Genomic DNA, 72,089 nt, shown 5'->3' on the forward strand with positions numbered 1-72,089 from the left:
AATGACTGAAGGCCACATTATACTTCTCCGACTGCGTAATGCGTTATCCGACTGCGTCACCACGGAGACGCCTCAAGCCTTTATACTTCTGCGTCGTGGTGACGGACACGCGCTGCAATTTCCCGCCCGATCAGTAGGGGTCGCTGCGCAAGGTTGTTCTGCTTCAGGCTACAGTGAGCAATGGCGTCAGAGAGAGAAAGAGAGAGAAAGACTGTTGTTGTTGAAACAGTGGCCGTTTCTCACTTTTCTGTGTGACGGAACGCAGTTTTAAGATAATTTGGGGCGAGAAATTGGCCATTTAGAGTCTAAACATGTGCTGTGTGTGTTAAGATATGACGTATTTATAGTTTGGCCTGTCCTGAGGACCAATCGCAGCTCTTGCCGTCTCCGTTGTCCCTTGACGGAGTGACGGACACTTAAAAAATATTTCGTGCAGTCGGAGACGACGCAGAGGCTCTTCGACAGGCTCTGCGTCGACGCAGAGGACTCTGCGTAACCTACGCAGAGCACTTTACGCTGGAGTATAAATTGGGCTAAAGGTCAAACGTTTAATGTAGGTCTTCACCAGGTTTGCACACACTGTAGCTGCTCTTTTGGCCCATTCCTCCATGCAGATCTCATCTAGTACAGTGATGTTCTGGGGCTGTCGCCGGACAACACTGGTCTGGAGACTGGCTAGGCCACTCCAGGACTTTGAGATGCTTCTTACAGATCCACTGTGTGTTTGGGATCATTGTCATGCTGGAAGACCCATCCATGTTTCATCTTCAATGCTCTCACTGATGGAAGGAGGTTTTGGCTCAAAATCTCACCGTACACGGCCCCGTTTATTCTTTCCTTAACACGGATCACTTGTCGTGTCCCCTTTGCGGAAAAAACAGCCCCAAAGCATGATGTTTCCACCCCCATGCTTCACAGTAGGCATGGTGTTCTTGGGATGCAACTCAGCATTCTTCTTCCTCCAAACACGACGAGTTGAGTTTGTACCTGTAATTACTTTCTGGCAAATCAAATGAATCTGTTTTTCTCCCCTTTGAGGATCACAGAGCCCTTACATCTTTATTCTAATTCCATTACTGTTTGTTCTGCACCAAAATGCCAAAGCAAATTTGTTGCATGCTAATACCTACTTCTGATTCTCAACCTTTTGAGGATTATATCTGAGGCTACAATTTTCAGACATCTAATCTCAAAAGGCTCTCTCTCCCTCTCTCCCTCTGCCGCTCTCTCTGAAATTCTGTATTTCTTTTCTCACACCTGCCAGTCAGGCTGCTGGAACTGGTTCCCAGTCGTCTCGTTTCCGTCGTCCAGCCAGTCGGTGGTTACTGATAATGGCAGTGAAGTGGCCTCCATGTCTCCTTCAGTGTGTTGAATTAGACTTTCTGAATCATTTCATTTTTTTTCTCCCTGTTGGTGTTCTTGGGATGCAACTCAGCATTCTTCTTCCTCCAAACACGACGAGATGAGTTTGTACCAAAAAGTTCTATTTTGGTTTCATCTGACTATACATGACATTCTCCAGATCCTCTTGTAGGATCATCCATATGCTCTCTGGCAAACTTCAGACGGGCCTGGATATTTACTGGCTTAAGCAGGAGTTGGAGGACACGTCTGGCACTGCAGGATTTGATTCCCTGTCGGCGTAGTGTGTTGCTATCCTCACTTCCTGTCTTTGGTTCGCCTGCATGTACCACACCGGAAGTGCAGACACACGTTTGTTTGGTCCGCACCAGTTTTCTCCTGAGCTTTCACATCTGCCCAAATTAATCTGATTAACTGAGGAAACAAACTCTGGCCCTAACCAACTGTTAGGATCTACAGTTTTGTTTTCTCCCCCCTGTCATGAACACATGTGGTTTGTTCGGTGGGTGTGTTTGCTTGTCGTGTCTTTGCAGGCTGGGCGGGGACTGTCTCTTTGCCTGGTTTCCCCCACATCTGGCTCTCACTCACCTTCTGCTCATCACCTCTGATTACCATCATCACCAGCTGCCGTATTTATACCCTGTCACCACTTCCAGCTTTGGCCAGATCGTTCAGCTGCATTGCTTCAGTATCTTCCATCTGCCAACGTAAGAAATATTTTGTTCACTTCTCAACTTGTTCAGGATCAGTTGCTTGTCTTTCTCCCTGCTGTTCTGCCTTTGCTGGTCCACAATCCTCAGTAAATTGGCAGTGGTCAGCAATTTGAGACCAAATGGACCAAAACTGGCCGTCCAGCATCAGTATCTGGTCTGGCAAGTGATTTAACAAATCTGATCTTAAATAATTTCCTCATCTTCACAAATAGACAAATTCCATATCGAGTTCAGAGCTTTTATTCTGAAAAAAAAAAAAAAAAACTTTATTCAAATAGGTTCAGTTGCTAAAATTGACAATTAGTTAGATGTTTGGTTTGAAAAATGACAATGAAAACGCTGCTGTTGTCATGGACAGCCAAGTTTGGGAGTAAATGTCTGTAAAAAAAACTACCTGTATATGTTAGGCTCAAAGAAGAAGCAGTAAAAATTTATGTAATGCACAATAAATATGAATACGAGTACATATCTCACACACATTTGGCTTTGTAATAAACTGGTGATTGAAGACAACGTCTATGTTAAGGTTTAAGGCAGCAAACGTGGGTTTTTGTTTCTGATTGAAGACGTGATGTTTTGGCCCAAATATTCCATTGTACGTCAAGAAACAATGAGTCCCTGACCCCCTTCACTTGCTGATCCCTGGTGTAGCGGTAAAGTGTAGCATGTAAATGTGTGTGTAAAAAGGCAACATAGGCAGAAATGACAGGATAAGTGAGCCAATGATTATACACACTCATTTCCTCTGCTCTCTCAACTTCCCACTCTGACAAAAATTTTAATTTTTCAAGAGCCAGTCATCCATTATGTATGAATGCAAGCAAACACACTAACAATCAGGACAAACTGATGTTAGCCGATCTAAATAAATGAACAACACCGGCACGGAGGTTGAGGGACAGCTTTAACAAACTCAAAACACCTGGTGTCGTTGGTGTATCTGTTAGAGTGTACTTCCATTGTCTTTCTCCTCCCGTGAGTACAGAAGAAAAACCTCGCGTCTCCTTTTGTTTGAAACTGTTGATATATGATTGTTTGCCAACTGCCAGTTGCCATGACGACACTTGAGCCGACGTTGTCCCCGCTGATGGAGCCGCGGCCTCCGTTTCCTCTACAGATGGAGCCGCAGCCCCCCAAACAGACTCGTCGATGCCAATGCGGTCGAGACTGGGAGATTGTGTTCCAAAGGACGTACGCGTGTTTCTGCAGAGTGAAAGACTGAGTGGTTTCATTAAACGGGGGGAAAACGGTGAATTTACAACAAAACGGACAACACTGTGCGCTTTAATGTTATTCTTGGGGCTTTAAATTAGCGTCAGACCCAGACCTTCATTAGGGTGACTCGGTGCGTAAACATGCAAATTATTGTGTGTGTGTGTGTGTGTGTGACAGACCTTTAAATTGTTAACATGTTAGTCTGATTAGGCAAATTGGACACTCCTATTGACCATAGGTGTTAATGTGAGAGTGGATGGTTGTTCGTCTCTATGTGGATCTGTCCACGGTGAGATTGGCGCAGCATAGTCTGTCTGAAATTGTACTAAATCAAAATTCTCAAAGTTGGACTAAAGCCTGCCCAATATTAGACGATTTTGACGATCTGACTTGTTTTTAAAAAAAACGTGGGAAACCGTAGCCACAACAATCTTTGTAACACATTTTTGAATGTTTTAATCCTGAGAAAGCACAGAATAGACGACGCAGTCAAGACGCGGGGACCACACACTTGGTGTTTTTGTCAAACGGTTTCAGGGTGGAGATTGTCAGTTAATAGCTGTTGTTTTGTGATGAGAAACGCAATAAAGTGTGTAAAGAAGACAGAATCAACTTGGCTTGTACAAGTTATGCTTCCAAACAAAAGTACAACGACATTTTTTCCCCAGTTAACTTGCTCTCATTGATTATTTTAAGTCGTAAATTTCAACGTTTGAGCACTGGAATTTAGTTTAAAGATGCATCCAATGACTTTGAAATTGTGTCTGTTAATCCGTCACATTACAGGATAATTTGGCCAGATAATAAAACACTCAAGATTGTCGAAAGGGCCAGATCGGGACTGGAATTATCCTCTAGTGTGGGGGCGGGGCTTAACAAACCCAGACTATGCGACTGGGAGTGGAATTATTAGTGCATCCTCAGCTTCCACCTTCAAGACTTTGACCCAGCAGCAGAAGAAGAGCGTGGTACATTCTCAGACTAACGAGGAGTCCGGGTTTATGCTCTGTCAGCTTGAAGCATTGAATCATTTGAAGTTAATGGATGGTAAAACAATACAGAATGATGTTCAGCGTGCTCACGACTAACCACCAGCTGAGGTTGTTGTCCTGTGGCGTATTATATCAATAAAGAAAAAAAAGCCTCGCGCTAACGAGATGAAAGGAGGCGTATTGCCACCGAGCGGTGGCGTAGGTGGCGTTTCATTCGATAAATTGATTCCCAACTAGTGTTTGTTTACTGGGACGAGGACTGTAGTCAAGTTAAACGGTGCGTTCGACTCGCACTTAACCGTGCGCGGAGACATATGACCACATTTTGTGCTCCAGGGAAACTTGTCTGTAAATTACAGCTGTTGCCTTTGCCTGGCTGTAATTTCAAACCTGTTGTTGTGTTTCTTCTCTGACCTTCTGCTCGTCTAACCACCTCTTTGACTTCTCTTACCTTCTTTGTGCCTCTCTCCCCCCGCCTGCTTTGAATCTTCTTCTCTCTCAGGGGAAATCAATTTTAGCCTGTGTTTGCGGAGGAGTGAGTAGCAGTACAGTCCAATCTCGTTCAGAAGAAACCATTTTCTTTTTGTGTTTCTGTTGTGTGTGTGTGTGCACAGTACGCACTGCAGGTGGACCGCCACATGCCACGCTCACAGGTACACACACACACACACACACACAGCAGGGCCTCTTGGAGGGAACATTGTCGAGGAATTAAACGTCTCAACCAGGTTGGAGCGAGTGCGGTCACCTGTGGCTCGGTGGATGAGCTAATTCAGCGGAGACTGTAACAACAACGAGGCCCGATGACTTCTCTTGTTTTGCGACTGACGAGCTTTAACGAAGACAAATGGCAGCACGGGCGCCTCTGCTGCCTCGTTGTCATATGTTGAGCGTTAAATACTGAGAAGATAAGAGAATGTGGAGGTGATGGGTATGAGATAACTGTGTGAAAACTGTGACTCACTTGGCTGAACAGCCACTCACTAACCAAACGTCTGTGTGTGTGTGTGTGTGTGTTCTTGTACTTGTGGCATACTGAGGACTAGTGAGGGTTTTTAACCATCAAAGTGAGGTCATTTTTACGGAGTGAGGACATTTTGGCCGGTCCTCACTTTGTTTTCATTGAAATCACTTCCTTTGGTTGCTATAACATGCTCAATTTGTCACAAAAAAAAAAAAAAATTCGGTCGACAAAATATAGTACGACGTTTTTTTTGTTTTGTTTTTTTTTGGAACAAAAATTTTGGGTAAACATTTTTTTTTTTAGTTTTGGACGACAGTATAGGAGGACGTTTTTGTCAAATTTTGGACCAAAATTTTTTGGTAAAATTTTTTTTTTTTATTATTCGGTCGACATAGTATAGTACGACGTTTTTTTTTTTGTTTTTTTTCAATTTTGGAACAAAAATTTTGGGTAAAAAAAAAAAATATATTTTTTTTTTAGTTTTGGACGACATAGTATAGGAGGACGTTTTTGTCAAATTTTGGACCAAAAATTTTTGGTTAAAATTTTTTTTTTATTCGGTCGACATAGTATAGTACGACATTTTTTTTTTTGTTTTTTTTTTTCAATTTTGGGACAAAAATTTTGGGTAACAAATTTTTTTTTTTTTTTTAGTTTTGGACGACATAGTACAGGAGGACGTTTTTGTCAAATTTTGGACCAAAAATTTTTGGTTAAAATTTTTTTTTTATTCGGTCGACAGTATAGTACGACGTTTTTTTTTTTGTTTTTTTTTCAATTTTGGAACAAAAATTTTGGGTAACAAATATTTTTTTTTTTTAGTTTTGGACGACATAGTATAGGAGGACGTTTTTGTCAAATTTTGGACCAAAAATTTTTGGTTAAATTTTTTTTTTTTATTTGGTCGACATAGTATAGTACGACGTTTTTTTTTTTTTTAAATTTTGGAACAAAAATTTTGGGTAAAATTTTTTATTTTTATTTTGGACGACAGTATAGTATGACGTTTTTGTCAAATTTTGCCAAGTTTTCCAGCCCTTTTTGCTCTAGGGCTCCACCTGCATACATTTTATGGTACTGCAACCAGTAGTTCTTTGTAGATGTCATTCATGAAGTAGATATTTGTAATTGTGTTGATTTATAAAGTGGAAATGCTGGTCCTCACTTTGTCAGCAACCCAGTCCTCAGTATGCAGCAAGTACAAGAATTTGTGTGTGTGTGTGTGTGCGTCTGCAGCTGAAAGGCTGCTGATAAGAGTTGACCAGATCCAGTGTCTTTGGAGACACAGCACATTGCAATCGATGGGAAGGACCGATTCTTGTCATTCCAGGTGTGTCAGTGCCATGAAAATGTGTCGTTTTTAAATGGTTCTACTATTGCCGCTTTTCCGCTGTACAGTCCTGGCACAGCTCTTACTCTACACAGTTTGGTTGTTTTTCTATTACTAAAGTACCCTCCTCAATGTGGGTGGAGTCATTATGGCACGGCTGCATGAAACTGCCGTGACGTCGTTTTATAGGGTTAGACACACAAACTAGTAACTAGTGACTTGTAAAGCAGTTGTTTTCGAATGTAACTGAATCATTAGACTCGGTTAATAAAAAAGATTTGTTCACCGACTCGTTCGGTGTTTCCTGCATGAACGGAGCTCAGACTTAGACAAACTAAAATGTGGCGGGAGGGGTTATCGCAGCAGTGCAGTCACTAAATACACCAGACTCCTTTTTTAGACATTTCCTTGAATGATGCTGTAGATTAACGCATTTTTTACGGATGTTTTTTTAAGTCTTTTTAACTGATCTACAGTTCAGCATTGTTCAGTTCCTCCAGTGCCGACACTCTCTGACCAATCCCTAGCCGGCAGTCTGTCGATGTCAGTCACAGCATCGTCTCAGCTCGCCTGGAACCTCATCAGAGCACCAGGTACTATCGCTCATGGAAAACAACCGCCATCCCCAAAAAAACGTGCCATGTCGTATCATGCTGGGACTATATAATGGAAAAGTGCCATATATGTTCATTCGTATGCTTTAATCTCAAGGTTTTTAATTCCAATCCTCTCAACATTCTCTCAAAGTACCATGTTAGGTTTTATGGACCCTTGTATTGCACATAATCAGGTGTAAATAATCTCTTTTTTTTAACCAATGTGTTTGTATGTGCTTATTGAGCCAAATTTGATTTGGAAGTCTTGTCACAGAGGAGGCGGTGAGTGTGTGAAAAAAAATCCTGCTTTAAGAACGCCTCCTTCAAAAGATGTTGAAGTCCACATAAAGTTATCTGAAGCATGTCTATATTATACTTAGCCACTAGGGGGCAAAATGACATGTTTTGGGCATAGATCAACTGTATCATTAAGTTACTTTGAATCCACCAGATCAATAATCCTATAAAAGTTTTCAGAGTTGGTCAAGTTCAACAATCAGTTAAAAAGTATCTGACTGCACTAAATCTAATGTTCACACCAGCTTATCAGTCTTATTATTGTAGATTTGTTCTTGAAATCAGATGTAGAAAAAGTAATTAACTTAATGTGCTTCACTCAGCAGAAAGAAAAACCCTATAGAAAGTGGAGGTAGTGATTTATGTTTTTTTAAAAGTTTTTATGCTGCCCTCTTGGCCAGTGTGTTTATAAACTAACTCTCAGTGAAGTGAGACTTTTACTTAAGACAAATGAAGGGAAAAATGAGGCCGAAGTATGAGACAATCATTTTTAAAAACAACCAAAACTGTTATTCTTTTATTTAATACATGACATTAGGATGTTGGTAAAAACAATATTGTTACGTTTCCCCTTTAAAGGGAAAACCTAGATCTTAGGGAGTTGGACCCGAATGCAGAGCAGGACACAGGTGAGTATATATATAATAATAATATTTATTAAAAACGAAAAACATAAATATATATATATATATATATAAACACAAATACACGCGCTAGAGAGGGTGTAGGATGTGACAGTATAAGAGAGAGTGAAACAGCAGCAGACCAGATCCTCAGTGACTCCTTCGTGGCAAACACAGTTCGTTCTTTCACGTTCCCACGGAACGGACTCACTCGAGATGTACAGCGAGGAGGGTGTGATGATCCACGAAGGTTGAGGAGAGGTGAAGCCGCGTCGTCGTGGTGGAAGAGACGAATGCGGTAGAGAAGAACAGGAGTAGGCGATTCCAGGAGTGGTAGGAAATCCGCGGAGACTCGGTGTTCTTCTCTCGGCAGGAGACGTGGAGACCTGAATACGGAGATTGAGGTGAGTACTGGAAACGTCAGGAATTCTAATAGCGTAGTAGGAAAGCATTTACCAGCTAAGCGAAAACGTGGAACTGACACCAGAGAGACGCGAAGTCCCGCCTTATATGCCCGGATGATTGCTGATCAGGCGCAGCTGGGCAGGAACTGCGCAGGTGGACGTCATCTCTGGCGTCATGTGGGAACTGGGTCAACCACGCCCCCTGCAGGGTGAACACAGAGAGAAGAACAGAGAGCAGCAGGCAACAACAACAATAAAAATAGACGCCATGAAATGTGGATCGTGACAGTACCTCCCCCTCAACGGGCGCCACCTGGCGCCAAGGCAGGAACATCTGGGTGGTCACGGTGGAAGTCCTGGATCAGCGTCTGGTCCAGGATGAAGTGGCGTGGAACCCATGACCTCTCCTCCGGACCGTACCCCTCCCAATCGACCAAGTACTGGTGTCCCCGGCCGCGTCTGCGAATATTCAAAATTCGGTTAACTGTGAAGGCCTCACCGCCTTCGATCATCCTGGGTGGTGGAGGGGGGTCAGAGGGAGGGACCAGATCCGACTCGATCACAGGTTTCAGGAGTGACACATGGAAAGTCGGGTGAATCTTCAGGGATTGGGGTAACTTGAGGCGAACGGAGGTGGCGTTGATGACCTTGTCGACTGGGAAGGGACCGATGAACTTCGGAGCCAGTTTTCGGGATTCTACCTGTAGAGGGAGGTCCTTCGATGAGAGCCAAACCTTTTGGCCAGGTAAGTATTCAGGGGCGGGGATGCGATGGCGATTAGCTTGCTTCTGGGATTGGAGAGAAGCTTTTTCGAGGGATGCTCTGACCTCCACCCACACAGCCTGGCAGCGTTCCATGTTGGCCTGGACTGACGGAACCGCTACCTCCCTCTCCTGGAAGTCGAAGAGTGGAGGCTGGTAGCCCAGGGAAGCCATAAATGGGGAGACGCCAGTAGAAGCCGAGGTGAGAGAATTGTGTGCGTATTCTATCCATGGGAGGAAACTGCTCCAGTCTTCAGGGTGGCGAGTGGCGACACAACGTAGCGCCACTTCCATGCTCTGGTTTGCTCTTTCTGTTTGGCCGTTGGACTGTGGATGGTAACCGGATGAAAGACTGACGGACGCCCCCAGTGACGCACAAAAGGCCTTCCAAACCTGGGAGGAGAATTGAGGCCCACGGTCTGAAACGATGTCCATAGGGAAACCATGGATCCGGAATACGTGTTGGACCAACGTCTCGGCTGTTTCCATGGCAGAGGGGAGGGCGGGGAGGGGGATATAATGAACCGACTTGGAGAAACGGTCTACGACAGTGAGGACGGTCGTGTTGTTATTGGAGGGGGGAAGTCCAGTGACGAAATCAACGGCGATATGAGACCAGGGGCGATGGGGAATGGGAAGGGGATGCAGGAGTCCAGCAGGCGGGCGGTTCGACGACTTGCCTCTAGAACAGATGGGGCATGCAGAAACGAAGGTGGCGACATCCAGGGACATGGTGGGCCACCAGAAGCGTTGTTTCAGGAATTGGAGTGTGCGTGCAGAACCAGGATGACAAACCAGTCTAGAGGAGTGACCCCATTGGAGAACTTCCGAGCGGGTAGCCTCTGGGACGAAGAGGCGGTCAGGAGGTCCTCCTCCGGGATCAGGTTCGGTCAGCTGGGCCTCGCGGACTCTTGTCTCCACAGGCCATGTAGCAGCGCCCAGAATGCAAGACGGCGGCAGGATGGTCCCAGGTTCCAGCTCCGGAGGATCTGGTGAGTAGAGTCGGGAAAGTGCATCAGGCTTCACATTCCGGGAACCAGGGCGGAAAGTCAAAGAAAACTTGAAGCGGCCCAGGAACAGAGCCCAACGAGCTTGGCGAGAGTTCAGGCGACGGGCGTTCTGGAGGTAGGCCAAGTTCTTGTGGTCGGTCCATACTATGAAAGGTTGGGCGGTCCCCTCCAGCCAGTGTCGCCATTCTTGTAGTGCCAGGACCACGGCCAGGAGTTCCTTATTTCCAACATCGTAATTCCTCTCCGCAGGGGATAACCGGCGACTGAAGAAGGCGCAGGGGTGGAGTTTCTGGTCGTTGTGGTCTCGCTGGGAGAGAACCGCCCCTACCCCGGTGTCAGAAGCGTCGACCTCGACCACGAACTGGAGCTCAGGATCCGGATGGGAGAGGATAGGGGCTGAGGTAAACATCTCCTTGAGGCGGAGGAAAGCAGACTCGGCATCATTGGACCACAGGAACGCCTGTTTGGGAGAGGTAAGTCTGGTAAGAGGTTCAGCAATACGACTGTAATTCTTTATGAATCTTCTGTAGAAATTAGAAAAACCCAAGAAGCGTTGTAGCTGCTTCCGGGTGGTGGGTGTCGGCCAGTCCTTGACTGCAGAGATCTTAGTAGGATCTGGTGCAAGACTGCCTTGCTCAACAATAAATCCAAGAAATGGTACCGATGTTGTGTGAAACATGCACTTCTCGGCCTTCACAAACAGTTTGTTTTCTAAGAGTCTCTGTAAAACTAGTCGGACATGCTGGACGTGTTCCTCTTCAGTCTCAGAAAATATCAGGATGTCGTCCAGATATACGAAGAGGAATTTGTCCAGCATGTCGCGCAAAATGTCATTAGCCAGGTGTTGGAATACTGCAGGAGCGTTAGTGAGGCCAAAGGGCATGACTAGATATTCGAAATGTCCCATGGGAGTGTTGAACGCCGTCTTCCACTCGTCCCCCTCTCTGATGCGAACCAGGTGATAAGCATTTCGCAAGTCGAGCTTGGAGAATATTCTGGCCTTACTGAGGGGGTTGAAAGCAGCGTCTAGAAGAGGAAGGGCGTAACGATTCTTCACCGTTATATCATTTAGTCCACGATAGTCAATGCATGGACGAAGGGATCCGTCCTTCTTCTCGACAAAGAAAAATCCTGCCCCTACAGGAGAAGATGAGGGGCGAATGAGACCGGTAGACAATGACTGGTTGATGTAGTCATTCATGCTTTGATGTTCGGAGCGTGAGAGGTTGTAGAGTCTTCTGGAAGGAAGAGTGGCGCCAGGAAGGAGATCAATGGCGCAGTCGTATGGACGATGAGGGGGTAACGAGAGGGCCCGATCCTTGGAGAATGCCTCCGCCAGGTCGTGATAACTCTCTGGGACGCCGGAGAGGTCGGGAGGCACTGGTGGAACGTCGGCCGTTCTCTGTGGCGAAGGTTGAGCAGATCTGAGGCAGCGGGAATGGCACGGGATACTCCAGCTGGACAACCGACCCGAGGACCAGTCGAAGGAGGGGTTGTGAAGGGACAGCCACGGAAGACCCAGGATCACTGACGCGGAGGAAGCCGGAATGAGGAACAACTGGATCTCCTCGACGTGGTTACCAGACAAGACCAAGGTGAGGGGAATGGTGCGAAGAGTCACTTCAGCCAGCCGATTTCCGTTGAGGTCCGAGATGATCTTGGGTTGTGGCAGGGAGATCGTAGGGATGCCAGCCTGTTCTGCCAGATGCGTGTCGATGAAGTTTTCGTCGGCTCCAGAATCCACCAGGCATGTGGTGGAAAAACAGTCCTGGTTCCAGCGAAGCTGAGCCTTCAGGGAGACCCGGGTCGGTGCAGGACAGGAGATGGTCCTGCTCACCAGCACTCCTGCGTGCGCTGGTGAGCTCAGGCTTTTTGGGCGATGTGGACAGTACGACATGACGTGACCAGCCTGTCCGCAGTATAGGCAAACTCCAGACTGTAACCGTCGTCTTCTCTCCGTGGGCGATAAACGTGTTCGCCCCAGCTGCATGGGTTCAGGAAGGCTAACCACGTTAGCAGAAGGGAAAGGCAGAGAAGAAGAGACGGAAGAATGTGGGGTATCTGGGGTACGAACAGTAGAGTGACGTCGTCTATCCATTCGTCTTTCACGGAGCCTACAGTCAATGCGAATAGCTAGTTCGATTAACACTTCAAGATGGGATGCCATATCGCGAGTAGCTAATTCGTCCCGTAGTTCGTCTGTAAGCCCACGTAAGAAAATGGCCCTTAAAGCCGCGTCATTCCACCCACTCTCAGATGCCAATATGCGAAAACTGACGGCAAAATCAGCGGCAGATGAGTTACCCTGTTTCAATGAAAGTAGTTGGTTCGAAATGTCACTATTATGAAACGCTTGGTCGAAAACCCGGTTTAACTCCGTAGAAAACGTAGTATATGAGATGGAGCGGTGGTGATCATCTCTAAGGAAGGCCGTGGCCCACTGAGCGGCTCTACCAGTTAGCAGGTTTACCACAAACGCGATTCTAGCATGACTTGTAGGGTAAGTGCTAGGTTGTAGGTCAAAAACAAGTGAGCATTGAAACAGGAAACTCGCACATTTATTAAGTTCCCCCGAAAATCGTTCGGGGGTAGGAACAAATGGTTCGCGGGAAGCTAGCGCGGGGGCTAACGTAGGGGTAGCTGGTGGAGAAGGAGCAGGCAGTGGAACAGGTAACCCGGAAGTTAGCAGCGGCTGAAGGCTAGCGGTTAGCTCATGAACGGCGTTGGCTGCGTCTCTTAGCAGGCCCTCGTGTCTGCATATGGCCTCGCCGTGAGAAGCTAACGCCTGGTGTATCAAGTCTCTGTCTGCCGGGTCCATAGTTGGTCAGTTCCAACTGTTACGTTTCCCCTTTAAAGGGAAAACCTAGATCTTAGGGAGTTGGACCCGAATGCAGAGCAGGACACAGGTGAGTATATATATAATAATAATATTTATTAAAAACGAAAAACATAAATATATATATATATATATATAAACACAAATACACGCGCTAGAGAGGGTGTAGGATGTGACAGTATAAGAGAGAGTGAAACAGCAGCAGACCAGATCCTCAGTGACTCCTTCGTGGCAAACACAGTTCGTTCTTTCACGTTCCCACGGAACGGACTCACTCGAGATGTACAGCGAGGAGGGTGTGATGATCCACGAAGGTTGAGGAGAGGTGAAGCCGCGTCGTCGTGGTGGAAGAGACGAATGCGGTAGAGAAGAACAGGAGTAGGCGATTCCAGGAGTGGTAGGAAATCCGCGGAGACTCGGTGTTCTTCTCTCGGCAGGAGACGTGGAGACCTGAATACGGAGATTGAGGTGAGTACTGGAAACGTCAGGAATTCTAATAGCGTAGTAGGAAAGCATTTACCAGCTAAGCGAAAACGTGGAACTGACACCAGAGAGACGCGAAGTCCCGCCTTATATGCCCGGATGATTGCTGATCAGGCGCAGCTGGGCAGGAACTGCGCAGGTGGACGTCATCTCTGGCGTCATGTGGGAACTGGGTCAACCACGCCCCCTGCAGGGTGAACACAGAGAGAAGAACAGAGAGCAGCAGGCAACAACAACAATAAAAATAGACGCCATGAAATGTGGATCGTGACAAATATTATTTTATTTTTTTATCTCATTCTACATTTTCAGGTGATTTTTTACAGATGATGCATTCAAATCTTTTCCGATTTATAGACTTGATTATTATTATTATTATGAATGTTTAAATATCTAACTTTTACTGCCACTGCAATTTCTTTATTATTTTCTAATGTTATCTTTGTAAGTGCATCCTATTGAAAGACGCTTATAAATAAATTGTATTATAACTATTATTATTATTACATAAAATTATACATATACATACATAAAACACAAAATAGTGTGTTTATTAATAATAATAATAATAATAATAATAATAATAATAATAATAATAATAATGATAATAGTAATAATGATAATAATAATAGTCTATTATTATTAGAACATGAGCGCTGTCTGTCTGACAATCCCTCCATCCATCCATCCGTTGCTTATGGAAAGCCGTTTTAACATTTAACATCAAGATATCTATAACTTTGATTGTACTAGTCAAAACTACTTTTAAGATATCTAAAAATCCTTAAAAATTGTAAGTGGCCGTTTTAACATTTAATCGCTAGACTGGATATGTATTACAGATATCTGTCATTCAATTCTTCCTCGTCAAAAAGAACATTTCAGATATCCACAACGTTATTCTGGATATAGAAACTCCCATTTCAGACATCTTCAATCCAATTGTTACTATAGTCATAATTTTCATTTACGGTAATTGTAATAAAACCGCACTAAAGTGGCATCATTTGTCCTAGGAAGAATGACATTGTGGATAGGAAGAATGTAATTACAGATTTCTGTAATACATATCAGTCTAGCTGTTAAATGTTAAAAATGGCTACCAGTGCAACAGATATCAACAATGCTTTTATGGATATCTGCAATTATATTGTTTCTAGTCATAATTCTAACTGTTGATACCTGACATTATATTTTTACTAGTCATAATACAAATTGTGGATATCCATAATGCCATTTTTAACTAGTCACAATGTATTTTGGATATTCAAAATTACATTCTGGATATCTGGAATAGTATTTAATTTTGGATATCTGAAATAAAAATGATGGCAAGTAACGATTGGATTAAAGATATCTGAAATGGTAGTTTCTCCTAGTAAGAATTATATTGCAGATATCCAGAATGACGTCGTGGATATCTGAACTCGGAAAGCCCAATACACATGAATGGCAAAAGTGACGTCATTTGTCCTAGGAAGAATGACGTTGTGGATATCTGAAATGACAATTGTGGATAGGAAGAATGTCATTGTGCATATCTGAAATGTTTTCTTTTTGACGAGGAAGAATTGAACGACATATATCTGTAATACATATCCAGTCTAAATTAATTAAATGTTAAAACCATGGTTAAAACGGCACGCCACAGTCGCGCGCTTCCAGGTGTGGTGACGACACAACGCGGAAGTGCTCTGTCAACATCAGCGCGAGGACCTGCTTCGATAAAAAACTGTCCTCGGTCACGATGTCCGACCAAGGAGAGATTCGATATTGTCACAGATTCTCCTACATTTTACTCAAATTCATCCTCTTCTTTTACGCCATCGTCTGGTGGGTGAGTAACGCCACGGTTGTCGTTTGTTAACGAGGAGCGCGACAGAAACACACACACTTTGACAGACAGGGTGTGTGTGTGTGTGTGTGTGTGTGTGTGTGTGTGTGTGTGTATTTTTTATTGTTGTTGTTCTGCTCCAAGCTAAAAACTGTGTTCTCGTGAGTTCGGCGTAACCGTGAAATAACAGCGTTCGCCGTAGCTTTAGGGGCGACAGGTGTTGTGTAATTGTACCTGTTGGAGTGACAATTCGTGTAGGTTGGTATCAAAGCACGTCGTAAACCTGTGTGTGTGCTGCAGAAGGAGAGGCCACACCCTCCAGGCTCCACTGTGCACCTTCACCCTCAGCTTACCTGCCTTATCTCTGTGCTGCTGACCCAGGCAGGTGAACTGGGTGTGATTCATTTTCATTTTCAAAGACTAAACCAGTGATTCTCAACATGTTTATACCGAGCTCTCGATGTAAAACTATTATCACCAACGTTAAAGGGACAATGTGTAGTATTTCTGGGTTTATATAACCCTAAATCCACTTTTTTATACATATTATGTGCTCCTGCATTGTCTAGTCGCTGTATAATAGTTTTTGTTTCATTTTCGTAGTGTTTCAAAAAGTCGTGTAAAATAACATGGTCGCGGGCCGCGGTTGCATAGCCACTGTTAGCAGAGAGACGCCATGTTTCTACCGGAGCCTGTAAGGACAAACGCGAGAGAACAAATCAAGCGTCTTTTTATTGTAGCGGAAGTCCCGCCTCCTCTCTCTCCGCTTCGTCTGCTACGGCCACGGTAGCTCCGCCCTCTCCCTCGCCTCACGAACCTCATCTGCTGACACGGAGAAAGACGACGAGGACGACATTTGACCTGCTGAGGACACCGTAGCGCTCAGGGAAGGGAGGGAGTGAGCAGAGGAGCAGTTCTTTGTTGTAAATTTCACCCTCTCCTCTAGATGGCACTATAAACTACTTACTTCACCTTTAAAGGTGCATTATGTAATAAATCTAAAGCAACTGGCCATAAAATCCTCCTAATATGTCACAGAGACTCAGGAATAATGTTCATATAACAAACTGAACTCACCAACAACAACAGTACAGACAAAATATTTGCATTAAAAAAAAATATTTTGCAGACTGCAAATCATGTTTATGTTTTGAAATCATGTTTTGACATGTGGCGCCACCTACCGCCGTCTACCAATCATTGCAGTCAATAGAGTCTCAGCTGCCAAGCAACCACGGGTTGCCAGTTATGTCAGAAAACAAGACCTAAAAGACCTCTGTATTTTGAATTTGAATGTAGTAACCGTTTTTGGCCACATTCTTACATATGGCACCTTTAAAATACACATGGTGTAAATAAGCCCATATAAGATAAAGATAATTTGCTCTGTCATCATCATCCTCTTCCTCACATTTATTTCAAACCTAGCATGAATGCTTAAACGGCTCCTGGAAGAATTCCCTCTGATTCTTGTTATTGTTGGTATTAATACATGGCTTTGCTGTCATTTTTGAGGAGTTTAACATACTTGCATACAAACTCCTGAAACTCTCCACGGAGGTCACGTCTGGTTATTATTTTGCTATTTGTTTCATTTTCTACACAAAATGCCTCAGCTCTACTCTGACCACATACCATAATATATGAACCACCCACACACACACACGGCCTTATGTTCAAACATATTCATTAAGGCTAATATTGATAGTAATATTAATACCAGCTGTACATGTGACACCTACTGCACGTCTGTCTGTCTTGGGAGAGACTTCTTACTGTGGTTTCTCCCATTTTTTCCCCTGCACAAGGGTTTTTTCCTCACTCAATGCAAAGGTCTAAGGCAGGCATGTCCAAAGCTGTCTCAGTTCAATAATGTATTATTTATGGCCAGGAACTGAGTGGGATAGAAAATTGGCTTCACATGTCAATCGCCATTAGCTCAGCTGGTAAGGAGTTGCGCCTTGAAACTAGAGTCCTGGGTTCCCAAACCCAGTCGTCACAGACAGATGCATGCATTCACCTCCTATTGTGTTATTATGTTATCTGACTGCACATGTGAATTTGATTTTTTTTCCATTTGTTCACTCTTATGTGGCTTAGATTTGGTAAAATGCCACCATACAAGCGCTGCTACTTTTAATAACATGTTATTAGCACTTCTGTGATATTTGTTTTATACATTTATAACCTTACACATGTTGCATCACTGTTTATGTGCGCAAAAATACCACGTAGAGAGTTGTTATTGACTGGTATTGCTTCCCTTTTACATCGGCACTGGGAGTGACGACACCCCTGGGTTGAATGTCTTTCAGTTGAGAAGTAGGAAAATCATGCACACTTGCAGGAAAGCTTTGTCTTTGTGCTTTGTCAGTGTTATGGATAACTACGACCTGGATCATTGAGAATCTGTTTAATTTTTTTTAATCTCTTTTTTGAATTTATGATTTGTTGCTTTCTTTTACATTGTGCTATGCGCCATCCTGTGTGTGTCGTTAAAAAGTCTTACACTAAAGAGACCAAGAAAGAGGAACCGATGATTCACACTCGCAGAATATGTGGGAAGTTTCACAGACTAAATCCTGCTGTAGTCATACTGTACCGTGACATGTCGTGAGTCATGTGTGGGCCACCACATGATATATAGGGTCAGCAAAGTGCTCTCAGTAACTGGAGGAAAAGGAGGAATAGAAAATGATATTGGAGCAGTTCTCGACTGTTGTCCCACGCTCAGTTCAGCTCACCACAAATCGATCTGCAGCCTAAAGTTAGGTCGGAATGGAACGGTACATGATATCTCGCACTGTGACAAAAAGCAGTTTTATTTAATTTGATATTTTGAATTAGCAAATGCTTTTTGTGCTTTTACTGGCTGTTTTGCATGCAGTGGTTTTATGTCATATTTGTACAATGTTAACAGCAGGGTTTTCTTAAGGTAGTAAGATCAATATTTCGTCCTTAGGTTTTGGAATACCGATTTAGTTAATCACAAAAAAACTTCAGTCGTTAGAAAGTTTTCAGCTACATTATATTCACGCAAATACATGACACACTCTTGAGTGAGCTTTTGTGGACTCTTTTTCATAGTGAAAGAAGTGGCATGATAAGAATATCTACTGATGAGAGACTCAGTAGGAGACTGATGACAGCTGAGGAAGAGTCACCAGTTCTTTAGTTATTAAACTTGTTTTTGACATGCCATGTCTTGTCAAAACCAAGAATTGGATGTCAGTCTTGGTAATGACATTTGCATGCGAGTGTGTTTTTTTTTTTTAAAGGTATAAATCTAATGAGTGAGACTCCAGTTCCAGGAAATTACCCTTGCCTGGAAATGGTTTTGACTTAACAGAAAACAGGAGCTAATAACATATTTGTGCAGCATAGTCAAACGCGGCAGTTTCTCCCTTGCACAGACAATGTGACAGATTTTATATTTGTGAAGACAGATGGCCGACGGATATACTTTGTGCTAAGACACTCGTCTATTTGAAATGTCGGGTGGAAATAAATTCAAAGTTATATTTACTCGGTGGCAACAGCTTGTTGATTCAGTCCTGTTAAAGACACGTGCTCACAGCACGTCGTTTCTGACCAATGTGATTTACCTCAGCGTGATACTTGTGAAAGCTAAGAGCAGTTTATTTTTGCATCCCCCACAGGAAATGCAGACTGTAGCAAATATTCATACACAATTATGTGAGTAACCGTTTACTCTTTACTTACGTGAGCCGACTACCTCTTGGCCGGCTCGCGCAGCTTGTCTGTCGTTTTGTTTCCACTCTAGCTAGATCCGGTGTGGTGTTGTAGTTGTTCTAATGTTACTAGTTGAGGCAACAGCATGTGAAAAAAACGACAAAGTTTGCTCGGCCAAAAAGAGCGTTAATCGCGCGATAAAGAAAATTGACACCGTTAAAATGGGTTCACGTTAACGCGTTAATTAACACGTTTAACTGACAGCACTAGTATATATATATATATGTATATATACATATATATATATATATACTGTATATATACATATATATATATATGTGTATATGTATATATGAAAATTATACAGTTATAGCAAATAAGCTTATTGGGAAAAAGTCAGTAGCTGACGTTGCTCTGCCTTTTTACACTACTGTATTTTAATGGTGTTACTCACAAATATTTTCTCAGGTGGTACTTGGTATAAAGAGTTTGAGAACCACTGATTCAGCTACATTTTAGAGGTTCTCCGTTTAAAATGCTCTCGGCTGAGCTTTGGGGTGGCTTGCAGCCATCCAGCAACAGCAAGATACCATAACATACATACATACAAGCACAGACATGTAAGGAACAGGTATCATGTTATGGAGTGTAAACAGCACTTCAGACCTTCACAAGTCGACTAGTTTGCTGTCCCTGCCTTCTTTCTATGCTTCCTCCACTCCTACGCTCCTGAAGGATGATAAGAAAAATACAGATAACATGGAGGCTGGTGGTAAAACAAATGTGTCAAAGAACAAGGTGTCTTAAATAGCAGCAAACTGTGATTTTACAGTGCACACGTGTGTTGTAGACTTGTTTTGTATGAGTAATAGCCAACATGGTGCATTTTAAAGCTCACTGTGAAATACTCATCAAAGGGTAATACTGTTAACACACAAGTTAGACAGACTTTATTCCCGCAGCTCTTTGGTCCATAAATTGTCCGTGAAAAATGTCAATCTGTGTTTCCCAAAATATCAGAATGATGACGTGCTCAAATCTCTTGTTTTGAATGTCCACACACACCAAACATACAGAGGGCAAAGGAAACAGAAAGTGTAGTATAGTATAATTGTGAAAATATGAATAATTATACCCAACTCTGCTTCATGCACAGTATTTATTTTGTACAGGTATGAAAAGTTGCATCAAAAAGAGCCGAAATAATCAAAACTATCCGTATGTGGAGGACATTGTAGCTAAATAAACCCTCTTCTGTTTCTCTGAACTGTAAATACTCTCATTTTTGTCTGCGGAGGGAATTGCAAGTCATAGTTGCTGATTGTTCTCTGTAATTAGCTGCTACGAGACATTTATTTTATGCAAATTGATCATGCTCGCACATGTTAATGTGACACTGATTGCAGATGGCTTAAGGAAAAACACTTCACACTGGACTGGGTAGTAATTACAGCATTCTCACTCTGACAGGAGAATCAAGTTTCTGTCTCACTTGTTTATCTTTTGTCAGTGAGCTCAGTTTTTGTCTGAACTTGTGTCGATGTTAACAAGATAAATGCTCATCCCTAATTAAATTGGCTCAACGTTTTTGTTTTAAATGAATTAACTTGACCTTTTGTGGCAAAATGGTCTGTTCTTCACTTGAATTGTTCTCAGTTGCCAGATGGTGGAGGAAAACCAAACATTTCAGAATGCTGTCCGGCCATAACAATTTTATCAAATGAACTGGTCACATATCAAACACATGGCTTATCCATTTACAGTACATCATGAAAATATGTAGATTTGTTATTTAAATACTGTGAATGATATCAGTTGTTTAAAAATTGTTTCGGAGCCAATAGTAAAAACAGAGACGGCAACTAATACAAACCAGTTATAATACAACAACAACTAGAAGCTTACAAATTCAGAGTCATTCTAGGGCTAATAGCAGCTGGCTTTAATGACATTTTGAACCTGTTGTTTTTGCATTTGCTCTAATTATATTTAGGCTTTTGCTGTTTCTAAATTACTCAGACCAGCCTATCTGGCACCGACTGCCATGACGCATTAAAAGCCACTTAAATCATCTTTCTTTCTCATTCTGATGCTCAGTTAGAACTTCAGCAGGTCGTTTTGACCATTTCTGTTACTAAATGCATCGAGTTGTTGCCTTTCGCTTGGATTATACTGAGCAGTTCAACAGATGGTCTTTTTACGTGTTTCTATTTTGGCACCACTTTTATACAGTTCTAGCACTACTCAGCTCAACTGAGTCTGCAGATGTGTTACTTTATCACCTATGGTGTAGAACCAAAAGATACTCTCACACCATTTTTCAGGTGCTTAGGTGTCGTGATTGTCTGCTCATAGCTGCATTGTCCTCCACTGTCATCACAAAACACATCACTATCACTTTGTTGTGTCTCTGCTGGACAACCTAATAATTGCTTCAAACATTCGTATGTGTTTCAGGCTGATTTTAATTTAACAGCCTTTTAAGGCTCAAGTTGGAACCGCAAGTTTGAGTGGATAGTCAAATATCTGATAAGAAGTGACTGCCCTAATGCTTCATTTATGTCACATCTGATTCCACCGGCAGTGCTTACTCACCAGGAGTTCACTGTCATTTTTATGTCCTTTATTCTTGGAGCGATGAGTCGTATATGTGACCTCTGCGGACCATATGACCCAGGTCTAACATATAATGGGGTTTAAAATGAGATTTGGGTTGCACAGAAATGTCTAAAGGGACGGAGCACAGCTTTTGTGTCTGTCATGCCCACATCCTTTATTGGAGTTCAGTGGATACAAAAAGAAATCGCAGATTCAGAGTGAAATTTGAGACCATTAAATTAAATTGGGCCAGCCCACGGCCAAGTGGCGGTAAATTGGTCTTGTAACTGGAGGGTTTTCAGTTTCAATACCTGGACAGTTGAAAGGCTAGGGTTCCCCTGCCACTTTTGTCTGAAGTCTTGTTGCTGAATAAGTTCTCAATAAGTTGGAAGCACTCTATCATCATGTAATGGGTGTGTGTGTGTGTGTGTGTGTGTGTGCAGTTTGTGCAGTCTAGACAAATTATCTGCTCCACAAATCACATATAGTTCAAAATATAGTCAGGTCTGAATTGATTATTACTGGATTATGTTTGAGTAATCGAATGAGAGGAAATTACCAGATGCAGAATGTGGGTGTGTGGGTGTGTGCTTGCATTGTGTTTGTCTGTGTGTCACGAATCGTGTCTAAACTGTAAACCAAACAAATCACAACCTAATTAAAGAAAGTTGTCATTATCAATAATAACGTTGAATTATTTGATACCACAGTCCACTCCAGTCTGATAAAAATGTAGATTATACTGTCTGTAATTATGCTGTGTGGGTTATGCAGCGCCAACTTCATACTCACCAGGCTGTAAAGATTCTTACTGACAGGCCAGTGCTCAGAGACTTTGGTCCATAGAAAAGCTTTGTTAAGATGAAACATAAATAAATATGGGGAATGAATATTGTCTGTCGGTCCAGTAATTAAAACATTTCTCACAAAACCATAAATGTCAACCATTTCCTGGTGGTTTGAGGCATACAGTATAGATTTTATAGAGTTTGTCAATATTTGTTGTATTTTGCAAATGTTAACTTTGCTCATCAGATGAAACGGAGTTGACAGTTGTTCTGTTGAATCAAATAGGGTCACCCTTAAAAATGTTGTATGGGTTTGTGTGAGGGTATCGTTGAAGCTTGGTGGCACTAAAGGGAAAATCAATGGAGCACCTTGTGCTGCGTTTCCACCAAGTCGAGCTCATCATGGTACAGTTTGGACTGGTCGACCCTGATCTTGTTTGCACTTCCACCATGGGGTGTGTATGATGAATGGCAATGGCTACATCAGCTACATAAATAGCATGACATCATTCTAACGTGACCAACTAAAAACTGCTGCATACTGACATTAATCCTTAACAAAAAGACATACATTAAAAAAAATCCCCTCTCATCTCCCATAATATGTGGTATATTCAAAATAGTCGTGTAACGTTAGCACCACTGTCTGCTCATCCTCAACTGATCTGTACAAACATTAATGAACATGAAGACTTTCATAAAAGGCAACAGAATAAACAGCTTTTCATGCTTGTGATTGCAACTCACCAAGTAGGATCAAAAACAAATGTTAATTATTGTCACTCCTTTGTAACTGCTAGGCTCGTTGTCGTTGATGCATTGCTTGTTTTCTTTCTATTAGTCTTATTTAAAGCTGATGAATTATTTAGATTATTTGTTTACCATCATGCTCAAAGCTGAACATATTATCCTTCTTATTGTGTTTCCAGTTGATAGGTGGATTTGTCCTCGCCATTGGCATCTATGCTGAAGTGGAGAGACAACGCTATAAGACACTGGAGGGAATGTTTTTGGCCCCAGCCATCATCCTGATCCTGCTGGGAATTGTCATGTTTGTTGTTTCTTTCATCGGAGTCTTGGCGTCACTGAGGGATAATATAACTCTGCTGAAAGTGGTGAGTGGTGCCCTTACAAGTTTTTTTTTCTTCAAAGAATCAAGTCTGTAAGATGATTAAGGAAACATCATGGTGAAGCGGCTGATGTTTGCTGCAGCCTCTCTTTACAACAGCCTATTTTTTCCTCCCATGCAGTCAGAGAAAAGGTACAGTAGCATCTGTGCCAGAACTGACAGGCTGCATAACAGCTTTTTGCCACAGGCAGTCTGCCTCTTAATCTCCCAGTGGCAATATACACCCTCTTCCATTAACTTCAATCTGACAGCCACTGTTTACACTTTAAATGGACTTAAAATAGGCTCTTCACATCCATGTAACAATGCACTTATAGATGCACTTTGTAAATATGGGCATTCTAACACTCTAATGATGTGAAAATCATCTTAATTTATAGGTACTCTTAAATGATGGCTATGTATTACATTTTAATTCATTTAATGTGTTTTTTTTTAGATTTAAATGTACTACTCAGAAGTGTTTGTGTAAGTGTATAACCACTTTAAAATAAATGTCTTAAAGTGTGTGGGTTATCGCTGGGTAATCGGGTTTCCTCCCACAGTCCAAGAACATGCAGAAGTTAATAGGAGACTCTATATTTCCCGTTGGTGTGAATGGTTGTTTGTCTCTGTGTGTTTGACCTGTCCAGAGTATACCACTTCTTACGCTCTGTGTCAACTGGGATTGGATCTAGTGATCCATGGTTATGGCAAGCAGTTTAACATCTAAATAGTAGACACGATATTCACTACTGATGTCTGCAACATCATTCTTATTAGTCTACACGTATCAGATAGCTGTAATTCAGTTTTTATTAGTCAGAATGACGTCACGTTTGCCATTTGTGGTTATGGGGTTTATTTTAATAGATATCTCTAATTCCAGTTTCACATTTCTACGTCATTGTGACTAGTCAAGATTCAAGTTCAAGATATCTTATCCTCAATAGAAGATATGTACATTGTCCTTTTTCGATATAATAATAATAATAATGCATTATATTTGAAGGCGCCTTTCAAGACACTCAAGGTTGCTGATATGAATTAATGAAGATGTAGATATCTCAAATTTGAATTGTAACCAGTCATAATGATGTTGGAGATATCTAAATCTGGAACTGGAGATATTTAAGGAAGAACCCCATACACATGAATGGCAAAAGTGACTTAATTTTGACTAGTAAAAATTGAATTGCAGCTATCTGAAACTATTTTTTAGTCATTTAGTGAGAATGACGTCACAGATATCTGTAATGGTAAATCCTGATAGTCAAACTTGGCGATTCAACTTTAAAAAGGCTTTTTTATATGTACTTTATCCAATGACCTTGCTGTTTGGTATTTTTTGGTACTTTATCTTATCTTGGGTGGGAAAGTTCAAACTGAAAGTTCAAAAATCTCTTTGAGTTAAATATTCAGCCTACAAGTGCTTCAGACTGTGTGAAGTCGTCCAGCAAGAGGCTCTGTGAGTGTAGCTTGGCCTGCATCCATGCCCCCCCTTTGCAGTGATGTATATGAAAGTAGTGTGTTGAAGTATTTGTGGCCTGCGAGCTAAGTTGTCTGGATCTAAATGTTGCTTTTAATCTTATCCAATAAAATTGATTTAATTTTGCTTTCAAGATGTCTTTGGTCCATGTGGAAGTAATGGCATCAGTCATTTGCTGCAGTTTTTACAGCATCTCTGGATCTACCACATCCTAAAGGTGTTATATTGGATTGAGATCTGTGACAGGGAAGGTCACAGAAGTACACTTACCTCAGAGTCATGGTCATGTAACCACTTTCAAGCAGCCATTTGAAGATGATGCATTGTGGCCAAACTGAATAACTCAATTGTTGTGTTAAGGTGTGAATGTCAGTGGAAGAATGGTTGTTGGTCTCTGTGATGAACTGTTGACCTGTCCAGTGTTTTCAATGGCTCTCACTCAACGTCAGCTGGGATTGTCTCCAGCTTCCACCTTTGACCCTCAAAGAATAAGTGGTAAAGATGACGGATGGATAGATGTATAGATTCATGGACATTGTAGCTATAAGAGTATACTGGTGTCAGCAGTAATACCACTAGCCTTAGTGGACATTGAACGATGATCAGAGCAGCCTCTATCTGACCGTGAATTTAACTCAACACACATTTGTTTGTTATCCAAACAGCTGCTGCCCACAAGTTTTAATCATAAATTCCACCCATCATCCATCATCCACCACTTTATCATCCACATGAGGGTCAATGGTGGCACTCCCAGTTGACACAAGTTGAAAGGCAGGGTACATCTTGGACAACCATCCGCTCTCATGGTCAATTCAGAGTATCCAATTTGCCTCATTCCAAAATCTGCATGTTGTTGGACTGTGGGAGGAAACTGAAGAACCCAGAGAAAACCCACGCACACACAGGGAGAACATGCCAACTCCTTATTCCGACCAGGTTGCAAACTCTGGTCTTCTTGCTCCGAAGGCAAGAGTGCTAACCACTAAATCGACCATGTGGCCCTAATCATAAATTCCATTTTCTGATTGAGTAACGGCTCCACGCAACTCTCTTGTTTTTCCTCAGTATGGCAGTATTTTGTTCTTGTGTCGCTGCACATAGGAGGTGATTTGATTTATGTCACAACTGAAAGACGCAAGATGGAAGTGCAACAGCAATGTAGCACCAACAAACCACGGTGTGCAAGCATTATGTTGCAAGCATCGGTTATGCACCGCAGTGAAGTTAGTTTTAAGTTGGATATCGAAAGAGTAAGACAAGTAAACGTCTTCCTCGCATCACAACACTGAAGTTGGCTCCACGTTCACCTACAGCGCGACTCTGAGCAAGCCTCTCAATTTATGTGTCGTCATGCAGCACAGTGTGTTTGTAAGTGTAGTTTCTGTGAGTGGGTTAAAATTGTGTTTATTTTATTGGATAGCACTGAACTTTACGTTTTAATTTATGTGGTTTTATGTTTACTTTGATCTGATATTGTAATATTGCCTTTGCTAGTCTGAGTAGTTTTATATTAAGATATCGAAACTGTACTGTTACCGTGGCCCAAAAACCGTGATGCATGCTGAACAGTGGAAAAACTGTACCGTTGCATCCCTAATATATATATCGCTAGATCTATATCTATATCTCCTATGCTTCTCAATACACAAAATGTCAATTAAATGTTGTGAGCTGCCATTTCTTTTTTTATGGCAGAAGAGTACTTGTTGTACAGTTGGGAGAAATATATATTTTGAAATCCATCAGCACAAATGTGTTGTTAAGAAGTTCCACACTGGAGCTTAAAATGCATTAGCAAAAACCTTAATATGTGATAGCTAAGGTACCAATAGTGTATACTGATGATTTTATCTCTCTGTTTGCTCACAGTTCATGTACACACTGGCAATTTGCCTGCTCCTGGAGCTGCTGGGAGGAATCTTGGCACTGGTATTCCGTAACCAGGTGAGCTTTCCGAGTTGCTGATCAATAATCTGTCAGAATCGGTAATGGAAACCACAAAGTAAATTAAGATTACAATATTGAGTGTCGCAGTGGCAGTATCAAAAGTAGACAATATGAAAAATTAGGTCCACATCAAGCAAATTTAGACCCGAGCTACACATTGCCTTCTCCTGGAAGAAGAGCGGGTTTCTCATACTGTAAAGTCACTTAATTCTTGTATAGAATACACATGGGTAATATAAATGAATTAACCATGAAACACTATACTACATTATGCTTAAAAAACAGTATTTAGTGGTATAGAATAAATTGGAAATATATATCATTATTATTATTAACATGGACAGTCTATATTATGAAGAATATTCAGGTGGTATATTTTATTCAATAGGAATTTCTCTGACTTCATACTGAAAATATATTTGCTAATGTTCCGGGTGAGGAAATGTACAGGGCCAGGCATAATCACACGTAATCTGATCAAAGAGGAAATAGGATTGTTGTTGTGTGATAATAGTATGCTGTTGGCTCGCACTGCTGTCCTGATCTGCCTTTGTGAATCTGGATTAATCTTCCGTCTTTCTTGCGTTTAATGTTTCACTCCTAATCTTTCTTTTGTATTCCCTCCTTGTTGAATTCTACCTCTGTCTTCAGTTTTTAATCACATTTCCCCTTCATGCAAAATAATCTAATAACATCCACAGTCTCAGTCATGATCATGAAAAAATACTTTGAAGACTCTGTATAATGTGACATTTAAAGGCTTTTTTTTTTTTTTTTTTTTTACTGAATGCATAGTCAGTAATTACCGCTCTGTATATAGAATCCATTTTTTTCAGTGAGGCACTGCAGGTGGTATATGTAAAAGGCGGTATTTTCACTATCATACCAAGCAGCCCTGGAGTCTGGACCACCTGCCTGTGAAACCCCATCACACAGCATGACACGAACATTTTCATTTGCAGTACTACTGCTCTTTGGCAAAGGCAATATTAATGTTAATGAAATGATTCTCACTATTGGTTCAGATTATTAGCCTCTCGTGGCTCCCCCGACGTTTGTGCGTTTTAGTTATTCCTTTTTCAAAAAGATTAGAACTTCAATGGATCTTCATAGAAGGTTGATTTTTTTTTTTTGAATTAATGACGTGTATGGTTGGGTGAGGAGCTGTAGGAGGCAGGAACTTGTTTCAGTGTAGGTGAAGCGCTGACCGATGCACAATGTCAACAACACCACTGACTTTACTGAGATAATTGGAAACCCGCTGTGTCCTCATTAAAGGCTCGGGCAAACGTCATGAGAACGGATGGCATAATCCACTCAGGAATCCCAATCACAGAAGAAATTAGCACATAATGGATGTTTTTAATAAAAATGAATGCCAAACTTTTCCACAAAACAAATGCGTTCTTATCTTCTTCTTCTGTTCTTTTTAATTGTAAACAGAACAACACTCACTAACAACATTAAAATAGTCTTTTCACTCAGGGGGAAACTTGCTAACAATGTTTTTTTTTATATACTTTATTTTGTTATATATGAACATAAAACAAGAAACAAACAAAAGAGGGAGACATGTCGGTACACAAAAGTCAATTTCTCCATTACCTGGATAGTGTTAAGAGTCTTATGGTTAGAGGGTTCCTCTGAAGCCAGCATTTAGTAATTGCTTTCTTACCTCCAAGCATAAAAATCTACAGGAGGTATGCGTTTCCTTTACTGAGACCTTCAGGGAGTTCCCCAGTGCTTAGTGTGTAAACTGATCTTCTAGTGTTTCATGCATCAAACCTAATCCTTCATAGTTCTTTTTAGAGAAGAAACTGATTCTTGTCTCTGCTTATATTGCTTAAATTATTATAATCATTTTAAGTTTTGATTATTATATACACTGCTTATCTGAAATAATGCATATGTACAAGCATGTAGTACTTGTTGAGGTTTGCCAAGTTATGTGCCCTAATAGAGATGAGCTGAACACCTAAATATTCTTCATACTTCAAGATGATTTTTTATAGTTTCACATTATGCATTTTTATTATTATGCATTTTATTTGGCATTTATTTGGATGTTATTTGGATGTATATAATTGCTATTTATTTCTTCTTTTGATTTTCACATTGACTGCACGTATTAAGCATTTGTTTTTGTTGTCTCATCTCAGTGAATGTGACATTTAAGATGATAACACTATATGATCTTGTCGGAATAATGGCTGCAATAATGGTTCAGTCCCGCCTGGCTCATAGGGAAACTTAATTAACTCCAAATCTATAAATCTTTGGATTGTGTGGTGGTGGTGGTGGTTCACTGTGACAACATGGTGTGTTTAGGCACAGAAGAGTATAAATTAAATTCCCAATTCCTCTCTCAATTAATTCAAAGAATCTCTGTTTGTCTGTCGATCGTGTAACTGTCCAACAGTTTAGTTTGGCAGGTGACATACTAATGGCACCAGTGTGTGCAGTGTCAACTTTGGCGGTGTTTGGATAAAAACGTAAGAGATGTCCGGGTCACTCGGCACACTGTGTGTGTGACGGTGTGCAGTGCCGACTTTGACATTTTGGATAAGAAATGCAAGGGAACGCTATAGGTTCTGACTTACTAGTTTCTTTATATTAACTTATTCATTCATCATCAGTGGTTAGAGGAGGGCAAAACACTAGATTTACCACAAATGAACATCTGTCTAAAGAAAACAGAGACTAAGGAGCAGTCTGTGAGTATATTAAATGGCATTTTAAATTAATTTTAGACAGATTAATTTTTAAATTAATTAAAATTAACCTTCAGTTTGTCTCTGGAGAAATTGAAACGTTGACCTAACTCAAAGCACCAGATTGTGATGAACAGATGTGAGCTGTCAGACGGTCATGTTTCAATATTCCAGTTGAGAGAGTCCGTCACCTTGACTAATCACTGCATTTCCTCACCGGATCTGCCTCTCTGACACACTGATGGTAGATGAGCTGTCTTTGAATAAAACAACATGGTAGCTAATTGTCCCATCAACACTACCAAACTGTTATTATTCCTGTCCTATAGCATTACAAATGATGTGTATTTTCCTTAACTGATAGCTAAACGGGTTAATAAATTCTCTGGTCAAAGTCAAATGATTCATTTATTCCTTTGTCAACTATGACTGCAAAGTTTTTTGCAAAAAAATTCTGCCTCTGCCATTGTCCCTGTGAATGAGACTGTTTTTGTTGTGTAATTATTGTTGTTACATTTTTGTTTGATTCATTCTTTTATAGACTGTGGATTTACTGAACAAGAACATCAGAAAGGGCATAGTGAACTACTACGACGACCTGGACTTCAAAAATATCATGGACTTTGTTCAGAAGAAGGTAAGATCATGTTCTGTCACTTGATAAGACGCATAGTTTGAATGTCTTCTTTTGCATATCAAGTGTCTTACAAGAATGCAGCTGCAGTTAGCATCACAAGGATGTAATTGATGAGTCTGAGTCGAGGCTGCTGCTGCCACACACACACACACACACAGCCTGAAGCTGAAGAGCTCATTGAGATCTCTTAAGCATATATGAATGTTGTGTGGGAGCAGCAGACTGAGCGATCACACATTGAAATTAAGAAGCAGCCTACAACAAACCATTTGTAAACAGAGATGAACATTTTCTCTCGGTGTGTGAGAGTAATGCTTTGTGCTGCCAGGGAATGTGCACGGACCAGCACCTGTATGAGTAGAGCTGGATTGTAGCTTTAATCAGATGTTATTTTTGAGGATTGAAAGCCCAAATGTAGTTACTCGGCTGTTTGTGTGATTTCATAAATGGAAAATGAAACAGCTGCCTCAGTTTAAATCCCTCTAGTCATCTGGCAGATGCCATTTCCTGATGTCCCGTGTGGTAAGATTGTCTATTCGAAACATTCAGTTTCATTCTAAACTAAACTCATTATAAGAAAATGTTACTTTCTGACTAACTTTAAATTCAAAACACTTAATTCCCCCCCCCCCCAAGGGATCATGCAAGGCATAACAAATGGAGTCACTCGCAACATTACGCTAGTAAAGGTGCAAACAGGTTGGGGTATATCTGAAAAGAAAACGAAGTAGTTTATCACAGATGCTATATCGTCTTACGAGCCTCCGCATTAAAACCACTTGAAGCTGAGCTTCAACAGTGATTGGACAAATGCGGCAGAAACATCACTTCCACGGAAGCTCAGCTTCTCTCTGAGTCAATGGAGTAGTTGGCGGACGCGGAATGCTGGTCTTCTGCATGATGACTGGAGGAACTGTCTGAAAGACCATCAAAGTTTTTGATTGACAGCATTGCAGAAACACACACCCATCAGTTTTACATAATTATAGCGTTTCTTTGTTCTAGTTGTTTATTTGTTATCTATAAATAACTGGACCTGAAATGAGCGTCCCCTGTTTCAAACACCATCACTGGCCCGCTTGCCCTTGGTGTGCCGTGCATACACACAAACGCTCCCTCAGTCCAGTCTGATAGTATTGCTTCACAGCATACAAATAATACTACATTGTGTCTGTTGCAAAGACCAAACGGAAGCAGAATAAGCAACAGCAACTGCAGCTTTAAACTCTGCAGTAGCTATAATAACTTTTTTGTACAATAGCAATGTATTCAATAACGGTATGAAAACAATGTGACAATATGAAAGGTGTCTTGCTCTTACAGTGTTGTTTTGGACAGCAGCAGCAGCAGCAGCAGCTCTTTTCTTGAAACAAGCTTCGAAACATCCACAAACCCAGCAGCAGACTGGAACATTAACCTAACCACTTAACCAGTTCCTCAGAAATGAGGTTCTGCCTCCTTATACTCTCCAGGTTTTGGTCTCCTTGAGAACACCTGGTCCTGACAAAGTCAGAAAAGGTTCTAAAGAGTGTACAAGTGCACACACACACACACACACACACACACACACACTCAGAGCCACTATATGACTGCATTTGGCAGAGAAAGTGAAAGTCAGATATTTCCTTTTGGATTTGGTGAAGACTGTAAAACAGAGGTAAAAAGTGAAAATTGGACTTGCATTCTCAGGGTACCAATTACGACAAAATGAATATAATGTTGAATTGGCAGCTTTTTTGCAGACACATACATACATTTTGAGTGATTTTTTTTTTTTTTTGCTCAAAAGTGTGTTCAGAGCTTGTTTCCATGACTCATGAGGGGCCAATAAAATAATGAAGTGCCATTTGCCAGGAAGAGAGACATTCAATGATGCTTGTGCAGATCAGGTCCAAATATCATTTTGTCATTTTTGCTTTGGCACATTATGGCTATAACCTGCATGTGTTTATTAATTTCAAAGGCAGGTCCACATCCGTATCACTTCAAACCAAATAACGTAGACTGCTTGCTTTTGGCAGCAGATTTTATGTTTATCCAGTGATTCTTGTATATTTTTCCTTTCATGGCGTAAAGCTGACGGTTGGCTCAAGTTTCCTGCCGAAGGAGAAGTTGATATGTTGTCCAGAAAGGGAAATATTTAGAAAATGAAACCAGATTGAGGCTGTACCCATGTGTTTGTTATGACTCTGGGTGAAATTCAGGCAATAAAACAAAAGCCATCTCATTATGGTTTTCTTCAATATCAATACAACAAAAGTATGAACAGGCTATGTTTATGCAATGTTAGAGCTCACTGTGAGGCTTAACACATAATTGTCCAATTTCTGTGAATGTTTCTTTATAGTCTTACGCTGCGTGCGTCAACCTAACATGATGTGGCTGCAGCTATACCAGCCACATGATTGGTTCAAAGCACCGTTTCTCTCATTGTGGAGGAAAAGTTATATCGTGGTATATTATATATCATTATCGTATTATCACCTAGACTTACGTTGAAGTGAGATTCCATGCAGAACAACGACCGACTAACGTTAAGCAAGAGAAAACTTTATTATGTGATGCCCAGGAATTGTTCTCCAAAGAAATTGACAAAGACTGACTTGCCCAACATCCCAAGGACAATCACTTGTCCAGAGTAGCAGATGAGCATGCTGCAAATCAATAAAAGTGGACGCTGTGGGCGAAGCAGCTCTTACAAGCTGACCTTGCATCTTAAACTGTCAGCATATTCGATAAATTTGTCCTTAAATTTGAGGAAATTGGCCCTGGAAAGGAAAAAAAATAAGTACAGTATTCAGTTTTGGAAAGGATTCGGAAAAGGTATGAACGAGAGCTTTGTTATGGCTGTAAAAATGTAATATGTCCTGAATCACTGAAAATGGTTGTAAAATCCCACCCTGGTTTGGCAAATAATATATGTGGGTTATTGGCAGGTCATATCTTATCCCATATTAATTAATTTCAAGATGACCTTTCTGTCTGCCGTGCAGCGGTATTCTCATGGAAATGTGATATTTATTCCACCAGAAATGTATTTTCCTTGTGTCTGCATCACTGACGCGTTACACAATCCCATTTCATAGCGTTTATAACACATAATGATCAAAAAGTGATACCCAGTCCTCACCAACAACATTGAGACATTCTTACTTTGTTTTCTATGCAACACTTGTACTAATAAATGTATTATAATTAAACGTGTAAACATTGTTGTGAAGAGCCATAAAGTGGCCTGCGTGTTTTTCCGCATGCTCATGTCTGTAATTGATTTGTTGCAAATATTGCATTACTGCAATTACAGATATGACACCACACCAGGTCACACTGCTGAATTGTTTCACACCCTTTTCATTTCAGATTTACACAAGGTCACACATATACACTGTTCTCTCACAGCTGCTGTACCATTTCTGTGGTTTATTATCAACGGATTCACTCAGACATTTGGATAGACACTTACTCCGTTTCCCCACTGCTGTGTGACAGATTGACACAAAAGCAATCATTCATATTTAAACCGTCATTTTGGCTTCCTCACCGATTGCTTTTTAAACACAAAAGGTCCCGGCAACTGTGTGTGTAGATTCAGATATACTGTATTTCAAAGTCAAAGTTCCTTTATTCATCTCTCATGGGAGAAATGTGTCTACAAGAGGACCATGCTGCAGTGCAGTGCTATACAAGACATTGCAATGCGTATAGTGCTTAAAAATATACATACATACACCCATACATACAGTACAATCACCTTTGTTTACCATCTTCCCACCTGAATCAGTCACTCATTTATGAGTTTGATTGAGAGAGGAATGAACAAGTGTTTTAGGGCGATTATACTTCTCCCTGAAATCAGTAAAACATATTCTGGAAACAAATGATGTGATCTGTTGAACTGGATGTTGTTGGCCTGCCTGATGGTCACCTGTTCCAACACATCTTGTTGGAGTGTATGGGGTTAGGGGTAGCCGTAATCTTGAAATAAATCAAGTAGGCCATGTCATTGAAAGACGCTAATCACGTGATAATAAAGCTTCTGTCACCACACAGCTTGTTCTTTCTCGCCATATGTAGGTTTTACTTTGTTCTTGTCAGGTAGTAGAAAACCCTGATACTGTATATCAACATGAGAGGGTTAATTTGAGTATTGTCAATTTTATTTTTCAGTGGTTACATAGAGAAATCACACACACAAATCAACAGTAAACAACATTAATGATATCAGAAGTCACGGGGAACCAACCTGCATATCCACTTCTCTTTTATTGACACTTGGCTTCGTCTATTTGACCTGGAGAAATCCCAATTGATTGGCGCCCACACCTGGCCAATCCATTGAGATAGGAGGCTGATGTAACATTGGCAGGAATAGTCTAAATCCCTATGGAACGGACAGATTGTTTGCGCTGGTTGTGTCACTGTAGATTCACATCTGCTGCAGAGGAGAATGTCACTGAGAGATAAGAGTTCCTCCTCCGGATGATAAGTGCACACTGGTTCTTTACATCTATCGTGTGATCTGCCTTCAATGCCATCAAGTGCAGCATTAGCACTGCCACTCAAACTTAATAGGTTTGTCCTTACCGTGATTCAAAATATGATGGAATAAATGCTGCGTAGTTCTGGAAAAAACATTCTGGTAACACTGTTCTTATAGGGTGAATTCCAATTCCTTGCTTAACCCTGAATCTTAACCCTCAATCTCAAAAATGTGCGCTCCCTCTAGTGCAAGTGCTGCCCCTATTCTCAGAAAAATTTAATTAAGGGGCAAGTTTAAGGGCTGTTTCGCCCTCAATATTGAGATTTTCCGAGACCACCCTTAGGGGCAAGGGTTACCCAGAATTGCGCCAGAAAGATGGCGCCGAAAGCAGCGAAGCGAGTGTGATACAAATTAAGTATTTTCTTTGTTATTAGAGATGTAAAAATTATGAAAGCCATTGTATTATCTTAGTTTAGGCCCATATCATGGATTACTGACGTCATTGTTGCGTAACATTTATTTTTATTTTACGATCTTTTGTCAATAGCCGGCCGGTGCGGACAAGTGATCGTTTGCTATGGTTTACTTTTCAATAAGCCGTGGTGTGTGGTAATTGTCAGCTGAATATCATCGTAATAAATAATCGTGACGTAAATGTGTTCTTCTTATTCTTATTTGGAGTCTTATTCGCGTTATTCTGCCCCCTACAGTCTGAAGACGTATCTGCATTTAAGGGGTGTCCCATTTCTAAGTGACAAAATAACCCTCAACACTTGTTTTTGAGGGCCAGTTAAGATTAAGGGTTGAGCTTGAGGGTTAAGAGTGAGGGTTAAGATAGGAATTGGAATTGGCCCATACTTTAGGGGAAGCTGTAGCTGCGGTAATTTTTGCTCTAAGGCATTAATCAGGCTTTGTGACCAGGATCAATCAGAAATGGTAATACATTGAGACGGGGTGCAGGTGGCATTGCTCTTGTCAGTGTGTTTTACAGAAAATTGTATAACGAGAAGACGGAGGTCCTTCAATCATCTGCTGCACTGTCATTGCTGTTGACGGGTCTTTTGAAAAATGAGAGCTTTGGGATTCTCTTGTGATGATTTTAAAAAATAAAACTGCACTTGACTTGAATCTTCTCAAAGTATAGGATTTACTGCAAGAGTGATGGATTTTACAATAATGTAAAGCTGCACTGCTGACTCACTCTGGACCTGTACTTTTTGCAGATTTATACCAAACAACTGCAGACATTAATCACCCCATAAACACTTTACCCGGTGTTTTCTGGTGTCATGCCATCAGGAAGAGCGACTTCCTTCTGGTGTAGTGCCAAAGAGCAGCCTAATTGATATTCATTTATTCATGTTCTCTCTTTATCTCTTGTCCTCTCTTACTGTGCCTATTCAGTGTGACCCTGCCTCCCATTTGTCCCACTGTTCTTTTCATTTGCCTTCCTAACTTAAATGTCTTTCTCCACGAATGAAGTACATGTCTCAGTAAATGATGGCAAAACACAGTTCTCAGTCAATAGTTTTGCCCTTGGGCTTTTTATGAAGTGTTTATTTTGTGGTAGCTCAGCAACTGCACTCTATCCAGTGAAAGTACAAATCAAACAGAAATTACTGATTCCGGCAATGTTGGTGTAATTTGATTTGAGTGCAGTCATTTTAGGCAGTACGTGTTTTTTTTGTGTGTGTGTGTGTTTAAAAACTTGAAACCACGTTGGATATGAGGCGGTTGCCAAAAATGATCCTGCATGAAAAGTTGTTTGGGAAAAATGCTACAGCTGTTAAATCATGCCTCATTTCCACATAGCTCTGTGCGTATGCATGTATAAAAATACACTCTGTACATTGTTAATGTGGTAAACGACTAACTAAATATGAATCTATATGAATAGGTAACTAAATATGAAACTCATCAGTGTCAGTGAGCCTGCAAGGCAGGGTTTAACATGTTGTGTCGGTGTTGTGTTTCATGAACATTTTCAAGATATCCCCATCTTAATTAAATGGAATTTGGTAAGTCTATGCAGGATCAGATGCTCTACCATCACTTTCACCTGGATCTGATCCAGAAGATTTCAGATTATCCGATCTGGTGGCAAAAAATGAATGATATTTCATCATTATATCCACATTACTGTTTCCTTGGAGCAAAAGAACCGGGTTCACGACCCAGTCAGAAAAAAGGCCTGTCTCTGTCTAGGAATGTACTCCAACTTTTGCCCTGTGTCAGCTGGGATTGACTCCAATGCTCTCACGTGGAAGAGAAAGTGGACATGGATGCATGCATCCATATTGCCTGCATTCATTCTTTTGTTAGGGGTGGGTCAAAAAAATTGTTTTGGTTATACATAGACGTCCTTCCTTGTGCAATATGATATTTGAGTCGCCAGGGCAAATTTTCGATATTTGAATTAACAATTTAAGGCACTCTAAAGTAAACAGTTCCTGCTCAAATGAACGAGGGAAGAATTGAGGGGTAGAACTTACCCGGCCGAAGAAGAGGGAGTTTACAGCAGTTTAAAGCTACGTTAAAAGATGGCCCATCCTCGTTCAATACATAGACATTATGTACTTATGTTGTGAATACATCGAGAAATACTGCACTTTTGACTTTTCACAGACATTCCTTCAGACAGATATTGTGACGTATAGCTATATGATTGTCTTGCGATATATCGATTGTCACAGAATCGTTGTATCATGATACTATTGGTATCTTGTACATGTATCGCGTATCCTATTGTAATGTAAGGTACACTGGGATTCCCACCCCTATTGTATAGAATTGTTTGTCAGTGTCATTTTTCCACAAAAAACACATTATGATCGCGAAGACAAGAACAGCAAGGCTGACGGGTAACAAATATGAATGCAGAAGGTGCTGTTTGTGTTATCATTGATCATCACTCTGGGCAATCAATTTCAACATCATAATTAAAATTTTAAGCCAAATCGGGGTCCATATCAAAATTGATGTTATCACGGTTGCTTGGCAAAGTGGCTACCTGGAAAACGCCTACAAACGATTTGACACTGTAAAACTTTTAATTAACTTTTAACGACGTTGTTTCGAGCAGTGGTTTTGTCAGTGTGACCCAAAAGCTCTCAGCCAAAAGCAATATTCATTATCTTTCAAAACAGCTTATCACCATTATTGATTCATTGTCCCAATGAAGTATTCATACTTTGTATTTCGTGAAGGTCAGGTACAGGCTTTAGGGCAATAAAAACTAACTGTTTGGTTTTACATTATTTGTGCCAGTAAATCTTGAACAAAAGGGTGGCAGGTATCAATGGTAGACTCAAGTGTAATTGATTGTAGGAGAAACGGTTCAGTCTCTGTGAGGCTGCTGCTTTCAGATGCTGATTTTATTTTATCGGAAGATTCTTACTGCTCCTTCATGTCGGGCAGGTGACACGTTGACAAATCCACAATGATCTTGTTTCATTGTGCTTTTACTGAATCTATTCCATCTTTTTTGTCTTGTGTCATAGTTTAAAAACCTATTTAAACCTCAGGTCCCAACACGGCGCTCAAATATTTTGCAGTCTTCACTGTGAATTTGAGCTTCCTCGCTCAGGAGCGATATATTTACAGTCCCTGAATGTTGAACAAAGTGAGATAAAATAGTTGAACAACTGAAAACACATCAGAAAACTATGCTTAAACCTTATTCTGATTGTCTGTTGTCATTGTCGATCCATTTTTAGCAGATACTTTGTCTTACATAGACAATATGCACTTATATGCACACAAAATGGGTATGAATGTGTTTCCTCAGTGAAATACATTAGAAAGCACTACAAAGTATTTTCATGTTATATATGTATTGTTCAGTTGGTCTGTTTCAGCAAGGTTTTAAAACCGGATATTGCCATTGATTAGCTATTGAGATAGAAAATAAGAACTTACTTGTGTTGTTTGCTGTAATATAATGCTATATTATGATATAACCTCTAATAATCGTAATAATAATAATGTTTTCAACCATGATGCTCAGCAGAACTATCCCCCCGTGCACACATTTAGGTAGAGAGAGACATACAAAAGAATTACATGCAAATTATCATTAAAGCTGCATTATGTAATACATCTAAAGCAACTGGCCATAAAATCCTCACAGAGACTCAGGAATCATGTTCATATAACGTACTGAACTCACCAACAACAGTACAGCCAAAATATTTGCATTAAAAATTAAAAATATTTTGCAGACTGCAAATCATGTTTATGTTTTGTAATCATGTTTTGACATGTGGCGCCACCTACCGCCGTCTGCCAATCATTGCAGTCAGTAGAGTCTCAGCTAACGAGCAACCACGGGTTGCCAGTTACGTCAGAAAACGAAACCTAAAAGACCTCGGTATTTTGAATTTGAATGTAGTAACCGTTTTTGGCCACATTCTTACATATGGCACCTTTAATTATCTATCTTATACTGTCAGTCACAGCAGAAACAACTAAACAACTAAAGCTTGCTTTATATAATCCCCATGAAAAAAGTGACAAGATTTTGTGTTATTGTTGTGTATTATTGTGTAATTATTGCCCTTCTCTCCTTGAATGTATGTATGGCTGTTGTTTTATATTCTGTATTGTATTTTTTAAATTGAACTGTGATTTAAAAAAATGTCGACCACATTTTGTTGCTTTCCTTTTTTCTATCTCATGCATTTTTCGTTCTTCCTCCACTTTTCTCATCTATTGCAGTTTAAGTGTTGTGGAGCTCGGGAGTACACCGACTGGGAGTTCAATTTGTACCACAACTGTTCTTCACCTGGTCCAATGGCCTGTGGTGTCCCATATACCTGCTGTGTTACTACCAAGGTCAGTGTCACAATGACTTTACTGTTGGAGTATTGTATAATATAAGTATAGAAGTACTGTTTGTGCAAAAGTTTACAGATTCACATTATTTCAATGTTCTTTGTATTCCACTAAGTATTAGAGTCTTTCTGTTTGCATTGTTCAGAATAACTGAATTAATTCTGTTTTAATCCTTGCTCAACATATCTGTCAGTACCTTTGACATAATGCCAGCTTATGGTTACATACATATTTTACTGTAGGGTTTCTCGATCCTGGTCCACTGCCCTGCATGTTTTAGAAATGTCCTCGCTCCATCACACCTGACTGAAATAAATGGGTCGTTATCAGGCTTCTGCAGCGCTTGCTGATGAGCTGAACATTTGAATCAGGTGTGTTGGAGCAAGGACACATCTAAAACATGCAGGGCAGTTGGTTCCCAGGACTAATATATTGTGGTGTTAGGTTGTTTGTGTAGCCCTGAACACTTTGATTTGTTTTAGTTTGTATTCGTGCCAGATGACACCGGATAAAACTTTATCACAGCAAAAAACACATTTCAGATCGGTCAAGATTACTGCGATAAAAATGGTTATCGGTTAGAGATTTACATTTTAATTTCAAATTGAAACCTCTCTGCATCCTCACATCAAAGTGTGATCACAAACTCTTCAGCTCCTGCTGAGAACGCAGTTTGACTGTTTGCCTGAGAGTTCCTTAGCCAATCACAAAAGTGTGTGCTAGTTACACAACTAGCACACCTAATTTGCATTGAATACTCACTTACCAGACACTTCATAAAGGTGTATGAACAATATATTGATATATACTGAATGAAAAGACCTATAGGTAAGAGTGTAATATAGAATAATAGAGTTGAATGGCAATATTAAAGGTACAATATGTAGTATTTATGGGTTTATATAACCCAAAATCCACTTTTTTATATATATTATGTGCTCCTGCATTGTCTAGTCGCTGTATAATAGTTTTTGTTTCATTTTCGTAGTGTTTCAAAAAGTCATGTAAAATAACATGGTCGCGGGCCGCGGTTGCATAGCCACTGTTAGCAGCGAGACGCCATGTTTCTACCGGAGCCTGTAAGGACAAACGCGAGAGAACAAATCAAGCGTCTCTTTACTTGTAGCGGAAGTCCCGCCTCCACTCTCTCCGCTTCGTCTGCTACGGCCGTGGTAGCTCCGCCCTCTCCCTCGCCTCACGAACCTCATCTGCTGACACGGAGAAAGACGACGAGGACGACATTTGACCAGCTGCGGATACCGTAGCACTCAGGGAAGGGAGGGGGTGAGCAGAGCAGCAGGTCTTTGTTGTAAATTTCAGCCTCTCCTCTAGATGGCACTATAAACTACTTATTTCCCCTTTAACAGATGAAAAGTTAGAAAGAGTAAGCGAGGTAGGTTTTGAGGTGGCCTTTGAAGGAGGCAATTTCATGAATGGGTTGGGGCAGTGAGTTCCACAGTGTAGACACTGCTCTGCTGAAGCTCATGGTGGAAAATAGAGAACAAGTTGTATTGAGGAGGATGGAGGAGGAAGAACGAAGAGTGCCAGTGGGAAAATTAATGTGGTGGAGTTTGGTGAGGTAAGGGGGCACAAGGTTATAGAGAGCTTTATAGTGAGAAGGAGAATTGCATGTCGAGTGTTTGGGCTCACTTTCAAATCTGCAAATTCTCTGAGGTTCGCTCAAACCTTGAATCATGAAGAAGTACACATGCCAAATCCAGGATTGGTAACAGAAGGGTTAATGACGTTTCAAGGATCACCTGCAGTACTGGGCTGTGGCCCACTCTTTGGGAATCATTGGTATATTATTGTATGTGGAGTTGAACCAGGAGCCAATGGAGATGCTGTAGAACTGGGGTGATGTGGTTTATGGAAGGGGTTCTGGTGATGGTGATACACGCATCTGCATTCTGGACAAGTTGGAGTTGATTAAGCAGAGCGGAGGGAAGACCGATGAGGAGTGAGTTGCAGTAGTCGATACAAGAGGTGACAAGGGCATTAGTAAGTGGAACTATGCTGGACAAGTAATGTTATATTGATGTGAGCTTTGGAATGAAAGTGAACTGTCAAGGAAGACGCACAGACCCTTAACTTTTGGGGAGAAAGTGTTGTCAAAGGAAATTGAGAATTTATCAGATTTAACCGTGGTGGAGCAGGAGGAGTATGGTGGGAGCGCTGAGTCGGGGTTAGTGGAGAGATAGAGCTGTGTGTCATCAGAGTAGAAGTGGAAATGTATCCCAAACTTTCTTATTTCCAAGCGGTAGGAGGTAGATGGTAAAGAGTAAAGCATATAGGACAAAGACTTGTGTTGTCAATGGATGTTACTAAAGAGTGATGAGAACTAAGGTTCCCAAGTGTTTAAACCAGGTGAGTGTGGTGTCAGTGAATCCCATGATATATGAGTAGGAGAATGGGAATGGATAAGCTGCTGTCAACAAGTCGTTGGTGATTTTAAGCAGGGCTGTTTCAGTACTGTGAGTCCACAGAGACTGTGATTATAATGGTGCTAATTAAATCCGTGCCATACCAAACACACTCGCAGGCAATTTCTCCCACACAAGCGTATTCCCTTTAATTAATGCACCTACACGCTTGCACAGCCTATAAAAAGAAATCAACACTTTTTGTTTGTTTGTTTGTTGTTAAAATGTATTTTCCATCAACTGATGGACACATTTTTGTATCATTGTGACACATAATGTCAAGTATTTAATTTCCTATCAACCAGTTTTTTAATTTTAGTTTCCAGTTTGTGTTCGTCAGGTGGAGGAAATATTGGTGAATACTATAATCACATCTGCTGTTATCACAGCGTCAAGATACTGGACAGTGATGAAGCAATAATTAATGCTCGGTGTGGTTTCTTGTTATTCACTGCAGTCACTTAAAAAAAATACTTCTTTTTTTTAGAAGTTTAACAAAAGATATCAAGACAAATGTGGCATAATTGGCTACGGGCTGAAAGGTTTTGACATCATGGAGGTGGAAGGAAAAAACCACTGGCTCGAGTTGATGCATCGTAGGCAACACAGTGTTGTTGCACCTGGTTGACACTTGATGTGTCGTGATGAAATAACAAAATATAATATGTAGGCAATAACATTACAAAATAGAACTATATGCAAGATTTCATTCAATGTTGACAGCATACACCTCTGTTGAAATTCTACTTGAGTTTATCCTTGTCCAAGTATTCTAGCACAGAAAGTATGGACATTTGTGTTTGGTGAATTATTTCTTTGTTGTAACGATGCTTCCTGGCAATAAAATCTTATACCAAGCCTGTTTATTTCCCTTTTTAATTGGTGCCAAATTCTGTAAGGAAAATGCACTTGTGGGTTGAGCAGGAGAGTTGAGTATATGGGTTTCACTCGTGAAAAACCAATGCCAAACAGTTTATTCTGCTATTAACTCTTGTTTGGTGTCATTTATTGGATTGGATGTGGATTGATCTGAAGAAACAGGATGTATTGGCAATTTAACAACTTTATATTTATATATATACACGTGTATATATATAAACATATACATGTGTATATATATATGGTAGCAAGTCAGAGATGGAAGCAGGAGTTTGACCATGCAGAGCAGCTAGGCTAAAACAGGCATGATATGCATCCTTTTGTGAGTTCCATTTAAAAGCCCTGCAGCAGAGTTCTGGAAGACCTGATTCAGTCGAATGCCTTCTTATTTAAACAGCTAAAAAGACTATTACAATAGTCTAGACGTGAGGATATAAAAGCATTAATAATCATCTCCGATTCCACCTTGGACGCAAGGGGTTTCGATTTAGAAATATTACGGAGATGGAAGAAACAGGTTTTTTATTAACTGTTTAGAATGTTGCTCAGAGGACATAAAGGGCCGATGTGCTGATTTATCACAGGTGGTTATATAACATTCATCAGCTTCACTCACTACTATTCAAAGCGATAGTGTGAGTGTCTCACATTCCTGCTGCTAATCATCATGTCATCACATAATAATGTGTTAAAGAGCTAATGTCACTGAATCTTGTATAATGGCTTGAATTGATGGGTGATGAGTGATCACTCCTTCCCTCCTCCTCCTCCTCCTCCTCCTCCGTTCTTCCTGTTGCAGACAGCCGTGAGCGATGGACGGTTCATCTGGTCTTGTTTGAATATTAATATGTTCCAACATTTGAATATGAAAAAAATAAAGTTTTACAGTGTCGCGCAGCTGTGCGTCTAAATTCTATCAGCCTGATCTCCCTCTTACCTTTTTATTCTCTCTCTGTGCTTTCAGCCTAATGAAGTGGCCAACACCATGTGTGGATGTGGTGTACTGAAGCAACAGGTAAGAATGGGAATGTGTAATGTATATGCAATCAGAATTGTTATTATTATAATTGCTATGCATTAGGGCTGCAACTAACAATTATTTTCATAGTCGATCAATCTGTTGATGGTTCATAAAATGTTGAAAATTCAGTTTTAATGATTTTTTGTTATATGGAGCAAAGAAAACAGAAAATATTCACATTTTCATTATTTAAAAAAAACAAACATTCAAACTGATTTATTAATAATCAGAATAGTTGACGATTAATTTAGTTATTAATTAATAATCCATGAATAGAATAATCGTTGCTGGCATACACTGCTTTTCATTTGATTCCTCTTTGAAGTCTTATAAGGACACTTTACAGAAAGAGCATTTAAAACAGTAAAAACAGTTTTTAATACATAAAAGATAAAATAAAGTATAAAGAGTACAACAAATACAACTGGTGAAACAATGACATCAGTGAGTGTGCGTTTACATGCACACTAAAAAACTGATTATAATCGGGTTTTGTAGTTATCTGGTTATTCAAGTGCTCATGTAAACTTGATAAACAGATTTCATTATCAGTTTATTGCCGTTATCGGTTTTTGAAAAACCTGTTTAACACACCTAGGTGTCTGTCAATAATCCGATTTCTTAGAGACATGTATACACCTTAAAACGACTTATTCCAGTTACCAGTTATTATTGCCAGTAATCAGTTGATATGAGTGCATGTAAACACACTGTATCAAGAAAGGCTATTTTAAAAATGTGTGCTTTGTAGTTGTGATTTAAAAGCAGTTTGTGAGATGAACTGTCACGCACTGAATGAGAGGAGGTTGATGGTTCAATCCCTGGCTCTCTAGTCCACGCGCTGAAGTGTCCTCGGACTATGAAACTGAATCCCAAAGTTTCCCCCTGACTAGAATAGACTGAAATGTTTTCTTTTTCACAGCGTTTAGACCTGATTAACACCATTCACATCAGAGGCTGCACTGACGCCTTCTTCATCTGGCTCATGGACAACTATAAGATAATGGCTGGACTGCTGCTAGGTATCCTTTTGCCTCAGGTACGCACACACACACACACACACACACACACACACACACACACACACACACACACACACACACACACACACACACACACACATTCTTGTACTTGCTGCATACTGAGGACCAGCATTTCCACTTTATAAATCAACACAATTACAAATATCCACTTCATGAATGACATCTACAAAGAACTACTGGTTGCAGTACCATAAAATGTCTGCAGGTGGAGCCCCAGAGCAAAAAGGGCTGGAAAACTTTTTTGATTTTTTTTTGTTGTTGTTGTAATTTTTGGTCCAAAATTTGACAAAAACATCATACTATGTCTACCAAAATTAAAAAAAAAAAAATTTGACTCAAGTTTTACAAAAAAAAAATTTGACCAAAATTTGACAAAAACTTCATACTATACTGTCGTCCAAAATTTAAAAAAAAATTTTTACCGAAAAATTTTTGGTCCAAAATTGACAAAAACGTCATACTATACTATGTGGACCAAAATTTGAAAAAAATGTTTTACCCAAAATTTAAAAATGTTTTTAAAAATAAAAAATTTTTTTTTTACCCAAAATTTTAAAAAAATGTTTTACCCAAAATTTGAAAAAGAAATTTACCCAAAATTTTTGGTCCAAAATTTGACAAAAACATCATACTATACTATGTCGACCAAAATTTGAAAAAAAAATGTAGCAACCTAAGGAAGTGATTTCAATGAAAACAAAGTGAGGACCGGCCAAAATGTCCTCACTCCGTAAAAATGACCTCACTTTGTTGGTTAAAAACCCTTAGTGGTCCTCAGTATGCCGCAAGTACAAGAACACACACACACACACACACACACACACTGCTTTTGCATTTTTGTGAGGACAATCATAGACACAATCCATTCCATAGTGTTGTTTGATAGTATTGACACAAACCTTGTTCCATATGGAAGATAATGTTGCAGCGTTGCATTACTCAAAGGGAATCTGACTGAAATACAATATTTGCTAAAAGGCAGTGAGTTAAAAAAAGCACACATATAGTTTCAGTACGTTTGTGATTACCTGAAGCACAGTGAAATAAAACCTCATATAAATGCGTGCTTATTATTTACACAGACTGTCTGATGGAAACAAGGAGAACATGTAAAATGGTTGACTTAGGTTTCGTCTAACAACACAGTAGAACGCTTTGCATTTGACATTTTTTACCTAATATGACATCCATTGGAGGATGTGGGAGTGACAGATATGAAAGCAGTGCTTCAGTAATGTGTCACTTCTGTTTTCAACACCTCACATTATTTTACATAATGTGTGAATGTATCTGCGTAATGGCCTCACTGAGCAACTGAGCAGAAGCTCCAGTAAATGTCGTTTGTCACCACGTCCAGAAAGTGAAGTCGATGTGGAAAAACATCGACTGGTAAACATTTTTGTTGAGTGGTTTATGGTCTCACTCGCCAATTCCAGGTACAGCGTGATGTCCACTTTGTGAAATATGGTCCCATTTGGACTAAAATAGACAATAAATCACGTAGGGCTGAACAATTAAACAAAGTTTTATCAAAATCACCATACGGGCCCGCTGCAATTTTCAAAAGCAGGAGGCATGTGTGGAAAATTACCATTTTAGATTAAATATTGTCCTGGCCTCTACACATCATATTTGACAGGCTGAAGAAAACATCATTTTAAAAATGTTATTCAAAGGAAAATGAGAATAATTATGTAAAAAGTACCATCCCCTCTCATATCACGTATCATATCGCAATCATCATTTTATTCCTAATGAGATATTTATTCAAAATTATTCAGCCCTACAATAATTTTGATTCATTCATGAAAGTTTCCGCCCGTTTCTCCTGATATCAATTTTCTTTTCAACGAGAGGAAGTCTGCGTGACGCACATGAACGCTGAGCTCCGTCACCGTCGTCACTTCTGTCTTTATCTGGTTTTATTTCACGTGTGTTAAAATATGCAGTTGAATGTTCAGAACAGTATCTACATAATGGCTTCACTGAGCAGAGGTTGGCAGTTACTCATCCACTCCGTACATGTGAACATTCTCATTTGACCCATTTTTTTGCGGCTGGCGTGAAAAATGAATCTGGTCCGTCTCATGGAGGAAATCTCCTTTCCCTTTTCTGAGGTGCGAGGATTCATTTTTACACCTCCGTCACCAGACTGACACTGATTTGACGTCACCGCAGTGCAACAACACAAAAAGGACTGTAAAATGAAACTCTGTTGCCAAATCACCACCAGCTTTCAGACTGTGCTTTTGCTCTGACGAATAAATGAAGCACAAAATGACGTTCAGAGCATAGGATGAATAAGACATAATAACATATTGTGAATTCTGCTGTTTCAAAAACATTTTTTACCATTTTTTTCATCAGTTTTCATCCATCTCGCTCCAGTGAACACAATTTCTCCAAAACGAGTACCTTGAGGGAAGTTTTTCAAATTTAGTAGAAAAATAAAACTCCACCAAATACACGCTCTTGCGAATGCTATATCATTGGAACATCTTAGGGGAATTTCTTTAAATTTTGGTGCAATTTAGTTCACTTGGACTGGCACAAACGCTCGGGTTCATGGGCGACGAGCAGGTTTCTAAAACGCTTGCATTTTTCTTAACGTTTAGTTTAACGGGTTAGCAATAAATGATAGTGATGCACTTTATTTTCTTAGTTCAAAATGTAAACATTGTGCATTAGCGGCACATCGTTCACGTGTTGGCCTGTTGTTAAGTTAGACTGCGGAGACAAACAACTCTCTGTGGTGTTATCTGTCTATCCTCAGGAAGTTTATAACTTCAGTTTGAGCTCCGTGGCTGTAGCTGCGCTCTCCTCTGCCCAGCAGCAATAAACCACGGTGACAGTGGAGCTCAGAGGACACTTCATCTCGCCTCACGTTTTTTTTCCTGGCACTTCTCTGCTAACGACACTGACACACAAAACGGACACTGTCGGTCAATGAATCAACACGTTCTTCATCGGTTACATAATTGACAGCAACAAATACATACATCAGTGTGCATTTTCTTTATCCATTGTTGTTCTGAAAACTCGTTATTTTAATGTTTACGTTCACAGCAGTCGGTTATAAAAAATACAGGTCAGATGATTCACTTTTGTCATGTTAGTCAACACTAAATAACAAGAATGAATGTGTGACGTCGATATTCCACATCACATGAGATGTACACTGCCGTTCAAAAGTTTGGGGTCACCTATACAATTTTTTTGTGTTTTCATTAAAAGTCACACTTTTATTCATCAAAAGAGTTGCAAAATGAATAGAAAATATAGTCAAGACATTGACGAGATTAGAAATTATGATTTTTATTAAAAAATGATATTTTTGCCCTTTCGTCAAAGAACCAGCAAAACTGTTTTCAGCTGTGCTAACATCATTGCACAAGGGTTTTCAACGGTTTTCTAATCATCCAATAGTCTTCTAACGCGATTAGCAAACACAATGTACTATTAGAACACTGGAGAGAAATGTGCCTCTATACACCTATGTACATATTCCATTAAAAACCAGACGTTTGCAGCTAGAATAGTCGTTTACCAGCAAAGTAAGTACTTCATTGTACAGGGAAACGTGTTTCTTTACTGTGCATATGACAATAAACACTTTGAATCTTACCGCATTAACAATGTATAGAGTGTATTTATGATTCATTTAATGTTATATTAATAGGAAAAAAAGTGCTTTTGCTTCAATTAATAGGAACATTTCTAAGTGAGCCCAAACTTTTGAACAGTAGTGTACGTGGATCGTCTAAGCTGTTGATGTATTATTCCAGAAATCAGTTTACAGGAGAGGATGTCTCGTTCTCTGAAATCATATTTCCTCCCTCCTTGTATCTTCTCCTTCCATCTATGCCTCGCTTCCCTCATGGGAATGAGAAACAAGGCATTAAGACAAATTAGCAGAACCACAGCGTCCTTCCTTCCTTCCCTTCTTCATACTGAACCACCCTTCTCTCTCTCTCTGTTTAGTTCTTTGGTGTGATAGTCAGTTGGCTGTACATCACTCGCGTTGAAGACGCCATCAGCGAGTACGGTCACTACATGGACGGACTGCTGGACCCAAACACACAGGAAAGAGGATTTAAGAGTCAGGGCCGCGTGGCCAAATGGTTTAAGTGTATGCCGGAGATCGACTGATGGAAACAAATCATATCAGAGCAGCAAAATGTCAGCGTTCACAGTTGGTTAAACCACTGCAGTCGATTCCACATAGTGTTGCAGCCAGTGCAGGACTCTACCTTTGAACTGCAGGCATTTAAAAAAGAAAACTCTAATATGGAGAAGTAATTGTTTTTATTATTTTTTTGGGGGAAGAAAGAATTGTTCAGAAACTATCTTTATATTGTAAAAATACTGAATACTGTATACAAGAGAGTTAGTCATAATTAGTTGATTTAACATACAGTACCGTGCACTAATGCATTCGTTGTTGATTACGGGAGCTCATCTTGTGATTCAACGATGTGCTTTTACCTCAGACCATCTCAGGGATGAACACGAAAAACAATCACTCTTAATTTGTTTTGTGTTAGCTGTGAGGCTGTAATGTCTGGAGGATCAGGTCCAGACATTTTCTCAGGTTAGCTCTTCACACGTGTCAAATGTGACTGAAGGTTTTCTGTGAGGCTTAAAGCACGTGAGCTCAGTCTGACACATTTGGCTTGTTGTGGTAAAAATGTCTAGAGCTGCATTCTCACATTCAGCCCTTTAGTGCATTGTGGAAAGCAGATATAGTGTGTGTGTGTGTGTGTGTGTGTATATATAGAACTATTTTACCAGGTCCAGAAAGTGAAGCCAATGCAGAAGTGCCTAAAACGTGTATTATTTTAAATGACCTTCAGGGGGCGACGCCACTGCTTGCCAAAAAAAAAAAAGTCAGTTTGTATGTAAGTCTATAAGGAAATGATCGTATTATACCTGATTTATTAGCAGCTTACTTGATATTTGGCAGCATTTATAGTAAATTAGATAATAAGTCATGACGTATAAGGTCGTAGACACTGTGATTGACACCCTCACCCCTGCTCTTCCAAATATAGACACTTCTGGTTTAAAAAAAACAAACAACATAAAAAAAATGGTGCTTTTCCATCATACAGTTCTAGCACTGCTCAGCTCGGCTCGACACAACGTGTCTTTCGTTTTCTTTTTCTTTTTCCATTAGCAAGAGTATACCTGGTACCTGGTGCTTCTTTCGGTACCTGCTCTGGCGAGACTGTAGATCTTTTAAAAATTCTTAAAATTCCTTCAAAATATGCAAATCTCCAACATTTAGCAAGGACATTTCTAAAATCTCAATATTTAACAGAGGAGTCTGGTGTATTTTGCGACAGCACTGCAGAATCACAGCCCGTCTGACCGTATTTCAGTTCAGTGACTGTCAGACGGAGTCTGTGCTCCGGTCATGCAGGAAGTACTAAACTCATCTTTTTAATGAATTGATTCTACTGCTTTATGACGTCTCGGGAGGTTTTGTGCTGCCGTGTTATGACAACCTCACGACCTGCTCACGTTGAGGATGTGCGATAGTAATGGAAAATGACGTGTCTGATACCAAACCGGGTAGAGTCGAGTAGAGCTAGAGCTGTATAATGTAAACGTGCCATAAGGTAGCGTTGACTAATATACTAAACTCCAGGCTTCACAATTGCAGTTCACAAACCAATAGGTTGTTCATTGTTTCGTTATTGGTTATTATAGGATGTAAAATGTTGTTTATCACTACTACAAACACTACTGTTGCCAGATACTATGAAAGATTCAAAAGTTGACTTGTGTGCTTCGGTTGCATGAATAGTAGAGCTAAACAAACTCCCAACTTTTGAGGCTATAGGTGATTATTTTTGAAAAATAAATCTCACGTACGCTCACAACTGCTCGCTGAACCTTCACGATGTGGTCATCACAAGAACCGTTGACTCTGCTTTGACCCTGTTCAGATCTGGTTTTACCGTCTGTCCTGAGTGAACATGATCACATGTGGTCAGTGCTAAATACAGGTCTGAACACACTAATATAATCCAGCTTCAGATAATTTGGGCACAAATGTGAACACATTCAGGACCAACTACTGACGTCCTCTACAGCCAAAACCCTCTGACCTGCTGTAAGTTCACAGCGTTACATCACTAATTTGTGTCATGTACGTTTGTAACCACCACTACAATATTAACACTGATTAGGGTTAATCTAATTTAATGTTTCTCTCAACTCTCAACTCAACTTTATTTATAGAGCGCTTTAGGCAGCTAAAGCTGGTACAAAGTGCTTAACAGTACAATAAATAAAACATGGCACATAAAACATAGGAGACAAAATAAAAACAATAAAACTATAAAACAGTAACAATGTTTAAATAATAAAAAAACAATAAAACTATAAAACAATAAAAATGTTTAAACAATAAAACACTAAAACAAGAGCAGAGTCTCATGCTGAGTTGAACGCAGAAGAATAAAAATGTGTTTTAAGATGAGTTTTAAAAATGGACAGTGAGGGGGCCTGTCTAATATGAAGCGGGAGGGCGTTCCAAAGTTTGGGACCGGCAATGGAGAAAGCTCTTTCCCCTCTGAGCTTCCGTTTAGACCTCGGTACCTCCAGGAGCAGCTGGTCAGCTGACCTGAGGCACCGAGCAGGAGTGTAAGGATGGAGAAGCTCAGAGAGGTAAGGCGGGGCAAGACCATTTAAAGATTTAAAAACAAATAAAAGAATCTTAAAATGGACTCTAAAATGCACAGGCAGCCAGTGAAGGGAGGCCAAAATGGGAGTAATGTGCTCCCTCTTACGTGCTCCAGTTAAGAGGCGAGCAGCAGCGTTCTGGACCAACTGGAGGCGTGAGAGGGAGGACTGGCTGACTCCAAGATAAAGAGCATTACAGTAATCCAGCCGAGATGTAACAAAGGCATGGATTACTGTTTCAAAGTGCTTTTGTGAGAGAAAAGGCCTCACCTTTGCCAGCTGCCTGAGGTGAAAAAAGCTGGACTTTACTGTTGCCCCAATTTGCCGGTCCAATTTAAAATCACTGTCCATAATAAAACCTAAGTTTGTCACTAAAGGCTTCACATACGATGCCAAAGGGCCCAAATCAGCAGGGGGGGGTTCACTAGAGCCGCTAGGACCAAACATTATGACTTCCGTCTTCTTTTCATTAAATTTTAAAAAGTTCAGTGACATCCATGCTTTTATGTCATCAAGACATAATAGAAGTGGTTGCAGACAGGCATTTTTCTTACTCAGTGGGACATAAATCTGACTGTCGTCTGCATAAAAATGAAATGAGATGCCATGTTTTCTCAAGATTTCAGCAGTGTGAGTAGAGCTTTGACTACTGTTCATGTCCCAGCAGGAAGTCAATTTATTGAATAGTGTTTTCTTCTTTCCAGCTTCTTAGGATTAACAATGTTATGGTTACCATGACACCCTTTAGCTGACAGCTGGCAGGTAGCATGTCTTTCTAAGCTTAGTGTCCGACGCATACAGGAAGCATTTCAATACCAGGTGTCGAACTTCAGGACAGATGTTTAGAGCAGGTCTGAACTGGGCCTTCCTTAAGCTCCATCCTTTATCAAACATTTGAACTCTAAAACTAAACAACAATAGAAAGCATTCTCCCTTATGTGCTACAAATATGTTCTTCTAATGTGCATCTGCAAATACAGGTCACTTTTTTGATGTTGTTATTTAAATCTCCTTTGGTGCCTTCACGCTGTCGACACCACCACGCCTTAATAACATGGTTAATATTTACTTAACCCGAGTCACTGGTTCCACAGGTTTTCAATCATTTCAATTTGCCTCTTTTTATTTGATGTGTCGCTTTTTATTTAACAAGCTGTAAGATCGAACCAGGACTTGCCCAGGTTTACAAACTAGTAGTAGTAGCTTACTTTGCTCTGGAGGAATGAAAAGGCTTCACATCCTTATTCTTCTGCCAGTTTCTTATTGCTGAATGAATTTGTGTGTTTGCTGGTGGTTTGAAGGTGAATTCATGTATTTACTCACATGGTCAAGGGTTTTTTTTTTATCATGATTATTATTTATTTGTTATGTATACTACCTGCTCCATTCAGTAAAGCTATTTCAGGTGCTGTGGCAGATCTCCATCACTGAATACTGTAGTACAAGATTTAAAGCTACGCCCACGATCCTCGCTGGTTTTACTGCACTGAATGAGTTTTGTGCTGTGTCGCATACTTGATTTGGAATTAAATACTTTTTTTTTTGTAAAGAACAAACTGCCTCATCATGCAGACGTTAGCGATTAAGGAAGTCATCTTCGCTTTTTTTCTGTTTTGTTTTGACTGTTCCTGACTATGCTGTATAGATGTCTTTTAATGGAAGCATGTATGATGTAAATATTACGATGATGATTTCTGTCGTGTAACTATCTACAGGCTGCGTTTCACACCGTCGCCTCTTTTAAGGAAAAAGATGACACATAAAAGTGTACGAGGAAGTTCGCATGCACTGGCAGTTGCACTCAATGAAAAATAATGTGTGCTTTTTTTTTTTTTTTTTTAAAGAGTTTTGCATTTTTGAGGGTTTAGAAACAAACAAACCCAACATTAATAAAATGATACACTGCTGTTTCATGAGAATTGAGTTGTTTTGTTTTTGTTTGAAGGTAAAGAGGTATTCAGAGGTCGGCTGAGCAGCTGTTGAATAAGTAATCGCTGATATCACACTGTGTTTTTCCCGGGCAGGCGTCTTCCTGAGTCACGAGCACAAGTATGAATTTTTCATGCTACTTTATTACGTATGTGAATCTGTCTTAAAGGTAAAGTAAGTAGTTTATAGTGCCATCTAGAGGAGAGGCTGAAATTTACAACAAAGAACTGCTGCTCTGCTCACCCCCTCCCTTCCCTGAGCGCTACGGTATCCGCAGCTGGTCAAATGTCGTCCTCGTCGTCTTTCTCCGTGTCAGCAGATGAGGTTCGTGAGGAGAGAGTGGAGGCGGGACAAGTAAAGAGACGCTTGATTTGTTCTCTCGCGTTTGTCCTTACAGGCTCCGGTAGAAACATGGCGTCTCGCTGCTAACAGTGGCTATGCAACCACGGCCCGCAACCATGTTATTTACTTGACTTTTTGAAACACTATGAAATATTTCGTCGCTATTATACAGCGACTAGACAATGCAGGAGCACATAATATGTATAAAAGAGTGGATTTTGGGTCATATAAATACTACACATTGTCCCTTTAACTGTGTGGAGTAAAAATAAACGTGGTCCCCGTCAGAGGACATGTTGAAATTGTATTCTGCTAATGTCATTCAAAGGAAGAAATGTAGATTAAATCCAAAGCAAAATGACAGTTTTACCAAAAAAAAGGTAATTGGTGCTTGATCTTTAAATGCTGTGAGGCAAATGGAACGATGCATCAGTGTTGTTGTGATTATATATATATATATATATATTTTTTGGCAGTGCTTGTGAAAAGTAAAAGGCCACATTTGAATAAACTTTTCTAGGGATTTAAATGGCATTTTAATTGAATTAAGGAGGTTATTCATTTTAAGAAGGATGAAGATTAATTTATTTTCAGAGAAATCTGTTTTTGAAGTGAAGTTATCAAGAAAGTTTAGGAAACTAACATTTAATTATTAAAGCGGACCTAGACCGGAAGTTCCAATTAACGCTGTTTTTTTAGTGTGTATCTGCGTCATTACCTTGTTTAAGAAGCCCTGAAGGTTCTAAACAAACAGTTCAGCCACTGCTGAGAACGCTGTGTTTTATTGTAATCTCGGGCTCATCGAGATCTCTGAAAAAACCTGGTCCGGTTACGTTAACAGCAGATCCTCCTGCTCCTGGCACAAGTCCGGGCACATCCGGTTGCGTACATTGAACCGCAGAAGAAGAATAACGTCCGTTGTGGAGGTTTTTCACGAGCGACAGTGTCTTCTGACTCTGGGTCTGACTGTGGCAGGGAGTCGTGAAGAAGCTATTTTTAAACACTGTTAAAACAATGTTTTGATAATGAGTAGCAGTGCATCCACCGTTCCAGAGGGGGGCGCTGTGCTTCAGAGAGCGGGTCTTCTGGGTGAGAGAGTTGAGTCTCAAATCTCGCGGCTGGGAAACACCGTCAGAAAAGAGGATTTCTATCGGCTCGTTTACAGCAACTAGGATTCATCAGATTTGATAAAATTCACTTCTTGAACCCATTGTTCCGTACAAATACTTTGACTGTACTTTGTGATAGTACAAATACTTTGTGACTGTACTCAAGTACAACATTCATGTATATTTCTAGCAACTTTTAGTTTTTCTCCACGAAACTGTCTTTGACACTCGTTACAGCCAAATAAAATCAGAAGAAGAAGAGTTGCTAATGGTCTGTAATATTCATATATAGAGAGCGGTTAAGTGTCTTGTTCATGGACACACAGACTAGCAGAGCCAGGAATTTAGCCCACAACCTTCCAGTTGAAAGACAACTCGCCCTGCCACTGAGCTACCATGGCTCAATCCTTACTCCTCCCTTTTTTAAATGCTTTCATTTCTAAAACTTAAGTACATTTTATATCCGCAAATAACAAACAAAAATCAACTTTTACCATATTCATTTTCTTGTAAGATACTTGTTCTTTTAGGGACTTCATACAGTAGGTTTTCAGTCATACTTTAACCTGTTATTCGTCTTGCTTTACTAGCACAATGTTGCTGTTGCCTTCCTCTGTCCTGACAAAAACAACAACAAATGACTTCCTGTTGCACACAGGAAGTCATTTGTTGTTGTTTTTGACGCGGGATCGAAACACCATTGCACTGAGCAACACAGAGTGACATGAAGCTTAATCAGCACTGCATGAACTCATTTGACGGTTTAAATGTAAATTAAATTTATTTATCCTCCAGTGTGACAGAAACAATGTGATACAGGCAGGTTTTGTACAATTATGTGGAAGCTGAAACCTGACACAGAAGGAGAATGTGTGACAGAACATTTCTTCTTTCTGCTGCGGAACAAAAAAACATAAAAGTACACAAGCTTGCTCTGACATGAGAACACGCTGTTGTGGTTACAGAAGTCCTCGCGGCGTTTGTTGAGACAATTCAGGACATGAAAAAGTAAACAAAAGGAAGTGAAGCTATTCCTCAGCTTAACAAGGGAGCAGCTGGTAAAAGCGTTCGCCTGCGTCTCCTGCTGCTTTGAGGAACTCCTGCTGGAAAAGACCTATTAATGTTTCATTCACACCATCACAGACGAGAAAAAACATTTTTCCCGTTATTGTTGCCTCAAAACGCAGCCGAACATAAATACATCTTAGCACATGTTCAGATTATCAGCCGTTTCGTTCATATCCAGTTTAAATCTGATTCGTTACAGATCAGGTTTGAGCGTTCACACGATTTACTGCAAGTGTCCTGCATCTGATCACGACCGCTGCCTTTTTGGATGTGTTTTTAAGATAAGATAAGATAAATCTAAATAAATAATAAACATGCATTACCAAAAAGAAATAGAATATATAAAGTACAATATATAAAGATATTAACACTGACTCTAAAAATAGGTTTAAAAATAGAATGTAGAATGTACATTACAACCGGTCTGCAGAATATACACAGTATGCACATGGTATTTACAGTGTAAGGAAACAAGGCTGAGCTATTAAATAAGGATATTAAATAAGGACATGGATATTGCACTGATGACAAAACTACAGTATAAAAAACTTGACAGTATGAAAAATGACAATATATTGCACTTAAAAAAATGTACATTGTGAAAAAATATATACAGTATTTCCACACTTCTGCAGTGCAGCTGTAAGCATGGGTTCTGTTACAGTATTGTGATAGAGTATGTGTGATCGTGTTGAAGTGACACAAATTCAATTCGGAAAAATCTGAAGTGGCGATTGGATTTCTGTATCCACACAGTCCTGAGAAGATCAGATCTGAGTCACATCAACCCCACCAAATATATCAGATATGAGTCAGTTTATATAAATATAGAGGAAATGGTAGTTTTGTTTTTAAATTGAGTCTGTGTGAGGTTACTTATATTTCATGCATCAATAGTCCTAATTAAACATTGATGGCATTATAAACGCAATTCCTTATGGAACCTTTCACCACATGGGTTAAAAGGAGGAACAAGGAAGTCATAAATATGAGATATTAGGTAAAAAAAAAAGAAAAGTAGTGACTTAGCAATTCAAAATGATGGGTATTATCATACTTTTGAGAAATTAAGTGACAAGTAGATTATATTAGATGATACTTTATTGATCCCACACTGGGACAAACATGTTGCAGCAGTTAAAGGACAGATAATTAAATAGAACACAAAATTAGGACTTAGTTTATCAAAATGTATAATATAGGTGTGCTTCCCCTTTTTCCATCTCAATCTTCCTTGCAATTTAATTGTCACAGAGACTTTGGCTTCAGGGCCCCAAATAAAACATCATGTAATTATTCATAAAAAGACATATAACACATGCAGTGTACAAAATATCTACAGCTCCTGTAAGGTTTTTTAGCAGATTTGAGGTGATACTAAAGCAGATCTTCATATCTTCTGATATATATTCAGGCAGGATTTGAGCACTTTATTGGCATTGTGTCACACAACCAAATTACTTTTGCTACAACCTTTAAAAAGCTGCATTTAAAATCCCATAAAAGTCATAAAAGAACAAAAAAACAAAACAACAACGATGTAATTTAAAAGCACAATTCAGATGAGGCTGCAACAAGAAAATAGAGTAGAGGAACTCAAATGCATGTGATGTCAATAGTTTTTATGGATCAATTTCCTTTTCACTGCTCAAAACTTTACCTTAGCTGAGGTCATGGTGCTAAAGTAAGATTATAAAGGACGATGTTTGTCTGTTTGTCAGTAACATAATGAAAGTTATGGCCCAAGGAAGAAATGATTCGATTTTTAGAATCTGGAGAGAGTTTTGTTCATTAATGACCGTATTCCTCAGGGAGCATTTCAGACATAACAAAGTGACAATACAGAGTGTGTCCTCTGTCGCTCGTTCAGCCTTCACTAATGGACGCTTGTTAAAAAATGTATGGTCCGAACTCAACTATTCAATTATTAACTTAAAAAGCTCGGCCTGCGTCACACTGTCAATAAAGTCAATTCAAATTACAGCCAGTTGACACGTCGACCCTGAGGCGACTTTGTGAAAGGAGCAAAAAAAAATAAAAAATAACAGTCATATCACATTTCATTGAGGTTTTTTTGCTTCGTTTTTTTGGACAATACTAAGTTTTCCTTTACCTTGTGAACCAGTTTCAGCGTGTAAATATACACAGATAGATAGATAGATAGATAGATAGATAGATAGATAGATAGATAGATAGATAGATAGATAGATAGATAGATAGATAGATAGATAGATAGATAGATAGATAGATAGATAGATAGATCACATTTCAGTTTGGGCAATAGTAGTAAAAGGCAGAATTCTGACTAAAACTTTTCAGTGGAGAAGCAAACTTTTTTCAAGTAAATAAAACACACAATTATTATTATTCTCATTATAATACATAATGTTATTCCATTTAGTCAACGTTGAATTGCGTCGCTGAGAAATGAAAACAATCCTAACACATGCACTCGTTTTGTTCATACATTGCAGCGTTATGGGATTTTCTGGCGAAATTGTCACGCCACACACACATTTAAATAAAAAGGAAAAGAACAAAACACAGGAAATATAGTTGCTGATTGTAACTGCTTTTAAATTATACACAGAAAATGACAGGGACACAAAACAAACCATTTCCATTTGTGTTTTTCTTGTTCTTTTGTAGTAAGCCAACGTATAAATGTCCAAAAAATTGAGAAATGATTTCTGAGCAAATCCATTCTGCATATAATTGTATATCCTCCATTCTCTACACACACACACACACACACACACACACACACACACACACACACACACACACACACACATTCTTGTACTTGCGGCATATTGAGGACCAGCATTTCCACTTTATAAATCAACACAATTACAAATATCTACTTCATGAACGACATCTACAAAGAACTACTGGTTGCAGTACCATAAAATGTCTGTAGGTGGAGCCCCAGAGCAAAAAGGACTGGAAGAAAAAAAAAAAATTGACCAAAAATTTTTGGTCCAAAATTTGACAAAACCATCATACTATACTATGTCGTCCAAAATTTGAAAAAATCTTTGACAAAAATGTTTTGGTCCAAAATTTGACAAAAAAAATTTGACCCAAAATTTTTGGTCCAAAATTTGAAAAAAAACGTCAGACTATACTATGTCGACCAACATTTTAAAAACATTTGACCCAAAATTTTTGGTCCAAAATTTTTGGTCCAAAATTTATGGTCCAACATCTTTGGTCCAAAATTTGACAAAAAAGTCATACTATACTATGTCAACCAAAATTTGAAAAAATCTTTGACAAAAATGTTTTGGTCCAAAATTTGACAAAAAAAATTTGACCCAAAATTTTTGGTCCAAAATTAAAAAAAAAAAAAACGTCATAAAACGTCATATGTCGTTCAAAATTTGAAAAAAAAAATTTGACCCAAAATTTTTGGTCCAACATTTTTGGTCCAAAATTTGACAAAAACGTCATACTATACTATGTCGTCCAAAATTTGTAAAAATCTTTGACAAAAAATCTTTGGTCCAAAATTTGACAAAAAAAATGTGTTTTTATTTTTTTACAAATTGAGTATAGCATGTTATAGCAACCTAAGGGAGTGATTTCAATGAAAACAAAGTGAGGACCGGCCAAAATGTCCTCACTCCGTAAAAATGACCTCACTTTGTTGGTTAAAAACCCTCACTGGTCCTCAGTATGCCGCAAGTAAAAGAACACACACACACACTGTGTTCAATAATGTGTGGAAGGCACTGATCATTCATCAGTCCTGTACACAGTCATCCTGCGTCTGTTCTCACGTTGACATTTATCCCGGTGCCACGTTACAAACGAACCTAATCAGTCAGCGTGGACAGCAGTGAGGACACAGATGGAGATGGTGTTAGAGTCCATGCGTCTTGTTCCTCTCGACGCCTCGTACGCATGCAGCAGTGAACTATTTCAGTCGGCTTGCGAAAAACAGATGCAGATACATAGCACAACGGGGGGAGGACGGTGGCCCTGAAGTGGACAAAAGTGTCCATCATTCTCACACTAACTGGATAAACGAGATAAGTGTTCTCGGCGGTGTAGTGTGGTCTACTGTAATGAGTATACCTCCAACAGTCTTGTGTGAAGTACCTGTAAGGGATACTTGAGGAAAAGTACAAGTATCTAATGGAAATGTATTAGAGTAACAGTTGATAGAAACATAAACTAGAAAACATTTGGGTCGATTGAACCTCTAAAACTTGTAAGTATTTAGACAAAGCAGTATTTTGTGGGAATAAACATTTTTATACACCTAAATATTTGGTTTGTGAGCATCGGGAGGCTTTAAAGAGCTCCTAATTTCAAATGTGTGATAAGTGGGTGTGAATTGACAGAGAAATTACAGTTTTAAAATCACCATTGTCTTTAAAAAAAAAAACTCCAGAGCTGAGTTTTAACATGCGTGTCAATGGGAGCTTTGACCAGAACTCTCTCTGCACTTTAAGGTGATTTTTAAGAAAAACTGTAAGTCATATGAGAATGAAAACAACACACAGGGTTAGACAACAACCATGACAACAACCATAACAACATCTTTATGTAAGAATCGTCTGTGTAGGTTGGAAATTCTGGGCAGGAAAAGAGTTTGTTTAGAGATTTTAGTGATTATTTGTGTGCCACTCTAGCCGCGCAACACACTCGTTATAAAATCTGAAAACGTCCCAAAAAAAAAAGCATAAAACTGTGATTGTGTAATGACTGTAACAGTTATCAAAACGTTTATTTAGGGGAGAGAAGTCTCAGGTCTTGTGACCCGTTTAAAGTTCCAGTTTAAATCATTTGTTCGACCGTTTCCCATTCGTGTGTATGTGTCGGCTCATGTGTTGAGGACGTGTACATCCACGTGTCATTTCACCTCGATTCAATTTACACAATGTGGTGCATTAGCATGCAGTGCTGGTAAAGTCGGCTCCATCACATGCACGGCGGCACAGTGGTGAGCACCGTTGCCTCAGAGCAAGAAGGCGATGGGTTAGATTCCCGGTCTCGGATCTTTCGGTGTGGAGTTGAAACATAAATGATCAAACCTCGGAATGTTGTCGTGCAATTTCGGTTGTATAATGACGATGATAAAGATGATTCCCTTCCTTCCTGCAAAAAAAAACAAACCGTAAACAGTGTTGATACTGTGTGTGTCTCATGGTTATATGTATATCTTAGCATTTTTCTCGTGGGTATATATACAGTTACAGTGTAGATCTGCATATCACACTGTATGTTCTTAACTAACACCAAACAAACACACACACACACACACACACACACACACTGACTGCACCCACATCATCTGTTAGTCTGGTAATCAGACTGATCTGACGCTGGCATTTACACTGATGACAGCTCTTATTAAACACACAGTGGGAATAGATTGAGCGTGAAATACAACAACGGCTCAACAAATAATTACGTCATCAATGATGCATTATCAGTGTGTTCTTCAGGAGCGTACATTACATACACATTAAAAGCGTCTGTCCTCTGCTAATCATATGTACCTGTACTACTTGTTTTGGTCGTGCAGTAATGGAAACCAAGATAATAAATCTGGGTTCTGGCAGGTTTCTTTTTTTTTTTTTCAGTGTTCTGGCAAATCTCCAAACGTGTTTACTTTTTGGAATGATACTAGGCCAGGGGTCTGTAACCTTTAGAGTGAAAAGAGCCATTTTTGTCCCATTTTCACCCAAATAAGATTAATCTGGAGCCGCAAAACCTATTTGATCCTAAAAATGAAGATAAAATCACTTGTATAGAGTATATGCACATATATACTCTCTTTAAAGAACCACGGTTTGTCGCAAGTTGATACCCAACCTTTAAAGGGGAAATAAGTAGTTTATAGTGCCATCTAGAGGAGAGGCTGAAATTCACAACAAAGAACTGCTCCTCTGCTCACCCCCTCCCTTCCCTGAGCGCTACGGTGTCCTCAGCCGGTCAAATGTCGTCCTCGTCGTCTTTCTCCGTGTCAGCAGATGAGGTTCGTGAGGTGAGGGAGAGGGCGGAGCTACCGCGGCCGTAGCAGACGAAGCGGAGAGAGAGGAGGCGGGACTTCCTGCTACACGTAAAGAGACGCTTGATTTGTTCTCTCGCGTTTGTCCTTACAGGCTCCGGTAGAAACATGGCGTCTTGCTGCTAACAGTGGCTATGCAACCGCGGTCCGCGGTCATGTTATTTTACATGACTTTTTGAAACACTACGAAAATGAAACAAAAACTATTATACAGCGACTAGACAATGCAGGAGCACATAATATGTATAAAAAAGTGGATTTTGGGTTATATAAACCCATAAATACTACATATTGTACCTTTAAAGTATAGAAAAACGACATATAAAACACTTTTTTTATAGTATTTTATTCGCTTTTGGGGGAGGTTTTTCAACTGGATGTGACGGATAAAACATCAAAACATTGATGTGAAGTGTGAAAAACATGAATACTTTTTTCTTCAGCGCTAGAAGGAGCCGCCAAAGCGAGGCTGAAGAGCCACACGAGGCTCTAGAGCCGCAGGTTGCAGACCCCTGTACTAGGCCCTGGGTGATAATATAATATTTAATCTGTCTGAGTTCAACTATGTGAAAGATTATGAGCCAGTGAGCTTGAAAATTAAAAAAAAGCTCAGCCAGAGAGAGTAAATGATGATCATACTCAGGGGTAAGAGAGAGTATGAGGTTTATAACACTGACGGTTATGGAGTAGAGCGACCTGGTGGTGGGGGGGGGTGGTGCAGAAGGGCTGTTCTCTGAAGAGCTTTGGAAAATAAGGCTGTGTGCACCAATGTTGAAATGTTACAGGCCGAGAGAGTCTTGTTTCAAGTCACATGATCCTAATGAAATCCCGCAAGAATATGTATTGCACAATTTATTTTGCAATAGCTAAATTTCCAGCGATGTGGAAACTGCAAACTAGCAAACTGGAATCTTATTTACACACACTGATTTGATATTTTACATCATATACTGTATTATTGGGTACTATTCACAGGAAAAGTATAGTTTCACGCAAGACTGCATGTAGTGTAGCGTAACGAGCAGTATCCAACACAATCAACATTTTGGTAAGAGGGTGCACAAGAAAAGTCAGAGTTACCCTGTTTAGAAAAAGAAAAAACCTGATACTCTATAGCACATATGTCACAACTCATGGCCCGGGGGCCAAATGTGGCCCCCGCCACATCATTTTATGTGGCCCGCGAGGTCCATGCTGCTTTTATGCGGTGTGTTGACCATAAACTACCCGCAAACTTTCCCACAATGCATGGCGATCGTGTTACCGTGAAGTCACAGCATCCCGCCACTAGTTTGCAGTGTAACATTATATATGCATCATGCGACGAATTAAGATAAGATAAGATAAGATAAGATGGTCCTTTATTCGTCCCGCAGTGGGGAAATTTCCAGTGTTACAGCAGCAAGACAATAAAGATAAGGATAATAAATAATAAACATGCATTACCAAAAAGAGATTGAATATATAAAGTACACTATATAAAGATATTAACACTGACTTTAAAAATAGGTTTAAAAATAGAATGTAGAATGTACATTATAACCGGTCTGCAGAATATACACAGTATGCACATGGTATTTACAGTGTAAGGAAACAAGGCTGAGCTATTAAATAAGGATATTAAATAAGGATATGGATATTGCACTGATGACAAAACTACAGTATAAAAAATTTGACAGTATGAAAAATGACAATATATTGCACTTAAAAATTGTTTTTTACATTATGAAAAAAATATATACAGTATATTACAGCAATGAAAAAGAACAGTATATTGCACATTGAGAGCGGAGTGTGTGTGTGTGTGTGTGTGTGTGTGTGTGTGTGTGTGTGTGTGTGTGTGTGTGTGTGTGTGTGTTCTTGTACTTGCTGCATACTGAGGACCAGTGAGGGTTTTAAACCAACAAAGTGAGGTAATTTTTACGGAGTGAGGACATTTTGGCCAGTCCTCACTTTGTTTTTATTGAAATCACTTCCTTAGGTTGCTATAACATGCTATACTCAATTTGTCAAAATGTTTAATTTTGGACGACTTTTTCTCAAATTTTGGGCCATAATTTTTTTCTCAAATTTTGGACCATATTTTTTTTTTCAAATTTTGGACCAAATTTTTTTTTTAACTTTGGACCATTTTTTTTTCAAATTGTGGACCAAATCTTTTTTTTCAAATTTTGGACCAATTTTTTTTTTTCAAATTTTGGACCAAATTTTTTTTTTCAACTTTCGGACCAAATTTTTTTTTTCAAATTTTTGACCCAAAATTTTGGGTAAATATTTTTTTTTCAAATTTTGGACGACATAGTATAGAATGACGTTTTTGTCAAATTTTGGACCAAAAATGTTGTGTCAAATTTTGGACCAAAAATGTTGTGTCAAATTTTGGACCAAAAATGTTGTGTCAAATTTTGGACCAAAAATGTTGTGTCAAATTTTGGACCAAAAATGTTGTGTCAAATTTTGGACCAAACATTTTGTGTCAAATTTTGGACCAAATTTTGGGTCATTTTTTTTTTCAAATTTTGGGTCAATTTTTTTTTGCAAATTTTGGAAGACATAGTATAGTATGAAGTTTTTGTCAAATTTTGGACCAAATTTTTTTTGTCAAATCCTTTTTTAAATTTTGGTCGACATAGTATAGTATGACGTTTTTGTAAAATGTAGGACCAAAAATTAAAAAAATTAAATAAAATCGAAAAAGTTTTCCAGCCCTTTTTGCTCTGGGGCTCCACCTGCAGACATTTTATGGTACTGCAACCAGTAGTTCTTTGTAGATGTCATTCATGAAGTAGATATTTGTAATTGTGTTGATTTATAAAGTGGAAATGCTGGTCCTCAGTATGCAGCAAGTACAAGAATGTGTGTGTGTGTGTGTGTGTGTGTGGTCTACTTAGAGTACTTGTTGTACAGTCAGAATTAAATTGAGATTGAAACATCCACAAATGATCCCAAAAATGTCCAGGAAGAGAAAGATGGAAGGTTTCAAGAAAGATGGGAAGGCGAATACATGTTTGTGCTTCGAGGAGAAAAACTGGTTTGTCTTTTGTGTTATGAGGCGGCGTCGGTCGTCAAAGAGTACAATCTACGTCGCCATTTTTCAGCCTTCAAGAAAAACAATTGTCAAAGAATTAAGAGGCAAACTGCGATCGCAGCAGAATGTGTTCACAAAAGCCACAACCAAAAGCGACGCCGCGGTGAAAGCTAGAGCTTTATTGTGGCTGAAGAAATCAGCCGTGCTTCAAAGTCTTTTTCTGAGTGTGCGTTTACATTTAGTTACATTTATTCTGTCTTACAGTTACATCTGGCCCTTTGAGGGCAACCATTATGCTGATGTGGCCCTCAGTGAAAATGAGTTTGACACCCCTGCTCTATAGCCTAGATCTATGGTTCGCAACCTGTGGTACTGAGCTTCCTCTGGAGGAATCAGAAATACTGTTCTACTGTATATACCAGGGTGCGGTGGAGCTGAGGAATTTTGACCAGATTGTAGAAGTAGAAAATTAAACAAATAAGAAAAATAAATTGGAGTCAATTATGGAATAAATCTGCCTCCTGTTAAAAGCCTGTCGCTGACTTTGCTCGACCTGTTCACACCGCTCTATTTTTAACGTTGGTGATAATGATGTTACCCTCAAGAGCTCAATATTTTCTCAGGTGGTTCTTGGTGTAAAAAGTTGCCGAGATCAGTTTTTTTTCCCTTTTCTCTGTCAACTAAACTTGAGGCAAGAAATCACAAACTGGACTCGCTGCTGAAGCTGAGGTGGAGGTCACACTGGTCTGTGTGTTGCCGATCGGTGCGGCTTCCCATAAAAATGTAATCACAACAACAAAACCTGGGGTTTCATTTTCAGCCAACAGTGTGGTGTGCGGTGCCTGTGAACCGTCTGGTCCAGTGATGATTCAAAGTTCATGGAGATCGTGGTGCACAGCAAAGACTTTTAAACACTGAAACAGCAAAGCTGGAATGTTCTTTCACGACCTTTGTCCAGATGGCCTTGATGAATGCTGTCACCTTTGACACACTTTGGGTGGAGCTGCTCATGAATGTAAATAGGAAAAAATGGAATGTTCCGCCGCGGTCGGCCATCTTTCACACTCGTTCGCGTCGCCGTGTCAGAGCCGTGACCTGAGAAATTGCCATGATTATTTCATGTTGGTCATCTTTCATCCGGGATGGTTGCCCATTGTGCAAGTGTTGGGTTTCTCTGGTCACTTTAATATTGTGAGGTTTCAGCCTTGATATGTAAAGCGCCTTGACCGATTCGATCGCTCAAATTTGTACTTTGTATAACGCGCATGAAATAAAAAGTGTCAGGGAACTATACGACTTTTACTTTTAATAATGGTTTGCACTTCCAGGCCACCATACAGCACCCTCTTATACAGTAGCCTAATTGGACATACTTGCTAGACTGAGTTTGAGACCCTCTGATTTGAATAGCCTCATTCATAACTGTCCAGTTTTTTTACCAGCTGCTCCTTACAGCTCGATAAACTACCCTCTGGAAAGGGCGACCAGAACAAGTGTGGCGGACAACTCGAGTGTCTTTAAGAGGTTTTATTCTAAACACAACTTAATACACTACTTAATAGGTTGTAAACCGGCAAATCATACACGTTCTGATGATCATTTACAGATGATGACAAACAAGCAAAGGATTTGCTATATACAAGAAGCACTTTGGTCATCAAAGCTTTGATGAAGACTGCTTTGATGACAATCGCCCTTTGATTTCGCACTGTAGACGCTGGGCAACTGCTAGAAAGTTCTACACCTCCCACTTGGCTTCCTGGTTCTTGAACCCAAGTAAAGGCCACATTATACTTCTCCGACTGCGTATGCGTTATCCGTCTGCGTCACCACGTAGACCACTCGAGCATTTATACTTCTGCGTCGTGGTGACGGATAGGCGCTGCAATTTCCCGCCCGATCAGTAGGGGTCGCTGCGCAAGGTCTTGTGCTTTTGGCTACAGTGAGCAATGGCGTCCGAGGGAGAAAGACTGTTGTTGTTGAAACAGCGGCCGTTTCTCACTTTTCTGTGTCCCGGAACGCAGTTTTAAGATAATTTGAGGCGAGAAATTGGTCATTTAGAGTCTAAACATGTGCTGTGTGTGTTAAGATATGACGTATTTATAGTTTGGCAGCGACGAAATCGGCGGGGATCAGCTCTGCCCTCTGTGGACGCTCGGTGCTCACTGTGAGCCGGCACAGAGCAGCTTAGCTCGGCATGTCCTGAGGACCAATCGCAGCTCTTGCCGTCTCCGTAGTCCCTTGACGGAGTGACGGACACTTAAAAAATATTCCGTGCACCCGGAGATGACGCAGAGGCTCTTCGACAGGTTCTGCGTCGACGCAGAGGACTCTGCGTAGCTACGCAGAGCACTTTACGCAGGAGTATAAATTGGGCTTAAGCCACAGCAACTAATTCAAACATTTGTAATAGATTACAATTAATCTGTTGATGACGATAAGATTCAAGCAGACGTAACATCTACCTCAAGTACATAAAGTCACGTCCTTAAACAGTACCTACATTGACGCACTACACATTTTACACAATGTGCGTAATTTAAGGTTTTGCTTCATAAACACACATACATACTGATACACATTGATTGCATGTTAATTAATGTCTCATGGTATCCTTAACCGAAACACTCCGCCAACTTAACCCTAACCTTTTACATCACTAAAATTCAAATCTTTGTCCTCAGAAATTAGGTTCTTCCTTATTAGGACCACCACACACACACACATACACACACACACACTAGCGTCAGGGTGTGAAGGTGAAACAGTGAATAATGTGAGCGTCTGACATGTGGCCTCTTCTTACCTTTGTGTCCAGGTTGGTGCGGCGTGTGAACATCAATGATATATATGTGATTAATTTCTAATCATCTCCTTAATTTGAATTAACTCTTTGCTCCACATAGTAACTAACTAAGGCCTCATTCATCTGTCTGAGTGTCAGTGTTTCAGCAGTTTCCTCTCTGAAGCCGCTCTACGTTCACTTTTCATCACTCCACAGACTTTCCATTTGACTTAAACTACATTTGCATATACATGAGGTGCGTTCACCTGTGTTTAAGTAAAAGGTTAATTACATGTGTTCTCATAATGGGGTGATATTAAAGGGTAATTGAACCCCCCCCCCCCCCCCCCCCCTCCTCCTCTAAAGGGGAACTCGGTCAGATGCCTGATTTTGAAAAATGCCAAGAAGTGGGCTGAGAGTGTTCCACATCGTTCACACTGTGCTTTTATTTGTTTGTTTTTGTCCCTCACGCTCACCTGTTTTGTACTGAAGCATATAACTGCCATAGAGGAGACAAAACATGGCTTAATTGTCCTCTGCTTTTGAGCATTTTTGACATTTTCTCTTTTAGTTTCTGTAATTATTGTCCTTTTTTGTTATCGTGGCTATTCGTGTGCAATACATGAATTATTTTTTTAGCATTTGTTTGTAATATGAGCACACGAAAGAGAGCAAAACACACACAACGAAAACAAATGTAGATTATGTCAACATGTTGTTACTAAAGCCAGTGGAACAATACAATGAATTAACTTGATATTTTTCAGTCGAGCTGAAAACAGGATGCCAGATTCTCTGACAAAGTCCCTCTGAAATTGTCTCTGTTTGTCTGATCTTCACCAGGTGTAACATCATTGCCAAACTCTTGCAGTATTTTCAGATTTCCACATGGAAAAGGAGATTCATTCCTTGGATTCATAATTATTATTCACTCTTTCCTTCTCTAGCACCAAAATATGTCAGTTTAAGGGGATGAGGGGAATTTCAATAGCGTCATTTTTAACACAACAAACGTGAGAGAACAAAGTTTTCTTCACACACGCGTGACCATTTTGATTTGTAACATGAACTCGGGACATCACACACCTGGACTGCCTGCAGGCAACACCAGGCCTCTCCTGTGACAATGGACTATGGCTGAACCCTGGACTTTCACATCATGTTGTTTGACAAGTAGAAAATAATATCTGTTGTGGGGCTGAGTTTCTTAAGATGACTGCAATTCTGTGTCATGTAATTTGGTTTATATAATATTGTTAGGGTTGCATTGGTCTGTGTAACCCCCAGTGTGGCACAGTGGTTAGCTCTGGTGCCTCGTGTCAAGTATAGAGTTGTGCAGTGTGGGAATGTCGTCACAGGCGTAACGGGATGTCCGACTTCTTTCTTAAAGGGACAATGTGTAGTATTTATGGGTTTATATAACCCAAAATCCACTTTTTTATACATATTATGTGCTCCTGCATTGTCTAGTCGCTGTATAATAGTTTTTGTTTCATTTTCGTAGTGTTTCAAAAAGTCATGTAAAATAACGGTTGCATAGCCACTGTTAGCAGCGAGACGCCATGTTTCTACCGGAGCCTGTAAGGACAAACGCGAGAGAACAAATCAAGCGTCTCTTTACTTGTAGCGGAAGTCCCGCCTCCTCTCTCTCCGCTTCGTCTGCTACGGCCGCGGTAGCTCCGCCCTCTCCCTCGCCTCACGAACCTCATCTGCTGACAAGGAGAAAGACGACGAGGACGACATTTGACCAGCTGAGGACACCGTAGCGCTCAGGGAAGGGAGGGGGTGAGCAGAGGAGCAGTTCTTTGTTGTAAATTTCAGCCTCTCCTCTAGATGGCACTATAAACTACTTACTTCACCTTTAACCCTCAAAAGTCAAGAGAATAATTTGGTTTTCCTAATGTCATGTAAACACGTTAGTCCAACAAACATTGAGCTAGTCTTAGTCGGACTAACATGCCCTGGATAAAGTGATCCATAGTCCGACTACTCCTGCGTGTATACGCTTAGTCATACTTGAGTTGGATTTGTCGTTCTGCACATGCACCAAAATTTCCTCCGCGGTCTTTGACGCAGAAATAGAAGAAGACGACGTACAAACTGCAGCACTGTTGCCGTGTACGTTAATGTTGCTGGTGGAGAATACGATTTATCTCGCCGTTCGCTCATCGAGGTCAACAGGAAACTCAATTCAATACGCAGTAGCTTACAGAGAGATACAGCGCCAGACGTACTCCGCCAAAAAATCATTTTTCTCCTCCCCATGTTTACTAGGATTCAGCAATATGCCCGATAGGCCTTAGCTCGATTAACCTGTGCATGTCAATGTACTGAATGTCACGGAACGCTATAAAACTAGAAAAGCACTCGGAGAGCGCAGACCTCCGCCAAGGCAGCTCAGCCCCCCCCCGCAAAATAGCGATAAAAATAGTGATATCGTCTACAGATCACGCTAAAAATGTAATAACTTCCTGGTCCCATTGCGCAAATTTCATCCAAATTCATCCGTGACTTTTTCGAGTTGTGTTGCTAACAGACAGACAAACAAACAAACAAACTCCGGCGAAAACATGTACCTTCTGGCGGAGGTCAATAAATGCAAATGAGGTCACTTCCACATCAGTGTCATGTTACAGAGTGGGAGGACGACATAAGGAAGCGGTCTCATGATAACGACTGAGAATATCTTTTATTATTTTGTGCTGTCGCACAGTGTGGACTGTTGAATTAATTGAATCAAATGTAATAATGAGTTTTTAATTACAAAACTATATCAGCTGTTACCGGGGATAACAACTCTAATCAATCATTATTAGCTGTGGTTTTACCTGCGGCTGCTGACGTCGCCCCTGGAAGTTGCTCTTCTCTATACTCTTAGAAATAAGGGTTCCAAAAGGGGTCCTACAAGGGCTGAGGTTCTACCTGGAACCATTTGCTTCGGAAGTCAATCGCTGTGAAATGATCCGATCTAGCCTACTTACGTCTTCTTCTTCTTCTTCTAATTATGGCAGGCGGTAGACTACGCCTTACGTGCCGCCGCTAACCGGAAAGCTGTCACCAATTCTCCCCAATACCCGATTCCCAAGGCTCTACTTTATTAGTATTAGTGTGAGCAAATAGTCTATTTAATCTCCCTATAAGGATCTTAAAAAACGATTCTAATATCAAAATAATTAATTATTATTATTATTATAATATAAATTCATTAGTTAGTAGTATTGTTTGTAATTTAATAGTTTTTAAGTCTGTTTTAGGTACATTTTGTATTTGTTTTAATTTAGTTATTTTGGATGGAGCCTTTAGAATTGATCATCTTTTTAAATAATTTATATAATATTACATATGAAGAACCTTCTCCATAGACACAGTGTCTATCATTGTCATTTTTGTCAGTTTGCCATTTCCAGTCAGTAGCTGCACTACATGTCAGGTCAGGTGAAGCTGCCTGAAACAAGACAAGTGCATTATAGTGCACAAAATAAAACAGCAAAGACATCGGGGAAAAAAACTGCAAAAAAAAACATGAATAAAAACAAAGACGTTGCTCACACATCAGTTGTGCAGACAAGAGAGAATCCATAATCTGCTTTTGCATTGACAGTGGATGACACACGTGATAGATCTGCTGACCACCAGGTGCACGAAGGCTGGAGGAGGAGAATAACAATGACACTGAGAGAAAGTAAGACAAAGAAAATCACTGAGAAGAGAAGGAGGGAAATGAAATGAGAGGATAAGCAGAGGGAATGAACAGGTGTGAGACAGACATACATACTGTACCATTAAATTGCTCTGACATTTCTTCAGTCTCCTTCCCCGGTTGACATTTCTATAATGTGGCGTTGTGATCGGTCACATTCCCTCAGGTTACGTCACTCACACCAACACGGCAGGTGCATGTTTTTCATAATAAGTGGACGGATCTATCAGTGAGTTCTGCAGCACATTCTCCTGAGTGTTTGGTTTCATTGTTAGAAACCAAGTGTGCAATCGCCTACAGAAACAGACAAGCATTGGATGGATTTTCTTTTTTTTGATGAATG

The 72,089-nt window shown here is 40.0% G+C and overlaps 1 protein-coding gene across 1 annotated transcript; it reads left to right on the forward strand.

Annotated features, from left to right (window-relative positions):
- Nucleotides 1–15,333: 15,333 nt before the first annotated feature.
- Nucleotides 15,334–49,222, forward strand: tspan15 (tetraspanin 15; the record flags this gene model as incomplete). The annotated part of the gene is made up of 8 exons (XM_083901256.1): nucleotides 15,334–15,423; nucleotides 23,429–23,614; nucleotides 26,969–27,043; nucleotides 30,299–30,394; nucleotides 39,591–39,707; nucleotides 43,974–44,024; nucleotides 44,953–45,069; nucleotides 49,055–49,222. 8 exons carry the CDS (start codon nucleotides 15,334–15,336, stop codon nucleotides 49,220–49,222), a joined length of 900 nt encoding a protein of 299 aa, XP_083757382.1.
- Between the last annotated feature and the right edge of the window lie 22,867 nt (nucleotides 49,223–72,089).

This window comes from Microchirus variegatus (assembly GCF_963457635.1).
Source record: "Microchirus variegatus genome assembly, chromosome: 14".
Classification (NCBI taxonomy): domain Eukaryota; kingdom Metazoa; phylum Chordata; class Actinopteri; order Pleuronectiformes; family Soleidae; genus Microchirus; species Microchirus variegatus.